Genomic DNA, 72,089 nt, shown 5'->3' on the forward strand with positions numbered 1-72,089 from the left:
GGGCAGGTAGGGTCTCAGCTGGCGTACCAGATGGAGCTGGTAGACAGCTGCCCTGGACACAATTGTTGGTTAGGAAAGCAAAGTGAAATTTCCTTTGCACATAGCTAACGGACAGCAATCCACAGCAATCCAAATCTTTGTTTTCTTTTTAACAAATGAATTTTAAGCAGGCTCCTGTGGGAAGAGGGCATCTCTACCAAACAGGAAGATAAGGGATATACTGATGCCTACCAGCTCACAGATTTCCCTCCCAGATAAAAGTACTCCCAACTCAAGCGGGTCGTGTAAAATGGCTAATCTCTGTTCCCCAGATACTCTGGGTGGAGTAGACCAGAGGTTTGCATAAACAGTACAAAAGTGCCGGTGTGAACTTGCTTTGCAGCCATCAGGACATTAGTAAATCAAGCACTCTGCCCTTTGACTTTCTTTTCCTATCAGAAACGGAGTATACAGGATATAAGTCCTGGTGGCTGCTTTGTTCTTAATCCTGCCATGCCAACGATATCTCCTGCATCTCCCCGCACCCCAGCGTGACGAAGGAGGAAAGAAATTGCATTCAAAAATTATCAAAGGGAAATTGTGAAATTGTCGTGAGTGGGGTGGAGCGTTTTTCGTTGGGTTTATCTCAATTTGGTGAAGGATGTGTGTCCTCTCTTTCATGCTACCTTGGAAGTCAAACGGAATCTGTTCCGGAAGTCCATTCGACTTCCAAGACATTCGAAAACCAAATTGTGGCTTCTGATTGGCTGCAGGAAGCTTCTATAGCCAATTGGAAACTGCGGAGGCTCCATCGGATGTTTGAGTTCCTCAGGCGGTAGGTTGCGGGGTCGGCAGCTGGGGGTTGGCAGATCAGGACCTCAAGAAGCATGCCTCTCTTCTCCTTCTGCCTTTGTAGCCCTCCCCACTTCACATTTTTGTACAGTGCATTTTCAAATATAAAATATAAATTTTATTTTTCAATTTTTCAAAGAAATTGCAGACACGCAGATCACAAACACACAAACCACATTTCCAATACACATATATGTTTGACTCCCCACCCCTTTTGTGGTTTCTTTTTAATTTTAATTTTTTATGCTGCACTTTCCACATAAATCCATTTTAAAGTTATTCTTTAGTTTCTCTTGATAATACGTTTAACTGCTTGTTTGATGTTAACCCTGCTAAGGAACTTATCTGCATACAAGAATTTTTCAAATATTCCACAAATTTCCCCCAATTTTTAATAATTTCTTCTTCTTCTTCTTCTTGGTTTCTTATTGCACCTGTTATCCTTGCCATTTCGGCATAATCCATTAATTTTATTGGCCGCTCTTCCTTGGTTGGTACTAAATTTCTTTCTATCTCTGGGCAAAAACCATTCTAGCTGCAGTTGTAGCATACAGAAACAATTTTTTAAAAATCTTCTGGTATCTCTGTATCTACTATCCCTAAAAGAAAAGCTTCTGGTGTTTTTTACTAAAAGTTATCTTAAATATTTTCTTCAATTCATTATAAATAATTTCCCAGTGTACTTTAAGTGCGTACATCCACTCTTACAACCAATGTTTTTTTTCAGCCGGAACTCACCAGAACTCAGTTCTGGCACCTCTCAGGTGGGTGCCATTGCCATTATAATAAATAAAGGAAGATTCATTGTGAGTTCCAGTACCTCTTTTTATAGAAAAATAGCACTCCTTACAATGGACCTGTATGGTAGGCTACAGTTATTTTCGCCATCCTCATATTGTAGAGAATAGACTGATGTTGATAGAAGAGTGTCTTATTTATTCATTTAGTTGCTTTGAGTATTTATTATTGTCATCACCATCATTATTGAAGGAGGAAGATGTGGAAGGGGGACAGCAATATGTGGATGAAGGCAATCAATATGTGGATGAAGGCAAATCAGGAAAGAGGCAAGCAGCATTTCTCAGCCTTGCATAACCCCCACCATTCAGCCCGGACACTGACTTCCAGCTTCAAGGGTCTTCTGGCAGTTTCCCCACTGCAAGAAGTGAGGCTACAGGGAACCAGGCAGAGGGCCTTCTTGGCAGTGGCACCCACCCTGTGGAACACCCTCCCATCAGATGTCAAGGAGATAAAGAACCACACAACTTTTAGAAAACATCTGAAGGCAGCCCTGTATCAGGAAGTTTTTAATGTTAGACGTTTTATTATGTTTTTATATGTGTTGGAAGCAGCCCAGAGTGGCTGAGGCAACCCAGCCAGATGGGTGGAGTATAAATAATAAAATTGTTGTTGTTGTTATGTGCAGCAATGTGTAATCAAGTAATTGGTTTGATGAACCGATTAACACTCTGCATATTGATTAAAAAGTCACAGGTGATTAACTGTTTTTAATACAAGTGCTTACAAAAATTAACCTCCCCTAACCCAGCTGTTGGGACGCGGGTGGCGCTGTGGGTTAAACCACAGAGCCTAGGACTTGCTGATTGGAAGGTCAACAGTTCAAATCCCCGCAACGGGGTGAGCTCCCATTGCTCAGTGCAAGTAGATAAATAGGTACCGCTCCAGCGGGAAGGTTAACGGCGTTTCCGTGCGCTGCTCTGGTTTGCCAGAAGTGGCTTACTCATGCTGGCCACATGACCCAGAAGCTGTACGCTGGCTCCCTTGGCTAATAAAGCGAGATGAGCGACGCAACCCCAGAGGCAGTCACGACTGGACCTAATGGTCTGGGGTTCCTTTACCTTTACCTTTAACCCAGCTGTTAAATGTAGACAAGCTCCCTGCCTCTATTAATTTGGTCACCCTAGAGAGCAGAAAGATGGATTAGACATATAAAGTCAACAATTAAAAAGGGATTTTATGTTGCAGGCTGGAGATAAAGGTGAATGCCCTTCCACCTGAAAAGGCTGGAGTTTAAACCCACCTCTTCTTGCTCTCAAAGGATGCAGTCGTGCAATTGCCATTTTGAACCCTGTCTGCTGGGAATTGGCTGGGAACCCTGAGAGTGCATCCTTTAAAAGTCCACCCATGAGAAGCTACGCTTTGACGTGAGAGCCAAAATTTAATAGGCTCCTGCATGCTCATTAATGGCATCTGATAAAGATTGTTGCTATAGGCTTGGTTCCCTTAATGTCTTTCCCAAAGAAACATGATACGGCAGTGCACTTCTGGTCCACAAATAATATTTAACAACTCCTGGTCCATAAATAATCCTTGAAAAAGGTTGTAATTTTCCTGTGTTCAAGCAGCATCTTCCTCTTGCAATAAAAGCATACAAGGACAAACACTCCACTCCTAAGTAACAGTTTAGATTCCGCTCCTCAAGGCACCATTTCATTTCACTTTTAATTTATACCACCTTTCTATATTAGTATACAGAAAGTGGTCTGCAGCAACAAAATATACAACAAAGAACACACACCTTATAATGATCTGATCCAATACAGAAAGTCATAATAAGACTTATATCAAATAAAGTAATGTTTAATAATCTATTAGAATATAATATTACACAATAAAATTAACTCTCAAAACACCAGTAAATAGTTAAACAGAAATTCACTCTTAACAATTACAATATCAAGAAGTTTTTAATGTTTGACGTTTTATTCAGTTTTTATATGTGCTGGGGCAACCCAGCCAGATGTGTGGGATATTAATAATAATAATAATAATAATAATAATAATAATAATAATAATAATACAATAAATAATTACTAAACTATGATCAATGCAAGTCACAATGCATAAAGTACCACGATACATACAGAACCATGTGAAAGGATCAAACTGAGAAACAAAGACGCACAACTTTTTAAAAAATCCTTCCACAAGTGAACAACATTCAGCTTTCTGCTGACTTTTGTAAGTCAGTTGCATTTAGATACAGTCATACCTCGGGTTGAAGTTGCTTCAGGTTGAGCACTTTCGGGTTGCACTCCACGGTGACCCGGAAGTAACAGAACACGTTGCTTCCAGGTTTCGCCACTCGCGCATGCACGGAAGTGGAGAATTGCGACCTGTGCATGCGCAGACGCACAAACGCAGGTTGCGTTCACTTCAGGATGCGAACAGGGCTCCAAAATGGATCCCGTTTGTATCCAGAGGTACCACTGTACAGTGTAGCGCTCAAAGATTGCATAGTACAGTGGTACCTTGGTTTAAGAACAGTCCTGTTTAAGAATGATTTGGTTTACAAACTCTGCAAAACTGGAAATAGTGTCCCGGTTTGAGAACTTTACCTCGGTCTAAGCACGGAATCCGAATGGTAGAAGGACACTGGCAGCAGGAGGCCTCATTAGGGAAAGCGCGCCTCAGTTTAAGAATAGTTTCGGTTTAAGAACGGACTTCCAGAACGGATTAAGTTCATAAACCGAGGTACCACTGTACAGTAACTAAGATTGTCACACTAGGACAAGGCAGCTAATGTTGTTGCTGGACTACAACTTCCATCATCCGTAACAATTAGCCATGCTGGCTCAGGCCTATAGGAGTTGTGGTCCAAGAACATCTGGTGGGCCCCATGTTGGCCGCTAGGGAAGCTGGGATTCAAATTCCTGTTAAGCCAAGTGCGTCAAGGCTCCAGATATTTCGCTGAACTACAACTCCCATCATCCCTGGCAATTGGCCAGCTTCGTTAAAGCTGATGGGAGCTGTAGTTCAGCAGCATATGGAGGCGCCAAACGTTCCTCACCACCACCTGTGTTGAGCCATGAAGACAAATGAGTAAGTCACTATCTCGGACCCTAACTTCTCTCACAAAGCTATTTTAGAAACAGGAACATAGGAAGGCACCTTATCCTTGGTCAGATCCTTGGTCCAACTATCTTGGTATTGTCCACCCTGACTGGCAGTCCCATTCCAGGGTTTCAGAAATAATTATTATTATTTATTCATTTATTTATTTATTTATACCCCGCCCATCTGGCTGGGCTTCCCCAGCCACTCTGGGTGGCTTCCAAAAAAAATATTAAAATACTGTAATGCATCAAACATTAAAAGCTTCCCTAACAGGGCTGCCTTCAGATGTCTTCTAAAAGTCTGGTAGTTGTTGTTCTCTTTGACATCTGGTGGGAGGGTGTTCCACAGGGCGGGTGCCACTACCGAGAAGGCCCTCTGCCTGGTTCCCTGTAACTTGGCTTCTCACAGTGAGGGAACCGCCAGAAGGCCCTCAGTGCTGGACCTCAGTGTCCAGGCAGAACGATGGGGGTGGAGACGCTCCTTCAGATATACTGGACCGAGGCCGTTTAGGGCTTTAAAGGCCAGCACCAACACTTTGAATTGTGCTCGGAAACGTACTGGGAGCCAATGTAGGTCTTTCAAGACCGGTGTTATATGGTCTCGGCGGCCACTCCCAGTCACCAGTCTAGCTGCCGCATTCTGGATTAGTTGTAGTTTCCAGGTCACCTTCAAAGATAGCCCCACGTAGAGCGCATTGCAGTAGTCCAAGCAAGAGATAACTGGAGCATGCACCACTCTGGCAAGACAATGTGCAGGCAGGTAGGATCTCAGCCTGTGTACCAGATGGAGCTGGTAGACAGCTGCCCTGGACACAGAATTGACCTGCACCTCCATGGACAGCTGTGAGTCCAAAATGACTCCCAGGCTGCGCACCTGGTCCTTCAGGGGCACAGTTACCCCATTCGGGACCAGGGAGTCCTCCACACCAGCCCACTCCCTGTCCCCCCAAAACAGTACTTCTGTCTTGTCAGGATTCAACCTCAATCCATTAGCCACCATCCATCCTCCAACCGCCTCCAGGCACTCACACAGGACCTTCACTGGTTCTGACATTTTTTTAAAAGGGCATGGAAAGGTTAAAACAAAAAGTTTGCAGGTGAAATTCTATTTGAAGGTTTGTTAGCTATGCTGGCAGGACATTCAGCCGTGCTGCCATGACAGATGGGAGCGATAACCGGAAGATAACTTCAGACCTCAGATAACAATGCAGTTTGGACCGAGGGCTCCTCAGATAGCCTCCATTCATGGGAAGAGTCACCCAAATGCAAATACGTCCAAAGCGCTCCTCCCGTTCTCTAGGGATGAGAGAGAAATTCATTTCAGTTCATATTTAAGGCAAATCTACCTAAATCGCATTCTCTGAAACAATGTGCGAACTGAGACGCAGACATCCTTTGAAATGGGGACTTCCCTGAATTTGGCAAGGCCAACCCAACCAAGTAATGGATGCAAAAAAAAATAATGCATATAAGAAGAGTTTGGATTTGATATCACTAGCTGAAAGAGTTTATCACTACCTGAAGGAGTCTCAAAGCGGCTAATATTCTCCTTTTCCTTCCTCCCCCACAACAAACACTCTGTGAGGTGAGTGGGGCTGAGAGACTTCAGAGAAGTGTGACTAGCCCAAGGTCACCCAGCAGCTGCATGTGGAGGAGTGGAGACGCGAACCCGGTTCCCCAGATTACGAGTCTACCGCTCTTAACCACTACACCACACTGGCAAAGGGTGCACAACATAAGCAAAGGGTCCACAACAATGTATTTATTAGTGAAAACAATATATAAGAATGCATTAGAGAAAATACCAATATTGTGAGAAATCTGCTTTGCAAAAATGCTGGTGAATGGTCATGAGACCTTTACAAAATGTTTCGTTGGAGAACTGAAAAATGGAGGGGGGGGAGGACTTTTCGCTGCTGAGTGGAGATGCACATCGCCTTCTGCTTGTGGCTGGGACTGCACAGCTCCATCCTCTGCCTCAGGGATTCAGTTGTGAACTGTCTGGATGACTTTAAGCAAGTCATTTCTCCTCACTCCAGATAAACACATTAAAAAGAAGAAGAAGAAGAAGAAGAAGAAGAAGAAGAAGAAGAAGAAGAAGAAGAAGAAGAAGAAGAAGAAGAAGAAGAAGAAGAACAACAACAACAACACTGTGTGTGTCAGACTCAACAACAACAACAACAACAACATTGTGTGTGTCAGACTCAGGTATGAACCGGGTTCTGTGACGTCATGATGGTGTCTCAGCCCTCATTACGCTACTTGTTGGCCTTCCATGCACTGCTAAAGGCTAAAATGGGGCTGTTGTCATTACGCATCATTGTGAGCAATGGTGAAGTTGCCAGACTGTTGTTGCTGCTTTGCTGGAACTTTTACTGGAACTACTGACTGCTTTGCTGCGGGAGCGAAGGTGATTGTTGTGACAGCACCAAGCCAGCACAGTGCATATACAGGTTTTGTCTAAGATAGCAGGACCATAGCATTAGCCTGTCCCTCTGTGGTATTTTCAGAAATCTTTTTAATGCTATTTTTTTCTTGGTGAACTGTTTTTATGCGGTTTAAAGGTTTATTGCAGTATTAGCAAACTGCCTCGACAACCGGGGTTGGGAAAGAAATTTCAAAATAAATAAATTAGAAGCATGGAAACAAGGTCCTGGCTTCTACCAGACATGTTCCGGATAGCCCTCATTCACACACTGAGCAGAAGCAGCGATGAACACACTTCATATATCTTGGGCCAAAGAGAGAACAGCAAAAAGGGAGAATGGGAGGATGAGCCTTTTCATATATATATATATATATATATATATATATATATATATATATATATATATATGACTGTCCAGAAGTGCCTCCAAATCCGCACAGGATTCCCATTGCGTATGTCTGAATCCTGCTCCAGAACCAATATTTGAGTAACAGCTACAGAGGAACTTGCAGAGTGCAGCCACACCAATATCTTTTCCTTTTCACAAATGTGAGTCTTGGAGAGGATGCGAAGGGATCCCCTACAAAGCTCTCAGCATCATCACATAGAAGCAACAAATGCCAAACCACAGTAGGTGTTTGGGCTTGCGGGAGGTTGCAGAAGAAGAGGTACAGTGACTCAGATTCTCCTGCATCCTGCCGCTTAGTCCAAACAGATGCACCCTAAAGGACTGTGTTACAAATGAGTGCTGTTTGTTTGGCTCACGTTCAGAGAAAGCAAACTGGGGGTGGGGTATGTCTCTGTTTGGCTCATTATTTCACTTCTGGAAGACACACACGTTTTGACTGCTTGGTAGCCGCAACGGTATTTAGCACAGAAGAAGAGCCATCATCCAGTCCACCTATTGGCCAAAGAAACAAAAACAACCCAGTTTAGCTTGCTCAATGTATAAAGTGAGATATCTGGCAACACAGCTTGCCAAATACAACACACCAAGTTAGTCAGTCTTGTGAGGTCTGTGATTGTTGGCACAGGAGATGGCTCAGGGCTCGGGGCTTGGCCATGAAGGTACTAATTGGCTCAAGCTCATTAAAATCAACAAGAGGTGTGAGTTCAGATGCTGTGAAGCCGAGGGGTTATTCATGCTGTGAAGATATATTCAGAAAAGCCATATTTTGGCACCTTAGAGAATAATGCATTTTATTATAGCATATGCTTTCATAGACAACTGTTCGTGTCATCCAATGCAGTGTCTATTATTATTTTTATTATTAATAACTTCATTTATTAATTGCTTACTGCAAGAAATATCTTTAAGTGACATACAAAAAAGAGCCAAAAAGACTAAGCATAAATACAAAGCAATGTATTTTATTTATTTTTAAATATATATATAATTTTTATTAAATTTTTACAATTTAAAATACTCATTTTACATCCTTAAGATATCAATGACTTTCCTTCTTCTCTTTCCATGGTCCAATTTACAGATCATAAATCCCTGCATATTTTACAGAAACTATACCATTCAGTATTCCATTATTGCATCCATCAAAACTTGTTTACACTGTTGAATTTATCTTAATGCTGCCAATGTTTTCAGCTGTACACAATTATTTCTCATATATTCAATAAACGTTTTCCAATCTTCTTTAAACGTATGTTCTTCTTGTTCTCTTATTCCTCGAGCTGTGCATATTCTGTCAACTTAAGTTGCCATTCTTCATTAGTTGGGACCTTGCTCGTTTTCAGTTTTGGGGCTAACAAAACACGGGCCACAGTAGTATTGTATTTTAATAAAAACCATTTCAATAATCAATAAAGAGACCCTGTAGAAAGGAGCTAAGAATAATAATAATAATAATAATAATAATAATAATAATAATAATAATAATAAAGGGACACGGGTGGCGCTGTGGGTTAAACCACAGAGCCTAGGACTTGCCGATCAGAAGGTTGGTGGTTTGAATCCCCGCGACGGGGTGAGCTCCCGTTGCTCGGTCCCTGCTCCTGCCAACCTAGCAGTTCGAAAGCACGTCAAAGTGCAAGTAGATAAATAGGTACCTCTCTGGTGGGAAGGTAAACGGTGTTTCCGTGTGCTGCTCTGGTTCACCAGAAGCGGCTTAGTCATGCTGGCCACATGACCCGGAAGCTGTACGCTGGCTCCCTTGGCCAATAAAGCGAGATGAGCGCCGCAACCCCAGAGTCGGCCACAACTGGACCTAATGGTCAGGGGTCCCTTTACCTTTACCTTTAATAGTAATAATAATCCTGCATAAATGGCTTTTAATCAAACAGACCATCAGCCAACTAGCCATTAAGGGTCGTAGCTGACTGACTCTTACTCAGAGATGATGAGGAATAGACTGGCTAAGGGCAACAGAAGTAGAAGAAGAAAGTCATGGGTTCTGGAAGAAGCCAGGGCATTCAGAGAGGCACTGCTCTAATCTGCCGTCCCTCCTTTTCCTTTTGAGAGAGTGACTGGGAAGCAGGACATAATTCAGAGAAGGGATAAATGAGCACGCCTGACCCAGCAAATTAAAGCCATGCCAATGGACCTATCATGCATGTCATATGACCCACTGCAGGGCGGCTGCAGCAGGCCCCAGCTCCCCCAAAGTCTGCTGCTCTTCCCAATGCTTGCATTGTTCCAGGACCTTTGAGGGAGGACGCTGACATGGGGAAGAGCCATTGTGAGCTCCTCTCGCACAGCGGGGGTTTCTTACCCTCTCAGCATCTTCACTCACACGCAACATTTTGGGCTCTCTTGTGTGTCAGGCTGGACTCCGATCCAGGCAGCTCATAACTTCAAAACGTCTGACTGTGATTTTCAGCTGATCTGCTGTGTCTGGTGACATTTGTTAATTTCATTTATTGTCAATGGACACTGCTTTTAAATACAGTGGTACCTTGGGTTACGCTACCTTCGGGTAACATGATTTCAAGTTACAAATGCAGCAAACCCAGAAGTTTATACTTCCAGGTTCCGCCATACGCGCATGCGCAAAAGCGCTCTATCGCACCATGCGCATAACAGAAGCGGCACGTCGGAACATGGACTTTTTGGGGTAAGTAGGGACCCCCAGGACAAATTAAGTTCGTATCCAGAGGACCCACTGTAACGATGATGATGATGATGATGATGATGATGCCCATCTGAATGGTTTCCCCAGCCACTCTGGGTGGCTCCCAAAAGAACATTAAAAACATGATAAAATATCAAACATTAAAAGCTTCCCTAAGCAGGGCTGCCTTCAGATGTCTTCTAAAAGTCAGATAGTTGTTTCTTTCCTTGACATCTGGTGGGAGGGCGTTCCACAGGGTGGGTGCCACTACCGAGAAGGCCCTCTGCCTGGTTCCCTATAACCTCACTTCTTGCAAGGAGGGAACCGCCAAAAGGCCATCAGAGCTGGATCTCAGTGGATGGGGGCTATGCAAGGCTGAGAAATGCCTCCTGCTTCTTTTACAGTGTTAAAGCTATTTATGATTTTAAAGGTTAGTACCAACTTTTGAATTGTGTTTGGAAACATCGCTCCCTGGATCGCTCCCAGCCAGACCCTCCCAGTGTCCCTATTTTCCTCAATTTACAGAAGCCGTCCCACTTTCTGATTTGATCCCAGAATGTCCCGCTTTTCCTTAGAACTGTCGAAAAGTATGGTAGGATGTCCCTATTTTCATTGGAGAAATGTTGGCAGGTATGGAGTTACCCAACCCTCGAGCCCTCTGAAGGCAGCTCTGTACAGTGGTACCTCGGGTTACATACACTTCAGGTTACAGATGCTTCAAGTTACAGACTCTGCTAACCTAGAAATAGTACCTCAGGTTAAGAACTTTGTTTCAGGATGAGAACAGAAATCGTGCTCCAGCGGTGCAGCGGCAGCAGGAGGCCCCATTAGCTAAAGTGGTGCTTCAGGTTAAGAACAGTTTCAGGTTAAGAATGGACCTCCGGAACGAATTAAGCACTTAACCCGAGGTACCACTGTATAGGGAAGTTTTTTTAAAAAAACTTAAATGTTTTATGTATGTTGAAAGCCATCCAGAGTGACATCCTTATTTTCATCAGAGAAACTTTGGTGGGTGTGCGCTCCCAGTCACCAGTCTGGCAGCCACCTTGTAGTTTACAAGTCACCTTCAAAGGTAGCCCCACGCAGCAGTGGAGTGTTGTGTGTGCCCTTCAGAAGTGTCGTACATCGTGGAGCCTGCAGGTGCCTGAGCCACCACATCACATAGCCCATAGCCATTTTGTCACCCCCTTCAGGGATGACACCCGGGGCGGCCCACACCAACTGCACCCCACTTCTTACGCCACTGGCCCCACATTGAGTGCATTGCAATAGTCCAAGTGGGAGATAACCAGAGCATGCACCACCTTGGCAAGACAATGCGCAGGCAGGTAGGGTCTCAGCCTGCGTACCAGATGGAGCTGGTAAACAGCTGCCCTGAACACAGATTTGACCTGCGCCTCCATGGACAGCTGTGAGTCCAAAATGACTCCCAGGCTGTGCATCTGGTCCTTTAAGGGCACAGTTACCCCATTCAGGACCAGAGAGTCCCCCACACATGCCCGCCCCCGTCTCCCAGAAACAGTACTTCTATCCTATATGATTTCTCCACCCAGCGTTCTTAGTACGGAGGGTGTCCGCTATAAATACTTTAAATAAATAAAGTAAAAGAGAATAAGTGGTTTGACAATTATGCCGTAGCTCTTCTATACAGTACATTTTCAGAACTTTCCCCCATATGCAACTGAAAAATGGTTGTTAATATGCTGCTCAAGACACACATCAAACGAACTACCCTGTAGCAGGATCAGCCCAAACAGATGGGGTGAGGATCTAGCAAACCTCCAGCTGATCCAGCAGGAGGTTCCCAGTGCAACTGGGATAATTGGCTTAACTCCCTCAAACTTGGCTCAGTCACATATGTATTGCACTGGTATGTCTCCTCCATCTGGCTAAGCTGGACTCAGCAAATCTTAAACCGGCATAAGTCCTGAAAAGGGGGCATTGAGTGAATAGGACCTGAGGAGGGGCCTAATTAGGCTGGATCCTAAACTCAGTTACATGACCTGGCAACCCAATGTAATGGGTTATACAACTTAAATCATGAGTAGGTAAATTCATCCAACCTGAGGGCCGGATCTGGCCCAACTGCCTTCTAAATCCAGCCCACAGATGGCCCGGGAATCAGAGCTTGCACCACCTTGGCAAGACAATGTGTAGGCAGGTAGGGTCTCAGCCTGCGTACCAAATGGAGCTGGTAGACACATGAGTAGAATGTGTCCTTTTATTTAAAATGCATCTCTGGGTTATTTGTGGGGCATAGGAATTTGTTCATCCCCCCCCCCAAAAAAAAATACAGTGGTACCTCGGGTTACATACGCTTCAGGTTACATATGCTTCAGGTTACAGACTCCGCTAACCCAGAAATATTACCTTGGGTTAAGAACTTTGCTTCAGGATGAGAACAGAAATCACACGGTGGCGGCGCGGCAGCAGCAGGAGGCCCCATTAGCTAAAGTGGTCTTCAGGTTAAGAACAGTTTCGGGTTAAGAACAGACCTCCAGAACAAATTAAGTTCTTAACCCGAGGTTACCACTGTATAGTCCGGCCCCCCACAAGGTCTTTGGGACAGTGGACCAGCCCCTGCTGGAAAAGTTTGCTGACCCCCTGACTTAAATACTGTTTTTAAGGCTTGTTTCCCCTCTGCCAAACAAATGGAGGTTGGATCCGGCTTCCTTTACGCCAGGCTTGCTTTACTCCACCTTCTTTTGTACAGGATTGATCCCTAATACAGTGGTACCTCAGGTTAAGTACTTAATTCATTCTTGAGGTCTGTTCTTAACCTGAAACTGTTCTTAACCTGAAGCACCACTTTAGTTAATGGGGCCTCCTGCTGCCGCCGCGCCGCCGGAGCCCAATTTCTGTTCTTATCCTGAAGCAAAGTTCTTAACCTGAAGCACTGTTTCTGGATTAGCGGAGTCTGTAACCTGAAGCGTACGTAACCTGAGGTACCACTGTACTTCGCATATCACATATGCCCAGTCCTCTAAAAATCTAAACCCATTAGCCCAAAGAAATTTGCACAAATGAGGGTGGGACTTTATTTTCATAGATCCCCAAGCTGGTAATTCACACCCACTGACCGATTTTAGGATGTACTTAAGGTGGGTTTTTGAATCGTAAAAGAGTAACAGCGCTTCAAACAATGCAGATGAGGGTGGGACTCCCAGCAGTTATAAATACATCACGGAGAACGTCACTGCGCTTCCCATGCTATTCCCATGTGTATCTCTGGGGAAATAAAAGGCTCTGTTCTTTACTAGCTTAATTCCTGTCATTGTACTTTGGGGCTGTATCGCTGCAGCTTGCAATCTATGAGAGAAGCCCGAGATTATCATCTTTGGGGGTCATTCACAAGCCCTGAAATTACAGGCATTTATTTTTACAGGGCGAAACCGCTCATAAATCAGGGCGGACAAGCTCAGCGGCTGGCAGGAACACGGTGAGAACGCGAGTGCTTTTTCACCAGAAGATGGATTGGATATGAAGCCCTTACTGTACTTTGATAAATGCCATTGTTTCCCGACAGTTCTCGTCTCACTCGACGTGATGACAGGCCAGGATTTGCCAGGAGGCAAACTTCATTCCCGTCCCCCAGCCTGTCATGACACACCAACTCTTTGTTTTCGAAATACCGGCCTCCTGTCTTTCTTTCTTTTTTAAAAATATTTTTATTCAATTTCCAATACAAGATTTAAACATACATTTTCAATATTATCACAGATACGTAATTTTGACTTCCTTCAGCTCATCCGGGAATCTTCCGTTTTCTAATCTTCTATCCGCAATTCTAAATTTAACATTGCCTTTTATTTTAAATAAACATATTCCCTTATTCCCTTTTTTACAGTGTTTCTAATATTATTTCTTCACAAAGCTTCCTGTAAACCCACAAACGTTATTTGCGTACCACAAATGCTTTTCATATAGTCCACAAATTTGCTCCAGTCCTTGGTAAACTTGTGATCTCGTCGGTTTCGGATCCTTCCTGTTAATTTATCTAATTCTGCGTAGTCCATTAATTTCATTCTCCATTCTTCTATCGACGGTAATTCTTCCTGCTTCCATTTTTGGGCCAGTAGTATTCTTGCTGCTGACACTGCATATAAAAATAATTTATGGTCCTTTCCATTTATTTCATTTCTAACCATTCCTAACAAAAAAGCTTCTGGTTTTTTAACAAATGTATCTTTCAACATTTTTTTTTAATTCATTATATATCAGTTCCCAGAAGATTCTCACCTTTTTACACTCCCACCACACCGGCCTCCTGTCTTTCTTGGGACTCAGGGAGCAGAGCCACAACAGGGTCTGTGCCAGACCCTCCCTATTTTGCAGGAGGGATTCAGTCACATAGTTGAAAATCCTCCCAGTTTACTGCCCTTAGTGACACAAGACCCCCATAAAAGTGCGTGGTGCAAAACTGTGTACCAAAAATTCATCTCCTGCGGACTCCACCCACATCAGCTTCTCATGATGGGCTTTATTAAAGCAAAATGGCTAATTGTACAGCGTCTGAAGGACTTAGAGCAACAGAACAATCTGACCATTATAAAGAAACTCTGTCCTTGGTATGCCTTCCCCCCACCTCAGTTGGATTCCCTGGCACCATATTTGTATAAATTAACTATCCCAAAATACAGATGTGCCTTCACACTCGCCAGATTGGATGTGATGCCCTCTGCCGTACTTGAAGAAGAGTTTGGATATGATATCCTGCCTTTCACTCCCCTTAAGGAGTCTCAAAGCTGCTAACATTCTCCTTTCCCTTCCTCCCCCACAACAAACACTCTGTGGGGTGAGTGGGGCTGAGAGACTTCAGAGAAGTGTGACTGGCCCAAGGTCACCCAGCAGCTGCATGTGGAGGAGCGGAGACACGAACCCGGTTCCCCAGATTACGAGACTACCGCTCCTAACCACTACACCACACTTGAGGGCAGATACCAAAAGATTCCAACTGAGAAATGACTCTGCCCCTGTGGAGATGGCAATCTGGAAACAGTGGCTCATGTTCTCCTGTCCTGCCCCATTCATAAAGACCTGAGGAATGAGATCATCACCCCACTCCTACTCACTATCCCAGGCCGCCCATCTACGGCCACATTGTTTTTTCTCTTATCAGATCAAAATGATCAGACAACAGCAAAGGTTGCTAGGTTTATCGAGGGTGCAGTGAGATTAAGGGCCACTATCTGAACGATAGTCTTGATCATTTGATTGTCCTTTTTATCCATTGTTGTCTTTTTAATTGTATATATTGCTTGTTTTATGTTGCTATGGCCATTGGCTAATGCAAATAAAGTTTATCTATCTATCTAGTCGAAAATTAGGGTTGTGCAATGTAAAGTGCATGAAAGCGCTCTGACACAACAAACCCACTTGGAAAAAATAAATAAATGTAAAAGACTTTCTGCAATACCATACTCTCCCAAGTGCCCCAAATTTTCAGGGACAGTCCTGGAATTATGAAGGCCATCCAGTTTGTGATCCGACCCTGGAATGTCTCTATTTCCCTTACCAGTGATGTTACCTCTGAGCTCAGGGAAGGAAGAGCCTGAGATTGTCCCAAGCAATGGTGATGGAGGCAGTGGCCGCCGTGAGGGAGCAATTCATTACCTTTCCATGGCCACCGCTGCTGGACTCTTCCTTTGGGCAACTCATAGCTGCTGCTATGAGTGAGGATGAGGAGAGGCTGCCCTTGCCGGTGAGACCCAGCCCCATGCGGCACTGGGTCTGGGGGGCAGGCAGAGGGAAGGGCTGCCATGGGCAGAAAGAAAGGGAGAGCATAGTGGAGCTCAAGGGGAACTTAATTTGTTCTGGAGGTCTGTTCTTAACCTGAAACTGTTCTTAACCTGAAGTAGAATCATAGAATCATAGAGTTGGAAGAGACCACAAGGGCCATCGAGTCCAACCCCCTGCCAAGCAGGAAACACCATCAGAGCACTCCTGACATATGGTTGTCAAGCCTCTGCTTAAAGACCTCCAAAGAAGGAGACTCCACCACACTCCTTGGCAGCAAATTCCACTGTCGAACAGCTCTTACTGTCAGGAAGTTCTTCCTAATGTTTAGGTGGAATCTTCTTTCTTGTAGTTTGGGTCCATTGCTCCGTGTCCGCTTCTCTGGAGCAGCAGAAAACAACCTTTCTCCCTCCTCTATGTGACATCCTTTTATATATTTGAACACGGCTATCATATCACCCCTTAACCTCCTCTTCTCCAGGCTAAACATGCCCAGCTCCCTTAGCCGTTCCTCATAGGGCATCGTTTCCAGGCCTTTGACCATTTTGGTTGCCCTCCTCTGGACACGTTCCAGTTTGTCAGTGTCCTTCTTGTACCACGTCAATACTTAATAGCCTTAGTTTGATTGGTTGACCAGGAATGTGCTGGCTGGCTGGCAGCCGTATGCACCAATCTTCCCGTCTGCCTTACTCAATATATAGGATTTACCTTTTGTTCTTGAGAAGTTCCTTCCTATGCAAACAAACATGTGGTTGATCTCATCCTGATCCTTTCTGATCCAGCTACGACCTGCCCTTTGTTTTAAAATTGCCTGTTTTTGTTTAGGCAAAGCTACGTCAATCTAATTGTCGGACTACGTGAAACAAATATTTGTGACTATATGGATGTGAACAGGCCTTTGTCGCTTGGGAAAATCCACGTCTAAGAGCACTGCTGGGAGATGAGAGTGCCAAAGGCAAACAAGGGATGGGCAGTTCTGTTCAGACAAAATAAGGGCACAGAAAACAGCCAGTCTATATTTAGGAGTTCTCTTAGGACAGACGGACTATCTTTAGGAGTAACGTCGAGCAAAGTTGTTTCCGTTAAAATTGTCACCGAAATCAATTTTGGGGGCAACGTAAACAAGTGAGCAAACGTGTTCAAGGACAAGTACACAAGTACAAAGGGACAAGGTTATTTATTTCCCATTGCTTTCCTGAGAAAATCTTGAGGTGCTCTGTTAATAGCTGGTTTGATGGCAAATGTCCAACTCCTTGAAGGACATTAACTTCTCGTATTGTCTCACTAACCATTCTAGAAGTAGTGCCACAGAGGAGGGTCAGGAGGGAGTTACCACCACCAGTCTCCTTTTTACCTCTTCTTCTTCTATCATTTTGTGGAAGTGTGTTCCCGACAAACTTTTTAATATTCAGATCCTTTAGGTCAGGTGCCACCATGGACTTCAGCCCCTTTATCAATCATTCCCTCTCCCTAGGATAGGTCTGCCATATTTCAAAAAGTAAAAACCAGGACATCCCGAGATTTTTTTTAGGAAGACCCCAGAAAGTTATTGGGCTTTTTTTTATGCAAAGAGCAAAAAACCATGATTTTTGGGTTTACTTGCCGAACATCCAGGACAAATGTCACTTCCGCCTTGGAAATCCCAGTAATGTCTAGGAAAACCCAGACGTATGGCAGCCCTACCCTAGGGAACCGTGGGAAATGTAATTCTGTGAGAGGATTCCCAGCATGCACCCCAAACAACAACAATTCCCAGGATTCTTTGGGGGAAGCCATGACAGTTAAGATATTAGAAAACCAATATAGATTTGCAGTGTTGATGTAAATTTGTTGTTAGCGGAGTAAAAGCTGACCAGCCTATTCATCTTGAATTATTATTATTATTATTATTATTATTATTATTATTATTATTATTATTACTTATACCCCACCCATCAGGCTGGGTTTCCCCAGCCACTCTGGGCATCTCCCAACAGAATATTAAAAGCACGATAAAACACCAAACATTAAAAACTTCCCTAAACAGGACTGCCTTCGTATCTCATACCAGAGATTTTGTTTGTAAGTGTGTTATGGTCAATTACAAAATAGAATATTTACAGTCTCTACATTAAAGCTGGGTTGAGAAGGGTAATAACAGTCAGAAATGTTGGGATCTAATACAGGCCCCTCTAGGTTCCTGTATATGATGATTCGTGATCATAATGCTATCAGGGTGGTCATACACAATCCAGCTTTCAATACGATTTGTCCCTGCGAAATATTTAGGGCAAACATTCTGTTTCAACTCCAATCAGAGCATTTCCTGGTAGCTCCTGATGAAATCCTATATTGTTCGTTTTCGCCTTTGAGTGCCCAGGTCAAGCCCTGGAGGTTCCCTTTCTAATTAGGCAGAGGCTCTTGTAACTGAAACTTAAGAAATGGATTCACACCTGCAGTAGCGTAGCATGGGTTGCCAGTGCCCGGGGCTACACAGAGAGTTGGGATGGAGGGTAATGGATGGAGTACGCATGCGCATTCAACTGCCTACCGGTGTCTGCATCGCCCAAGAGATCGCAGCCACAGAGAAAAGAAAAGAAGAGTTGTTCCGTTGTCTGCAGAAGTCACCTCCTGGTTTGCATGGAGAATCCATTTTCAATGGAGCCCAGAGACGGAAGTGTGCAGTTGTATTGAAATTTTGCACCCCTAACAATTTTGCATCTGGGGCTACATACTACACCACAGTGTGCCTGAAGACTTCTTCCCCCCACCTCCCAAACACCCATGCTCTGCGCATGTGTGTCTCAATAGCACTTGGCCAGTTCACACTGGAAAGATTTTGCATGGCCATCACATTTATATTAAAAACAAAAAATAAGAGTTGTCATATGTGGATGCTCCACACACAGAGAAAGCAAGTGTACAAAAGATGGCAACTGAAAACCAAAAGGGGTGAGGGGAAACCACTGGACTGGAAGCAACCACTGTTATGTTGACCCAATGTTTCTTTCTGAAATCATTTGGAGACATCAATTTCATGCCTGTATATCTCTCCCAATAACTACTAGCCACAATGGCTACGTTCCAGATCCGCTCTTAAAGGCAGCATGGCTTTGAATACCAGTTGCTGACCATTGCAGGTGGGAAGAGTGCTTTAGGTTCTCTTTGTGACCTTCCCAGAGCCATCTGGTTGGCCACTGTGAAAAGAAGATGGTGGATTGGATGAGGCTTTGGCCTGATTCAGCAGAACTGCTCTTATGTCCTTATTTTCATATATCAGATGCCTCTATATATCTCCATAGGACTCTATAAGTGTTAGAAGCTGACTTCAGGTTGGAGTCTAACACTTTGAAAAATGTGCCATGCATGGGCTTTGTCCAGGGACAAATTTTGTCCTGGAGAAAGGAGAAAACTATTAGGCTATGAACCAAACATAGGTTCCAACACCAGCCCTGGAAAGTATCCTTCATGAGCCAGAAGCCTTAAGCTCCTTCAACACAGCTGTGGTGCTGTTGTTTACGTTCCCAGTTTTCTAAATCTCGCACAACTCCCCAGTTTGAGTTAAAACGTGCATACTTTGATCCTCAGACCAGCAGACATTCCAGACAGCTTGAAATGCCATGGAGGTTGCCAATTCTCAGGCAAGATGCTTGTACTGGGATGGGATTAAGCCTTTTGGCAGTTTGAAAGACAGCAGCCAATAAACCTGGATACGCTCGACACATTTTCACTTGTTAGGAATTCTTTCATCAGATTGATTTTTAAAAAGTGAAAGGGCTTAAAAGGGAGCCGATTCTTAGAATCTGTTCTGCATAAAATAGTAAGTAAAGGACCCCATGGCGGTTAAGTCCAATCAAACTTGACTAAGGGGTGTGGTGCTCATCTTCACTTTCAGGCCAAGTGAGCCAGCGTTTGTCCACAGACAGCTTTCTGGCCAGCATGACTAAACCACTTCTGGCGCAACAGGACACCATGACCTTCCCGCCACTGTGGTACCTATTTATCTACTTGCGCTGGTGTGTTTTCAAACTGCTAGGTTGGCAGAAGCTGGGACAGAGCAAAAGGAGCTCACCCCCATGGTGGGGATTCGAACCGCCGACCTTCCGATCGGCAAGCCCAAGAGGCTCAGTGGTTTAGAGCACAGCGCCATTCGCATCCCTATAAAATAGTCAAAATGGTCTTGTTGGCTTGATTGGTTCCACCACTACCTGTTTTGCAGCCTTCTCTCACTTGGCTTCAACAAGTCTCTGCCACAAGCACCAGGGTACAAAAATTGAGTCCTAGTCTCACCTGGACTGAAGCCTATACAGTGGTACCTCGGATTGCATATGCTTCAGGTTACAGACTCAGCTAACCCAGAAATAGTACCTCGGGTTAAGGATGAGAACAGAAATTGTGCTCCGGCACTGCGGGAGGCCCCATTAGCTAAAGTGGTGCTTCAGGTTAAGAACAGTTTCAGGTTAAGAATGGACCTCTGGAACGAATTAAGTACTTAACCCGAGGTACCACTGTACATGCATCTATCTGTAGCACCCTAAAGACTCACACAGTTGTTATGGCATACACTGTCAGAAGGAGGTTCCAGCAGGAAACCGCTGAATTGGAACTTAATCAAAAAGTTCTATTCTACTCTATCAGGTGTGAATAGAGACTCTTCTTTCCTGTCCCGTTACAGGCATTAATTTACTCTTTGCTGCTGTTTGCATTATCATCTATCACTGATGTTGTGGAGCTTCAGTGTGCTTGTTTTGCAGACAATCAAGTTCTAATTGAAGACTGGGTTTTTTGTTCTTTGTTTTTTGCATTCTGTTGTCATTTAACTCCAACTTCTACATTTTTTTCCTTTATACCCAGAGTTGAGAATTGCATCTAGTCTGAAGGGGAAAGACAATTTTAGGACCTCTGGTAAGAGGGAGATCTCACAGGGTTAAAGGCTGTGAGAAGAGAGGGGTGAGCCCAGGTGAGAGATGGGAAGCCACACCTTCCTCTAGGGATGAGATAGGATTTGTAGTTTCTTTTCCTGTTTCTTCTTTCTTCAGTTTCTTTGTTTCCTATTTATTTCTTGCAGGTCAGTTTGTTCTTTTAATTGTGTTGTGCAAACTTCACAAGGCAGTGTGAGGGCTGGTGGGGGGCATCAAACGTTGCCGACGGCCGCCAAAAAAGGTCTTGGGGGTAGCATGTGACCCTCTGGCTGCGTATTGGACCACCCTGGCAGACATGTTATTCCCCAAAAAAACAAGGTCTGTATCACTGAACCTCAGAAATATTCCAAACATTTGATCCTTCATCATTCTGGTGTCCAAGCTTATCTTCTTCAGCTCAGTTCTCGTGCCTTTAGCCGCCTCTGTTTTTTGTATTTTTAAATTCCATCATGGGAAGCATGAGAGATGCTTATTTGAGGCCATGGAACCCTGACAGGGGGCACACAAAAGTGAAAGCTGCAAAGATCATAGTCTGCGTATTCCTTTCTTGGATAACTCAATTAGCTGGGACATTCCCCTCGAAATGAAACATCTGGACGGATAGGAATGAGGAAGCAAAGCATGATGCACACTCAAATCCCACATGAGCATCTCTGAGTCCATGTATTAGCAGAGGTGAGGAACATATGTCCCTCCAGATGTTGTTGGATTCCAACTCACATCAGCCCTGGCTATGATCAGGGATGATGGGAATTGCAGTCTGGTAACATCTGGAACAGGGACGCGGGTGGCACTGTGGGTTAAACCACAGAGCCTAGGACTTACCGATTAGAAGGTCGGTGGTTGTCCCAGGTGAATCTCCACCCCTTCCCCGTGTCTCCCACTTCTCCATTCATCACTTCCTTATCCGCCAAGACCATATAACACCAGCCCTGAAAGACCTACATTGGCTCCCAGTACGTTTCCGAACACAATTCAAAGTGTTGATGCTGACCTTTAAAGCCCTAAACGGCCTCAGCCCAGTATACTTGAAGGAGCATCTCCACCCCCATCATTCACTGAGGTCCAGCTCTGAGGGCCTTCTGGCAGTTCCCTCACTGCAAGAAGTGAGGTTCTATAGCCTCTCTCTGTAAAGATTGAAATTTAAAAGGACGGTAAGAATCTTTTCCTTGTCTTTATGCTTTCCTGGGCAACCAGCCAGGAGCCGCTGACAACAGGGTTCTGCAGTAATGGCATTTTAGCCATTAATCCCACTACAACAGGCATTTTTGCTGTCTCCTACTGATGCATACCTAATGATATTTCCCATGGTTTTTTCCTTATTGACTTGTAAGCTGCCATTGAAGTCTAACAACGTAAGCCTTATCTAGTCCAGAATCCTGTTTCTGGCTGTGGTCTTGTCCGATGGGAAACTCGTATATAGGACATGGGAGCTGTTGCCTTCTCCAAATCTTGTACCGTAGCCTCTGGTACCACTGATACCAGAGTAGCCATTGATAACTTTATTGTCCATGAATCTGTCTGATCCCCTTATAAGCTATCTAAGTTGTCGGTCATTCCTGCCTCTTGTGGAAGCCTAATAAAACTGTGATTGAAAGATAGGGTAGAAATACCTTTAAGCATATAAATAAACAGCATCACTTTTAAAAAAACCAAATCCAGAAAAGTCCAAAGTTCCAGAAGTTCAAATCTGAAATTTTGCTAAGTTTTGAAATTATGCAAAATTAGTTTTTCCAGTGAATAATTTCATAAGGAAAAAAATAACTTTATTATTTATATGTCACCCATCTTGACTGGGTTGCCCCAGTCCCTCTGGGTAGCTCCCAACAAAATATTTAAAACACAGTAAAACATCATCCATTAAATACTTCCTTGAACAGGGCTGCCTTCAGATGTCTTCTAAAAGTCAGATAGTTGTTTATCTGCTTGACACCCGATGGAAGGACGTTCCACGGGGTGGGCGCCACTACCGAAAAGGCCCTTTTAGTTTCGCGATAAATTTGTTTTCTAGATTCCCCCAACCCCTCTTTTTTAAGTGTCTTAAGTGAGATGGGCGCACAACCCTAGAGTCGGACACGACTGGCCCGTACGGGCAGGGGTATATTTATATATGATGTAAAGAGACTCTTTAAATGAGATTCTCTGCATATTTATTATTTCCCACAGCAGAGAGGTTGAAGGCATGGCTATGTATGGCTGTTGGCATCAAAGGAGTTTCTAACACAATCTAGTTTCCACCGAGAAAGCAAACACGATAATGGTGTTACACCTCCTTGTCCCCTTGTATGGTAAAGGCTCAAGCTGCAAGTGTGTGCATTGCACACACACACACATCTATATTTAGTACAAAAGGGATAACACTTTCTGAGCCAAATTGGAACAGGAATTCTGTCTCCGGGTGATGTTTTTGCATAGAATGATCCCCGAAGGCAAGCTCTAAACCTGCAAGGGAAACGTTTTGTTTTCCATACTGCTCTTTTGCGCGAATGGATCTCTGTGCAAAAGAGATGTTTTAACGGTAAAAATGGAAACACCATAAATGTGCCTTCAGCAGCCAGCTGTGGGAAAAGACACACTGCAGCCTTTCCTTTGGGCTGATGGAAACAAAATGGAAGTAGGGGACATGGAGGAAGGGAGAGCACCCAGCAAAACATCACCACCTCAGGGGCTCCTGCTGCCTGAGGCTGCCTGAGGCAGCCACTTCATGCCAGTTCATGGGCAGGCTGGCCTTGCTTGAGGTCATTATGGACATGGCCACTGGTACTTGTTTACCTGTAAGCACACACCCAGGGGCGGAGGAAGGGGGTGCGGTGGGGGCGGACCACCCTGGGTGTTGCCACTGGCTGGAGTGTCCTGCCATGGTTGGCCCCGCCCCACGGGTGACTAGCCCCACCCCTGGGTGCAGGGTATGCACGCCACCCCAGGCGCCCGATCGACTTGCTCTGCCGCTGCTCACACCTTTATTTATTTATTTTAAAATACAAGTTTCTCAATCTACCAGATTTGCACAAAACAGCAGCCGTCTCTCTCTCTCTCTCTCTCTGTGTGTGTGTGTGTGTGTGTGTGTATTGCTCCAAGCCAGGAAACCTGAGATTCATGGGTATTTGTTCACCTGAGAGACATGATACTTAAATCATATATAGGTGATCCTATGTGGCACTGTGGGTTAAACCACAGAGCCTAGGACTTGCTGATCAGAAGGTCAGCGGTTCAAATCCCCGCGACGGGGTGAGCTCCCATTGCTCGGTCCCAGCTCCTGCCAACCTAGTAGTTCAAAAGCACGTCAAAGTGCAAGTAGATAAATAGGTACCACTCCGGCGGGAAGGTAAACGGCGTTTCCATGTGCTGCTCTGGTTCGCCAGAAGCGGCTTAGTCATGCTGGCCACATGATCCCGAAGCTGTACACCAGCTCCCTCGGCCAATAAAGCGAGATGAGCGCTGCAACCCCCGAGTCGGCCACGACTGGACCTAATGGTTAGGGGTCCCTTTACCTTTATATGTTGCATTGAGCATAGAAGCATTACATTCAGCCAGACCACTAGTCCATCCAGCTTATTATTGTCTACTCTGACAGGCAGTGGCTTTCCAAGGTTTCAGACCACATCCTGGAGATGCTGGGGACTGAACTGTGGATCTTTTTCATGCAAAACACAAAAAGCACTAGCACTGAGCTAGCCTTCCCCCAAATGCTTTCTTCCCAGCGCTTACAGAAGGGCAGATCTTCTGCTTTGCTGTTCACACCTGATGTTTGCTACACAGATATCATTTCTACCGGCATCTTGTTTCACATGTAAGAGAAGCACATACCTCTCTCAGCTTCCGCTTGTGTCTGTCATACATATTGCTGCACAGGCAGCATGCTGATTGTTTTCCTACATGGACGGGATAAATTCCTGCATGCAAAGCAGCGCTATCGAGAAAAAGGGAAGCAGATAAGGCACCCTACGTTATCCTGCCAGACCGGCACAAATTGTGACCCACAAAGCCGTCCGTAGCCTGCCAGCCGAATGAGGTAGCCCACCAGGGGATTGAAAAGCATCCGGAAATGGCTACATCCCTGAAGCTATGAAAAGAAAAGCATTGTGATGCATTTGGCAGGCTTCATCAAAGCTGACAGGCTTCATGTAGCTTTGTTGCACAGGCTGTGGTCCTATTCAGGCTCTGGGAAGGTCACAAACAGAACCTAAAGCACTCTTCCCACTTGCAATGGTCAGCAACTGGTATTCAAAGCCATAATGCCTTTGAGAGCAGAGCTGGAATGTAGCCATTGTGGCTGGTAGTTATTGGGAGAGATTTCCCCACATTTATACGCCACCCATTCAACCAAGTCCTGTGTGGATGAATCGAGAGCATAGGTAGAGATGTTCTCTGAGTACAATAGCATACTATCCAAGTGTCCCTATTTTCCAGGGACAGTCCCGGAATTACAAAAGCCACACCGGCTTCTGATTTGATGCCCCTATTTCTCCAGCCAGTGCTGGCGTCGCCAAGCTCAGGGAGGCGATTGAGCCGGCGCTTGTCCTGAGTGAGGTTACAGAGAACCAGGCAGAGGGCCTTCTCGGTGGTAGCGCCCGCCCTATGGAACGCCCAGATGTCAAGGAAATCAACAACTATCTGACTTTTAGAAGACATCTGAAGGCAGCCCTGTTTAGGGAAGTTTTTAATGCTTGATGTTTTATCGTGTTTTTAATATTCTGTTGGGAGCCGCCCAGAGGGCCTAGGGAGGCCCGGCCAGATGGGCGGGGTATAAATTATTATTATTATTATTATTATTATTATTATTATTATTATTATTATTATTTTCTAAAGGTGGTGCTAGGTGCCCTCTGTCTTTGAGCTCTTTGCTCTCCTACTTTTAAGGCTCACCGGGTTCTGGGAGATGGAGGGTCTGGGATGCTTTCTAATGACAACATGTCAGCTGGCTCTCTCAGGATTTCCCAGCTTTTCCCCTCATCTGCCCCTGAGCTGTGACCTCCCTCAAACCCCTGTTGTAAATCTATACTGTCTTCCTCTTCCTCCTCTCTGGAAGGGTCAGGATGGGGAGGCAGTCTCCCCCATTCCTCCTCTGCCCAGTCCCTGACCCCTGTTCATAGAACCTGCCTTAGACAAAAGCTTTCTGGTGCATTTAGTTCAGTACTGTCTGCACACAGAATGGCAGCGACTCTCTGGGGTTCCCTAGCCATACCTAGAAGGAACCTCTTGCATATGCTCTACCATTGGGCTATGTATAGAGATCATAGCTGTCAAGTGTCCCTTATTTGAAGGGACAGTCCCTTATTCGAGCGCCATGTCCCGCTGCTGTCCCTTATTGATGAATGTCCCTTAAATGATGTCCCTTAAATTTCAAAGGAAGCAGCTCCTCTCCCTCCCTCCCTGCCGGCCAGGGAGGAGGGAGGCTCCAACTGTGTTGCTTGGCTGTGTTGCTCACCCAATAAGAAGTCTAAGAACGACTGGGGGGGTGGAGCTTGCATGCCTTGTGTGTGGCTAGTTAATGCAAGCTGAGGGGGTTTTTGAATGCTGGACGCCATTTTGTTGCATGTGCTGCTGCAAACTTTGCAGTGCAAAGCCAGGCCGGGGACCCATCTTAAGTTGAGGCTGCATAGGCCTTGTGGTACATGTGATTCAGATTTTATTCAGTTGAACCTCTGGTTACAAAGTTGGTTGGACAGTGTTCTCGAAGCTACCAGCATGAGTTTGACCAGACTGCAGGAGGACAGGAAGACTGGAGTGCCTGGAACAGGTGAGGCTGCAGGTCCCTTATTTTGGCTGCTGGTCCCTTATTTTCAAATCTGTAAGTTGACAGCTATGATAAAGATAGGGCAGAAATTGGATCCGTTTGCATTTTAAGGTGGATCTACCAAATCTGCACTTTCAGGAGCCATATGGGAACAGATACACAGCTAGCCTTCAAAATTCACATAGGATTTTGCCACATCTCTTCTCACTTTCTTAATAAAATCTGGTGATGGGGGGCAATGGTAAGAATTGTTGTCGAAGCAATTTGTCAAAACAAATTGCTGTTTCACCAGAAAACTGTTCACCCTTTCCCCCTCTCCTGCTCCTCACACCCTAGGCTGTTTTTGATGCTTTAAATCAGGGTTTCCCAACAGCTGGGTCTCCAGCTGTTTTTGGACTACAATTCCCATCATCCCTGACCACTGGTCCTGCTAGCTAGGAATGATGGGAGTTATAGTCCAACAATGGTGGGAGACCCAAGTTTGGGAAACCTTGCTTTAGATGGTTTCAGATTGCAAACTTAAAATGTACAACACCAAGCTCATTTGGGTTGCTTTTCTAGCCTAATCCTCTACATCTTTTTACCTGACCTTACTTCCAAGTAAGACTGCATCCTCAAGAAATCATACGTGACAATAATTACACCGAAATACCTAGGAATGTTTAGGGCTCCCACCAATGATGGCCAACCCTCCCAATTAGTCAGCAGCAAATTGTCAAGAAAAGCAGTCCTATCTTCCCCTTTGACACATGAAGAAGTTCAAGTATTTGTAATGGTTTTTGTAGACATCTTTGTATATGCAATTAGTGCCGAAGTGGAATAACAAAAGGCTTCCCGCCGCCCCAGTTAAGTTTCTATGCCTATGCCAGAACAGCTTTGAATCACATTATACATAGCACATAGGTCTCTTCTGCAGCCTTTATAAATCACATATGCTTGGCTCTCGGTCACCGCTCTGCCCAAGTTTTCAAACCAGAGCTTATAATATTTCTTTGAGACGAGAAGTGGCTAAAACAATATAGTAGCATGCTCAATATCAAAGGAAGAGTGACACTTTAAGCACAGAATGCCACCAAAGCCCTCAAAGAACAAAGCCCACACAGGTTGGGGTGATAATTCACAGATTTCCCACAACCTCACAATACACAGGTTCAATATAACCAGGAAAAAATGAATCATTAATTCAAATTACTTTGTCCACACATCTTTCCTGTACTACGGGAACTCTCAAAATGATATGCCCCTAATGATGTTCAGAATGGGAATTTTTCAGCTGAGTCTGTGTATGCCTAAACAGGAAATTCTTTGCTGCTCTGACTTTTGAAAAGACACCCGCAGCAGTCTGAACACTTCTGAATTTTTTTTAGGAAGTCGTTTTGTGACTGGAATCAGTAAGGAAGGGCACATTCGCTATGCTGTTAGGTGAGACGTTAGAACAGAACCTCACCAACCTGATGCCCTCTGGGAAAGTGGGACTACAGTTTCCATCAGTCCCAGACAACAGAGTCATGTTCACTGGGGGCACATGAGAACTGCAATCCAAAACAGCTGGAGCACACCAGGTTGGCAATTGCTGCTTTAGAACAACAGCCTCCTTCTCCTCTTTTGCAAATCAAGAAGTGCTCTCCAGAGGAGGCTATTTCCAGCATGGAAGTGAGTTGTTAACCAGTAGATTTTCTCCTGAAATTCACCTCCATCCTCCCTGCAAAGTGATCTTTCTCTCTGTGGGGTTTGGAACTGCCAGAACTAGAGAAGAGAGATCAGTGGAAATTCAACCACTTAGCAGACAAGTGTTTCAGTACAGTGCTACTACTCTCCTGAACGGCTATATTTGTAAGGACGTTGTATTATGATAATGGTCCCAATATGCCCAATAAAGGGATGCGGGTGGCGCAGTGGGTTAAACCACAGAGCCTAGGGTTTGCAGATCAGAAGGTTGGCAGTTTGAATCCCCCCAACGGGGTGAGCTCAGTCCCTGCTCCTGCCAACCTAGCAGTTCGAAAGCATGTCAGAGTACAAGTAGATAAATAGGTAACGTTCTGGCAGGAAGGTAAACAGCGTTTCTGTGTGCTGCTCTGGTTCGCCAGAAGCGGCTTAGTCATGCTGGCCACATGACCCGGAAGCTGTACGCCGGCTCCCTCGGCCAATAAAGCGAGATGAGCGCCACAACCCCAGAGTCAGTCACGACTGGACCTAATGGTCAGGGGTCCCTTTACCTTTATGCCCAATAAACCATAAGATTCCTCTAATTCTGATCTTCTTAATGACAATGTGGCATATGAGCAAGCCCAAAGATTTAAGAGCATGGAAGACTTTTACGGATCTCTAGAAAGACAACACACAAACTTAAAACTGTGGACATTTCTGTGGTGGAATGTAGAGAAGTTGAAAAATTCTGGGAAATGATATATAACGAATTGAAAAAATGTTCAGAATGACATTTGTAAAAAAGAAAACCCAGAAGCATTTTAGACCTGCCAAGGAAACCAAAGAATTTATTTATGTATGATACAACAGCGGCAAGAGTCTTGTTAGCACAAGGATGGAAAAATGAGGAAATCCCAACGAAAGAACAGTGGCAAGAAAAATTGATGAGCTATGCGGAATTGGCTAAATTGACATACAAACTGCATGATGAGGACAATCGTGACTTCAAGGAAGACTGGGAACTTTTTACAAATTACCTAAAAAGACAACAAAATGATTTGGACTCCTTGGCAGGTTTTGAATAAACATCCACAAATTTATTGGTTGAACATATGATAGATATGGCAAAGATATGTACAACTTTATAACAAGCAACAAATAATATGTGCAAAGAAATCAGAGGGGGGAGCTGATTGAAGTCTAGGGGGAGTGGGAGGGATGGGGGGAAAGGGGGAAATAATGTAATTGATTATTTGGATTGATAACTCGTTATATTGAAATTGTTTAATAAAAATATTTTCTTTTAAAAAAACTGTGGACATTTCTTACCATCAGCTGTACAGGTGAAACACACGGATAGGAAAACAGATCTTGAAAATATATGCAAATATGTAAGTATAATATTAAATCTGATACCATGGGATATCCGTTTTCCACATTCTGCTGGGAAACTTGACTACAGTGCTACCTCAGGTTAAGTACTTAATTCGTTCTGGAGGTCTGTACTTAACCTGAAACTGTTCTTAACCTGAAGCACCACTTTAGCTAATGGGGCCTCCTGCTGCTGCTGCGCCACCGGGGCACGATTTCTGTTCTCATCCTGAAGCAAAGTTCTTAACCTGAAGCACTATTTCTGGGTTAGCAGAGTCTGTAACCTGAAGCATATGTAACCTGAAGCGTCTGTAACCCCAGGTACCACTGTACGCTAATATGATTTATAGCAGGGATCGACAACTAGAGACCTCAGGATCAAATCCCCAGTTGCCAATTGAGAGGAAGCGGGGTGTACAGCCTAACCCACTCACCACCTATGAGAGGCAGTGTGGCCTGGGTTCAAGGAGGCCTGGGTTCAAATCCCCACTTAGCTACCAAACTCACTGGATGACCTTGAGCCAGGCATTGTATCTGGTAGTTGCCGTCCAAAAGCATCAGGAGGGCAACAGCTTGGCTGCCCCCGTTTTAACCTCACAAGAAGTCTATGAAGTAAGAGGAAATGGATCCTTTAGTTGAGATTCCTGCATTGCAGGGGGTTGGACTAGATGCCCCTTGGGTTCCTTCCAACTAGATCACTCAGTGAGCTTCATGGCTAAATTGGGATTTGAACCTTCATCTCCCTAATCCTAGTCTGAGGACATTCTAATCACAACACCATCCTGGCTCTCAATTTTTTAATTATTTGCATAAAGATGTATAATCCTACAGCCAGAAGATTCTCTCTGTCTCTCGCTTTCCCCTTCCCCATGTTTCAGATTTCCATGGAAGGGCATTGTGACATGTCTCAGCTAACAGGAAACTTTGGGCTGATGTTCTCCAGGCCTTTAGAGCTGACAAGCTGCTGGTCTGGTGGAAGGAGGGGGTGGAGTTTAGCAGTGACTGATGGGAAAGACACAAGTGGGTTTTAAAAAATAAATAAACCGGGGAGACTGCCTTCAGAATGCTCCATATCAAAAACCCTGTACACTGTAGACACCAGACAAGCAGTGGGCAGACAAACTATCTCAAGCAAGAAAGGGGTTTCTACCAGCAGTTGGAACTAAATCAAGGACTCTTCTACTTGGACAATTTACAAGGTAAAGATCTATTTCAAGTCAGTTTAGAATGAACACAAGCTTTTACTAGATAACCAGATAACCAGAGGATGTCTCTTTTTAATTGATTCTTATTAAAAACGTGTGCTTTTTAAGAAGTCCCTTTGATTTCAATGAAATCTTACTTGGAATTTATTTCGCCGAATGAAATAGGACTTGATTTGATTCTGCATAATGTGTTTCAAGTCAAGGTGAAGTAATTCAGGAACGTCCCCGTAAACATGTTTTAAATAGTGCAGTCAAGGGTCTTGCCCCATAGTAAAAACAGTTCTGATTTATTTTTACTTTGGGTCTTCATAATTTTACTGATTTGTTTATGGGATCCTTTTTGTGAACCATCTTGAGTGTCTCATAAATTTGCCCAAGAAAGAGCAGCAGTTAGAGATACCCACATGCAATCAATATACCTTAACAGGTATGGGGATGTGACTATGTGATGGGAAAAGTGGAGGAATTTAAATGCAAGTCACTCCTGAGTGGACATATGTTAACAAATAACCCATCACACACTGTTTTCCCTGAGTGGGCCGCAATCCTATCTGCACATTTGCCAAGGAATGAGTCCTGTTGAGCTCAGTGGGACTTACTTCGGAATAGGCATTTTAATAGGATCACGTGCTGTGAATCAACCCACTACCTATACCTTAACCAAAATATTATGTTTGGGTGGCTTGTGATATTTCCCTTTAACAAATATTGTTGGCAGAGATGCCCCAGAAACTGTGCCCATCGTGTATGGGTATAGCCGGCGGTCATTCAATTAAATAAATAAAAATACTTAACTAAAAGTAGAAATTGTAGAAATATTTTGATAGATGTTTCTGAGCATTGGGGGGGGGGGGCAAAATAAAGTAATTTTAAACAACTCTTGTTAAGACATTTCATTCTGAATCTGCTAGCCAGAGCCAGGCAGAGGATGATGGCAGGTGGGTGTCCAACATAAATCCTGGCTATGCCCATGACGTCGTGGTTCACCCTTGAGTTTAGAATCCCCCCCCCTTGATATTAAAATTGGAGAGATTAGTTCAATGGGAACAGCAGAGACCCTCGCTTTTACGCAGCTCGCTGTTTTCTTTTGCACCTAACCTGGCTGTGCGCCCGGGAAAAGATCAAAGCGGAGCGTAAAGATAAAGAGGCTTGGCAGGGTTTTTGCCCCGCAAATCACGCTTGCTTGGCTCGGGGGCGTTTGTGTGTGTGTGTGTGTGTGTGTGTTTTCCTCTTCTCCTTTTCCCCTCCCACTTCTCCCTGGGTTTCCCGACGGCGCACAGCCCTGCGCTCAGCAGATGGCCGGGCTGCTTGGCCGCCTGGTGCGCTCAGGGTGGGCGCACGTGTTTGGGGCTGCCTGGGATTGGCCGCGACGGGGATCCGGCGGGCGCTGCCACCTGGCGGGCTTGCTGATCCCGTATCCGGAGGCTTTCTCTCTCTCTCTCTCCGGTCGTTTTAGACCCAAGGCGGCGGCGTGCGCACCAGTCTCCTCCGGCAGCCGTCATGGGTAGGCGCAGCGCCTGGGAGCTGTGGGTCCTGGCGCTCTTCTTGCTCCGCTACGGCGCAGCGCTGGAGCCCAGCAGCGCCTCTCCGGCGCGCCTCGAGGGGGAGGCCGGGCGCAGCAGCCCCGCCGCTGGCGCTGGGAAGAGCAGCGTCGCCCCGATCGCCGCCGGAGAGCAGCTGGAGGAAGAAGACACCGGTAGCTCCAACCTCTCCAAGGCGCTGGCGCCCGGGAAGGGTGACCGAGGGTCGTACCCGCCGTGCGCCAGGAAGACGGACATCGCCGAGGCCTTCAAGTATGTCAACACGGTGGTGGCTTGCGCCGTCTTCGTGCTGGGCATCATCGGCAACTCCACGCTGCTGCGGATCATCTACAAGAACAAATGCATGAGGAACGGCCCCAACATCCTCATCGCCAGCCTGGCGCTAGGAGACCTGCTGCTCATCATCATCGACATCCCCATCAATTTGTACAAGGTAAGCGGCGGCAGACAGCAAGGCGCGCGGTTGGTGGCGTGGGAACAGCAAAGCGCAGACCTAAGCAGGGGGACTCGGGCGACGACTTCTTGTTTCCTTTCTCTCTCCCCCCGCCCCCCGAAATTTTTATTAAAGTTTTAAGGAGACAATAGAATTATATCTAGAACCAGTGCTTTCCCCCCCTGAAAAATGTTTAGGGGTACTCTCATTTTGACTCAAGAAAACCACCATTTTATAGTTCAAATTGGGAAAAATAAATACAGTAGTACCTCGGGTTATATACACTTCTGGTTACATATGCTTCAGGTTACAGACTCCGCTAACCCAGAAATAGTGCTTCAGGTTCAGAACTTTGCTTCAGGTTGAGAACAGAAATCATGCTTTGGCAGTGCGGCAGCAGCAGGAGGCCCCATTAGCTAAAGTGGTGCTTCAGGTTAAGAACAGTTTCAGGTTAAGAACGGACCTCCAGAACGAATTAAGTACTTGACCCAAGGTACCACTGTACAGTAAATGGTCAAAAGTACAAAGTTTCACAAAATGTTTAGGGGTATGTGTACCCCTGCATGCCCCCAGAAAAAAGCACTGTCTAGAACAAATGAAGTCAGAAAAAGATAGAAATAGAAAGAAGAAGAAAGCAAAGGAAAAAAGGAAAAAAATCGTTCCAGTAGCACCTTAGAGACCAACTATGTTTGTTATTGGTATGAGCTTTCGTGTGCATGCACACTTCTCTAAGGTGCTACTGGAGAGAAAAGAAAAAAGAGAGGGAAAAGACCATAGATCTATCTCCCTCTCCCTCTATTCTATTTATACTCTAATCTTCAATACAAAGATGTGAGTCTGCCCAACCAGGGACGTTTTTCCTCTTAGCCTCACATCCTCAGAAAAGCACAGTCTTGCCTGTCTCCCACACAGGCGTCTCTCTTCTAACCATCACCCCTCTCTCTGTATGTAGCTTCATTTATGCAAAAGACATTAAAAAGAGCGCTACCAGAAATTAGCAATCATCAAAAAGTTGTCTATTCCTTTTGAGGATGCTGGGCTTTAATTTGAAATCGCTCTATAATCTAAGTTTGAGGGACTCGGGTGGTAACAAAGGGGTGGCCTCTGAGCATGTGCAGAGTACATCACAGGCCTTGCTCATTAATGGTGGCCGACCCACACGTTTGCCGTTGAAAGGGCAGAGCTTCTCAGAAGGAGAATTGTGGAGTGTACGCACAGGATCCTTGCATCCATTAAAACAGAGGAGCGGTCTAAGTAGAATTAACAGTGCAGTCCTGTACATGCTTATTCTGAAGAAAGTTCCACCGTATTCACTGAGGCTTACATCCCAGAATTGCAGCCTAAGTCTTCTAAACAGTCTCGGTCGTAAAATGTTTAAGCTCTAAAAAGAAACTACATGGCTGCTAAGGGTTGCAAGTTGCTCAAAATTAAAATGAGTAAACAGCCATTTGTGGGGGTTTTCGAACAACTGATTTGTCAAAATTTATCTTCTGTGCCATGAAAATAAATAAAAACAGTATTAATTTTAAAAAAACAAAAATGAGTAGAAAAAAGTGTTTTTTCGGTGAGAGGTGCTACTCAAGAGCACTCAAAAGGTTATACACTCTGCCCTGGAAACTCTTTTGTCTAATAACAGATATGTTGGGGTTGACAGCACTTAGTAGTGAAAGAAAGGAACTCTGCACATGGTCAGAGGCATTATCTACGTTATCATCTCTTCAGCGGTTCTAGGTCTGAACCCTTCTGTTGAAACCTGGTTTCTGAGTTTTGTCAAACTGCTTGTCTTGGGCTGCAATCCTGTGCACTTTCTTTGGTGTAAGTCCCATTAAACTCAGTGGGGCTTACCTCTGAGTAAATGGGCGCTGCTATGGATTGTCATGAGAAATGGGGTGCGCTTCATGAGGTGTGCAGAAACATTCACTTTTTACGCCCCCTTTGACTTTGCTATGAGAAACTCAGCCGGGAGATAGATGAGTGTATAACTCTTTGTAATCACTGGGTCTTAAAGAGTGCTTAACTCTGGTTGGATTTCATTCACATTGTACTGTATTTCACACTATGCAAAACAGAACTGAGCATCTTTCTGCTGTGATACTGAATAACATGAATATTCATATTGAGGATTTATTACAGGGCAAATTTAAGAGCCTTAAATTTAAAAAAGTAGACAAATTCATGAAAGATGGAAATATCACTGAATATTGTCTAAAAAACTCAAATTCCCCTGATGACAGTCCTAATCCCATTTACTCTAGAGTAAGCCCCATTGCATTCTGTTAAACTTACTTCTGAGTAGATATGGTTAGGATTACACTGTTAGAGATGTACACAGCCTTATCTGATACCCCACACAAGGAAGGTGATCTGCTGAGACTGGACTGCGCTTGTTAATGCCAAGCATTTGAAGATATTTGAATATGAATAATTGGGCAGGGGTCGGCTTCATGCTAGGGTCCCCGGCTGGGGTCTTGGGGAGAGGCAGCAAGCCTTGAGGCATGTGGCTTAGCTCACTCGCTCGAGTCAGTTATGGCCTCCACAATTTTGACAAGTTTGACAAGGGAGAGAGCTACATTTGGGCAATCTTGTGGAAGCTGCATTTTATCAATCTTTTTATGATGTCCTATTGAGGTTCCGTTTGGCTGATGGTAGGATATATGACGCTGATGCACTGACCATTGGCCTGGCCCATCGTTGCCCAATAAAATTTGGAATCAACTGAGCCACCATGATACTAATCACATTCCTTGACCGACAACTTTTTGGCCATTTCCTTCTGAAGTCTGTCCCATTCTCAGCTGATGGCATTGGACAGTTTGGTTGACTCATGTCTTGCTGGGATAGAACAGATCCTCAGTATGTCTGCAAAGGAAGTGTCGCTGACCACAGTGACCATCCCAGCCACAATTCAAAGCTTGCCAGTTTCATTCCTGCTCCCAGCCCTTCCCACATTTTAGGTTTAATGCACACCCAAAAAAGCCTCAACCGGCTAATGGGAGCTTCCTGTACAACAGCATCCTATTTCCTAAACCAATCCTGAAACTATTTCAGTAGTTGCCCTTGTAGTTTCTTTTGCAGTTGTTGAATTCCCAGAAATCAAGTTCGTTTCGCTTGCTAGCTGATGCTTAGTGTTGTTTGTCAAATAAAAACAAACGCTCCCATTGTCACAGATATATGCAGATCTGTTTGACTCCGCATGTTGAATTTCCTGTACAAAAGCAGCAAGAGCTCAGAATTGCTTTGCTCAGGAATTCCACCCCCCTTGGCTTCCATCGCTGCAAAGCTCATTCAGAGCTCTCAGAAAAGCAGCGTCATCATTCGTTCATGCACTTTTCTAGGGCAGTGACTAAGGAGAGGGGGACCTGCCACGTGGAGAGAGCGAGAAAGAACTTCTCATAGAACAGTGTTGGGTTGAAAGGGACCTCAAGGATCATCTAGTGCAACCCCCTGCTAGTGCAGGCCATCTGCTGCCGCAGCATCCGTCTCAAATAACCTCGCATCCTTTGACTTCTGGGGTGTCAGCAACACTTTACACCAACTAGGGTGCTCCACATTCCATTCAGTGCAACGTTTTTACAGTCGTACCCATTCTGGAAGTCTGTTACAACTTCCAGAACGTTCGGAAGCCAAAGCATGGCTTCTGATTGGCTGTAGGAAGCTCCTGCAGCCAATCAGAAGCCGTGGAAGCGCCATTGGACGTTCGGTCAGAACACTCACTTCCAGGTTTCCATCGTTCAAGAGCCGAAATGTAGGAGTATTTTTTTAGTACAGTATTTTTTTAGTACAGTAAGTAAATGTATAGTCAGACGTTGGCAGAATTGGAGGAAAGTGCCACAAAATGCTTTTGTTTCCCCTGGATGATGTTTTAGAGGAGCAGAGATCAAATACAGATTACCATTTCTACCACGCTGTAACTTACCGGTAAACCCATTTCCTGCATTACTGCAAAGTGGTGATAATTTTTAACATATTTCTACAGAGGAGATGGGAATTCTTCTTCTTCTTCTTCTTCTTCTTCTTCTTCTTATTATTATTATTATTATTTAAGCCCAGGGGTTCCCTTATAGACAATTTCCCAAGGGCCACATATTAGTGTTGGGCAGGGAGAGACAGAGGCAGAAGTGGACAGACGGAACAAACATTACAAGAAAGGAGATTCCGGCTGAACATCTTGAAGAACTTTCTGATGGTGTAAGCTGCTAGACATTGGAATGGACTTCCTTGGAAGGTGGTGGACTCTCCTTCATTGGAGGTTTTTAAGCAGAAGTTGGATGGCCATTACTTAACTCAGGCAGGGCAGAGCCAATGAGAGGGCCTTGGAGAAGGAGCAGAGACTGGGAATAATCCCAGGGTGGATAGAGGGGGGCCCCTGAGGTTTACATCCCCTCTTCTGCAGCATACAATAGGAATGGGGAACCAGTGACCCTTTAGGGGCTGTTAGACTACAACTCCCATAATCCCTTCTATTGGCGAAAGCTAATTGAAGTTCCGTGAGTTTTTATGAGTCTGCTTCTTTTTGATGTTGCCCTCCAGTCTTCATTCACATACCGATCCGCATCTGAGATTATCATAAGTTCTTTCAGCTGAGACCTCTGTATTAATTTAATCAGTTATCTTGGGGAGACTCGGAATAGATTCACACACACACCTTTCTTTTTACAGTGGTACCTCTGGTTACAGACGCTTCAGGTTACATATGCTTCAGGTTACAGACTCCACTAACCCAGAAATAGTACCTTGGGCTAAGAACTTTGCTTCAGGATGAGAACAAAAATTGTGCTACGGCGGCACGACAGCAGCGGGAGGCCTCATTAGCTAAAGTGGTGCTTCAGGTTAAGAACAGTTTCAGGTTAAGAACGGACCTCCAGAACGAATTAAGTACTTAACCCGAGGTTCCACTGTACTCATTATAAGAACTTCTGGACATCCCTATTTCAGAATATGGTAGAGTATTGCAGTGTGTGCAGACCATTCCTGTTACCCTCTCTGACCAGTTCTGAACCGATTTGCTAATTTCAACCTTTTATTCATGATATACATCAAACCTCAGCAATATCTCTTTAAATGACCACTTCACAGCTTTGAAAGGTAAACACACAAAATGAATTCAAACAGGATAGTTAGCGTGTGTGAAGCCTATGTTTTTCAAAGCACATCTATCAGGAATGGAAGTTTATTCCAGGCTGGATTTCTTATGGCTCCCTGTTAGGTTGGAAATCATGTGTTTGCAGCTACATAAAGTGTGAAGCTATGCTTGTTTGCAGTGGCTTCATGGTTATTATCCAGTGCTCTTAAATCTTTCTGTATCCCTTATCTGCATATCACTCCACACAAGCTTATCCTTTATCATCCCCTTCTGTCTCCTTCTCCCACTCCTGTCTCCATGCTTTTGCCCTTTGCCTTTTAGCAGCTTCCCACTTCTCTGTGTCCATCAAAACCCTTCCTTCGTCTTCCCAAGTTCTGTATCTTCAGCACAGTATTTCTAACACTGCGTTAGCCTCGTCCTTTCCTCTGTTTCACTGCTGCCAATCCTATCCTCTCTAAGATTTGCCAAGTTTCAGTGCCTGGCCCCTTTTCCAGCTTGAAATAATTTTCTTTTTTTAAAAAATAAAAAATTATTAGATTTTCCACAATAATAACATAAACCACAAAGCAGAATAACACACAAAAACAGAAAAAAGAAAAGAAAAATACATTAGTGAACGAGAGAAAAAAAGGAACAATAAACAGATAAACAATAACAACTAACTTAATTCTTTACACATCCAACCTTTTAAACATCTTGGTTGACTTCCTCTAGTCCCTCCCTTCTGAGTTTCCTTGTAGTTGAAAGTAACAGCTTTCCAATATCTTTATTGAACTAAAACAATTTCCAATTATAGTCCATCTTATTCACATTTCTTAATATTCTAAATTCCATTTATTTAATTATAACTTCGTTTAACCCTAGGCCTATTTGTTTCTTTCAAGTAATTTCAAATTTTTTATATTACAGTATTGATTCAAATAGTCCTTAAATTTCCTCCAGTCCTCTTGAAACTCCTTTCTGGTCGCGGATTCTTCCAGTCAGATCAGCTACCTCCAAAAAGCCCATCACCTTCATCTGCCAATCTTCCACTGTTGGTAATTCTTGTGTTTTCCAATTTTTAGCAAGTAATATTTGGGCAGCCGTTGTGGCATACAAAAATAATTTAACATCTTTCTTGGGCTTGAAATAATTTCCTTCATGCCTCTCTAACGTTGATTTTAACATGACCAAACAGTTGCCATGCATTTCAGATTATAGTGTAAGGCAGTTTTTCCTAGGAAGGTGCAGTTGTTCCCAGCAAATGTGACTGTGAATAATTAGATTTTTTTTTTCTCCAGGACAAGTTCTATGAAACAATTCTAGGCTAACTGGTTTGATTCTTGCAGTAGCCGAGAATCTTAGTAAAGTGGTTGCGTTATGTAATTGGTTATGTAATTTCTTCTTCTTCTCTGGATTTCATTTGCATAAATCATAGTATTCCGAGTTTTGCAGCGACAGCTCCCATGCTGCAAGAGCTAGATCTAAGTACCTGTTATCAACCATCTGTCTTCATGAGATGATGGACTTGTAAGCTCCCAGGATGGCTTGGAGTCATGTGGTTACATTTCTTGGGGCGGATGAAGGGTGCCAAACAGGATGAGCCAGACCCACTGCAAGGTGTCACATTTGTAGATTAAATGAGAAGGTTTTGGCTGGCATCCAAATTACATTTGGAAATGTGTCTGGCTGCCTTTACATATATACTTGGGCAACGTGGCTGTAGCCTTCTGTACGATTGTTCCCATGTCACTCCTAGACATGTATAAAACATTACAGTGGTACCTTAATTCGTTCCAGAGGTCCATTCTTAACCTCAAACTGTTCTTAACCTGAAGCACCACTTTAGCTAATGGGGCCTCCTGCTGCTGCCGCGCCGCCGGAGCACGATTTCTGTTCTCATCCTGAAGCAAAGCTCTTAACCTGAAGCACTACTTCTGGGTTAAAAGAGTCTGTAACCTGAAGTGTCTGTAACCTGAAGCGTATGTAACCCGAGGTACCATTGTATAGCCATGCGCTTGAACTCCCTTGCATTCTTGTAAAGAGTGCACAAAATAGGCTTTCCCAAGGCTATCATGTAAGCGTGCGATAAAGTTCAACCACATGGCTATAACATTTTTAGACATGATTGAAAGCATTACTGTTTAGTCGTGTCCGACTCTTCATGACCCCATGGACCAGAGCACACCAGGCACTCCTGTCTTCCACTGCCTCCTGCAGTTTGGTCTGACTCATGTTTGTAGCTTCGAGGACACTGTCCAACCATCTCGTCCTCTGTCGTCCACTTCTCCTTGTGCCCTCCATCTTTCCCAACATCAGGGTCTTTTCCAGGGAGTCTTCTCTTCTCATGAGGTGGCCAAAGTATTGGACCCTCAGCCTTCACGATCTGTCCTTCCAGTGAGCACTCAGGGCTAATTTCCTTAAGAATACATAGCCAGAATATTTTTTTTACATTCCTGGGAGCAATATAAGAGAAGCTGCAGGTCTGTTGAAAAGGGAGCCTTCCATCAAAATACTGAGTGACCTCTAGGATTATTGGCGTTGACGATATCACCATATCGAGAGTAAATCCCTCTTGCAGTTTGTATACATACCCAAATCACTGCAGCCATCTCTCTTTGGGGAAAAACCAAGGCACTTGGTAGGTCTGCACATTCCATACTGCTGATATTATCTTGCCAGGAAATGCCAAGATGATAAACTGTGAAGAGCCATCCATTTTGCTCTTCCAGCCTGTACAGTGGTACCTCGGGTTAAGTACTTAATTCGTTCCAGAGGTCCGTACTTAACCCGAGGTACCGCTCTTAACCTGAAGCACCACTTTAGCTAATGGGGCCTCCTGCTGCTGCCACACCGCCGAAGCACAATTTCTGTTCTCATCCTGAAGCAAAGTTCTTAACCTGAAGCACTATTTCTGGGTTAGCGGAGACTGTAACCTGAAGCGTATGTAACCTGAAGCGTCTGTAACCTGAGGTACCACTGTAATGGTCAACTGGTTCTAGTTGCTGTTGCTGCCCACACCCTGCTCTCTCCTCAACAATTTGAGAAATCCAGGTTGTTAGTACGCTTTGGGGAGTATCTGTGACAGTATCCACAAGCTGAGTCCTAAAAGTTGTGATTTCTGTTTTAAAGTCATGGCAACGAAATAAATATGGACAAATCTCTTAACTTGTTTAACTTGCTTGGCTCACTCCAACCATGAAATTGAGTCTGGAGGATCTGCAAACCCCTCTGCGCTCCAGAGCATTCATGAATCATGTCTCTATCTTATCACCCAGGCAGATAAAGCCATAGTCCTCTTTCTGTGGACTGATTCAGTTCCTAGTTATGCTATGTGGGTGGGAGGATCATATCTTGCCTTCAAATCAGACGATACAGTATTTGTCTTACCGCTTCAGTTTTTCCTGCGCCCTACTGCATGAAACAAATTCTTGCTTTTGAATACCTCCATCGCCTCTTCTCATCAGATTAAATATGCATTCATCTACATTTTTTTTCCCTTTTAAATCCAGGCTGCAAGCTTTATTTGACTTAATCAGTGCATTAATCAACTAAAGTTTTAATGAAGTCATTAAGCAGTGAGGGCCAGTTTTAATAAGGGAGCTGAGCTTTAAAGCGCTTGTTGCATTTTTGAAATTTTGGTCCTGGCATGAGCCTGACATGAATTACGACGTGGAAATCAAAATATCAAAGCCAGCCTTTCCGCCCAACAATGAGTGGTAGTCTTTGTTTAATAACTTTTAAGGTGTCTCACGTTTGCATCAACATCTCAAAAAGGCATTTATATTGGCATTTTGGTTTCATGAATTTTTTTTAACCTAATGGGTAGGTTATTAATCAATTTAATAATGCCAGTTGGTTGGCAGCCCTTACCTGTCTGTCTATCTAGCCATTCATTCATTCATCCAACACTTTTGTATCCTGGGTGTTCAGAGTAACATGCATACATACATTTTATTTTCCTATTGATGAGGTTCAGTGTCTGAAGCACAGAGTATCGTCCTAATGGTTGTTGCTAGCTATTACTTCCGGTTAATAAAATAGTCCTTTTTAATATTGCTTCCCTTGCTTAGGCCAGGCATACATGATTGGAATGAACCAAACATAGGATTGGTTAATCATTGTTAAGTTACATTAAAAAGCAGTGGAATAGGGCAGTACAGTGGTACCTCGGGTTAAGTACTTAATTCGTTCCGGAGGTCCGTTCTTAACCTGAAACAGTTCTTAACCTGAAGCACCACTTTAGCTAATGGGGCCTCCTGCTGCCACTGCACCGCCAGAACACGATTTCTGTTCTCATCCTGAAGCAAAGTTCTTAACCCAAGGTACTATTTCTGGGTTAGCAGAGTCTGTAACCTGAAGCGTATGTAACCTGAGGTACCACTGTACATGTTTACTCAGTCAGATAAGGACCTCGTATGTATGGTGGAAAAAATAATGCAATAGGATTGCATCAACAACTTAACTTACTACAAAAATGAAACTTTTAGATTTGATACATGTCTTTCAAAAAGGATCAGTTCCCACTTTTTCACCACACATATATCTCTGGCGAATTGAAGTTATACAAGCCAGACTTTATTCATTACTTTATTCATTTTTCCTGGATTAGGCCCGATCCGTGCGTTTCATTTCAATTTTCCTGAGCATGTTCTAGCAGCTTTATTATTTGGTCTGGTTTCCAGGTGCCAGAGTTTAGCTTAGGCTGCAGCCTTATACCTGCTACCTGACTATAGTAATAGTTGAGTATTCGCTGTAAGGACATATTTCCATTTGATTCTCTTAACATATGTTCTACTCTTAAGGTTCTAAATCGCTGGTGGGGGGTTGCAGATATAGCTGCATAGAGGCACAAATTGTGATTGATATAGAATTGTTAACCCTTAGCTGTTTGTTCACTCTTCGCAGCTCCATGCGGAAAACTGGCCTTTTGGGGCTGCCGTGTGTAAACTGGTCCCCTTCATTCAAAAGACATCGTTGGGCATCACCGTGTTAAGTTTATGTGCTCTCAGTATTGATAGGTAAGAAATAAGATCTTCATTCTATTTTTACCCAGTGTGCACATTTGGTATAAATTTAAATAGTAAGGTAAAGGTAAAGGGACCCCTGACCATTAGGTCCAGTCATGACCGACTCGGCTCATCTCGCTTTATTGGCCGAGGGAGCCGGCGTACAGCTTCCGGGTCATGTGGCCAGCATGACTAAGCCACTTCTGGCGAACCAGAGCAGCACACGGAAGCGCCGTTTACCTTCCCGCCGGAACGGTACCTATTTATCTACTTGCACTTTGACGTGCTTTTGAACTGCTAGGTTGGCAGGAGCAGGGACCGAGCAATGGGAGCTCACTCCGTCACGGGGATTCAAACCACCGACCTTCTGATCGGCAAGTCCTAGGCTCTGTTGTTTAACCCACAGCACCACCCACGTCCCTTTTTAAATAGTAGATCCAGGAAAAAATTAATTCTGTTGCATGTTAGAGAAGAGATACTTAAAGGAACAGATGGGTATGGGCAATATTTTTTTTCTAGATAAAAGTGTGCTGGAACGTACCTCCCCCAGAAGACCCACCACAGAGCCCAAAGAGGACCTCTTCAGGCTTGTGGGGTGGGGAGTGACTCCTCGCCAGCCAGAGGCCTATTGAGGTTGCTCCGCTGAGGTGCAGAGAAGCTACCTCACTGCAGCTGAGCAGCTTAACAAAACTACACACACCCACCCCACCACCGCCTCTCTATGAGCTGAAGTAGTGTAGGCGCTTGCTCAGCTGAGGCATGGCTTTCCTGCATGCCAGCTGTTAGCTGGGAGGCTGAAAAGCCTCAGCAAAGCCCCACTTGCCCCTCTGGCTTGCAAGAAGAACCTCTCTGGAGCCCGTAGAGCAGTGGTTCCCAACCTTTTTTGGGCCATGCACCACCTAAGCATCTCTAAAATCCTGATGCCCATGACATATAATTCTTCTTATTCCAAAAGTGAACTCCTATTCACGTGGAGGAAGCCTAAAAGGCCATTCACTGTTAATAACTCATTGTCGAATTGCCCCCCTTAAAAATCCAATTGCCCCCCCCCCCGGTAGGGCATGTGCCAGGAACCACGGCTGTTATGTACTGAGTTGAATAGGATCCAAAAGGCAGCAGTCTGATTGGTTCTAGAACAATAGGATTCACAATGCAGCAGTCTGATTGGTCATGGAACAATAGGGTCCAGAATGCAGCAGTCTGATTGGTCCGCAGGAGCCACCCAGTCCAGCTCCAGGTGGAAGTGAATCCGCAACCTGATTGGCCTACAGGAGAATCCCAGAATTAGCCAATCACGTGCAGCCCATTGTGTAAATAATGTATATAAAGCAGATATCTTGGGGAACTTTCATTCCTCGCTACTATGAGCTGAATAAAGAGCATGAAATCCACACTCGACTCCGAGTATATTTCAATGGAAGATATCCTCTTCCGACTCTGGAGAAGGTCTCCTCGTGAGCTATCTGCTGACCAGATTCAGATGGAGGCAGGAGCTGCTGTTATTGCTCACTTCCGAACATGTCATGCTTCTGCAGTGCTGTATTGGGACAGAAATAGGGCCTAAATAGTCACCACTTACGCTTAAGTTCACATCAGCAGGAGTGAGGAGGGGATGGGCTTTTAGTCCCAGCATAGTGTTTGATCTGATCTAATCATCACCTCTTTCTTCCATTTAGGTATCGGGCAGTCGCTTCATGGAGCCGTATCAAGGGAATTGGAGTCCCAATGTGGACAGCGGTCGAAATCGTCCTGATCTGGGCCGTGTCTCTTGTTTTAGCTGTCCCCGAGGCTTTAGGCTTTGATTTGATTACCCTCCCATACCACGGCCAGAAACTTAAAGTGTGTCTACTTAATCCCCGCCAAGAAACTTCTTTCATGCAGGTACGGTGTTCTCTCGTGAGCCAGCTGCTTCCGCGTTAAGAGATGTGTTTATTTAATAAAGTCATACCCTGCCTGTCTCAGAAATACACATCTGAGGAGGGTACAAATGATGTGCCTGTCTGTGTACTTGCAGACAAAGAGCAACGATAAACACAAGTCACAAAAAAACCCCTGTGGCTTGACTTAACAGGGTTACATTCAACTAACCTTCATTCAGACTAGGCCCATGGAAGTGAATGGGTCTTAGTCATGGACATTAATTTCAGCAGGCCTACTCTTGAGTAAAAGTTCATTGATTACAATCCACTGTGTGTTTTACAAGTTATTTTCCCTCTCAGTTGTCAGGAAGAGCTATATAACACTTAGGACTCAGCTAGATTGGTAAAGAAAAAGCGTTGTATATGCATTGTATATGTGATATAACACTGTGACACCAGGTGGCACTGTGGAGTCTCATCTTTCCCAACCGGATTTCCCTGTATGAGTTTACAATGCGCTTAACCGAAACGCTTCTTTGATGCGTCTAGATCCAGCCTTAGTCTGGTCCCCTTGATACGTGGACCCAGCTGGTATGAGTGTCAAGTGCTCACTAACTAACCTTGACCTTTTTATTTTATTATTAAATTTACATACCCCCCTTCATCAAAAGATCTCAGAGCAGTTCACAGAATAAAATACAAGATAAAACACAGTAAATAATTAAAAACAAACAGGAACCAAACCTTCCTACAGACACATTTAAAAGGCTGTGGGATGTTAGTCAGCCAAAGGCCTGGGTGAAGAGCAACATTTTTGCCTAAAAGTGAAGGCACCAGGCGAACCTCCCTGGAGAGAGCATTCCACAAGCGAGAAACCACTACAAAAAGGGCCCTGTTCTTGTATTGCCACCCTCTGGATCTCACATGGAGGAGGCACACGAAGAAGGGCCTCAGAGGATGAACACAGAGTCCGGGATGGTTTCTATGGTCCTTGAGGTATTGCAGTCCTGAGCCGTTAAAGACTTTATAGGTCAAAACCAGCACTTTGAATTGGGCCCGGAAGCTGATTTGGCAGCCAGTGCAGTCTCCTTTCCAATCATATTCGTCCCTTCTAGAGAAGAAAGAGCTCCTTTCCCCCCCCCATTGTTTATCTCTCACACAGCTAATCTCCCCTCGCAGTTGGCAAGAAAAGCAGGCGAGATTAGCCAAGGAAGGAAGGTTACTGGCTCCTCCTTCCTTGTGAGTATAGTTCAGTTGGGGCTCCCACATCCCTCAGAGCAGAGAGGAAGGCATGGGGCAAGTGAGTGCATTGAGTCCCTTCATTTTTCCTCACCTGTGCGGCAAGGATGGAGAACTTGCGGTCCTCCGAGTGGTGATGGAGTAGGACTCCCATGTCAGGTGGGGTGCTGCTTTTCTCCTGGGCACCAGTTCTTCCGGCCAACCTGCCTGCTGTGGGACTCCGAGGCTGCACAAGGGCATATTCTTATGAGACTCCAGTGGGCCGATTTCTTAATGAAGGTACTCTGAACATGCCAGTCTGTTAGGTTTGGCGTGTGATACTCTGTACATCGTGGACATGCATGTGTCCTTGACTGCCATTATAAAGCTAAGTTATTGTAAGTAATGGCAACTTAAATTGATGGAATATGTACAGCTTGCAGATTTAACATATAGAATAAGAAAACAAGAAGAGCAGGCGTTTAAGGAAGATTGGACAATGTTTGTTGAATATATGGGGGGAAATTGTGTACACTTGAAAACGATGGCAGCATTAAGATAAATTCAACAGTGTAAATAAGTTTTAATGGGGTGTAATAATGGAATACTGGATGGTTTGGTTTATGTAAAATATGCAGGGATTTACGGTATGCAAAATCAACTATAGAAAGAGAAGAAGGGAAGTCACTGATATTTTAAGGTTGTTTAAATGAATATTCTAAAATGTAAAGCAGAAAAAAATAATTAAAAAATATAAAGCAAACTTATTTTTTTCATTCCCTCCTCCTCCTAGCTTTACAAGGACGCTAAAGACTGGTGGCTCTTCAGCTTTTATTTCTGCTTGCCGTTGGCAACCACAGGCCTTTTCTACACTTTGATGACCTGCGAGATGCTCAGGAAGAAGAGTGGGATGCAGATTGCTTTAAACGACCACTTAAAACAGGTAAAGATCATACAGAATCATAATTGTAGAGTTGGAAGGGGCACCAAGGGGCATCTAGTCCACCCCCCCTGCGATGCAAGAATCCTGCCTACAGCCGTCGCTGGGTGGCCTCGAACCAGCAACCTTCTGGTTAACAGCCAGACACACTGGCCTATCTCCCTGATATTGTGTACATCCTATTTTGACAAAAATTTATTCCCCGGGAAATTTTTCTCTAGATGCCGTCACTGGGTGGCCTCGAACCAGCAATCTTCTGGTTAACAGCCAGACACACTGGCCTATCTCCCTGACATTGTGTACATCCTATTTTGATGAAAATTTCATTCCCAGAAAATTTTTATCTCTATGCCGTCGCTGGGTGGCCTCAAACCAGCAACCTTCTGGTTAACAGCCAGACACACTGACCTATCTCCCTGACATTGTGTACATCCTATTTTGATGAAAATAACTTTCCCAGGAAAGTTTTCTCTCGATGCTTTTTGTAGCACTCAAGCAGGCTAAAGTGCAGTCTTCATCTGCCTCGATGAATGATAACAAGCAGGTTGATAGGAGCCAACAGGCTTTGTTTCCAGGGTTTCGGTAAAGATGCAGATGGTGGACCGTGTGGGGAAATGGGACAGGAGAAGCTATGGCTTTGGCATCTTCACTGGGACATTTTAAAAGTATAGCATCAATCACCAGGTTGTACCCAGGGTATCCATAACCTTTGCTACATACAGTGATAGCTTTCCAGTGGTTGCTCCTTAAAAGTGGAGGGTGGTATTCAACAAAATAATTCCATGTGTGTAATGGCTTTCAGTAGGATTTCCCCGTCCCCCTGCACACACACTGCACTATCCCCAAATCTTCTCTTGGGGGGCTGGAGAATCCCACAGGTTAAATTTAAGGGGTGTGTGGCAGGAGGAGAGGGGTGTGGGGAGTCCGGTTGCACAAGCGGTTGTTGTTCTGCTCCTGCCATTATTTAGATGAACGCCGCCTGGAATACACAGGAAACAAGGGAAAAAGACACACAATTTCTAAGCTAACCACAGTTTGAAGATGAAATACCACACCCTCTTGGGGTCAAGGAAGGCATAGAGAGGTCTCCCCCCAAACCAGAATACCAATAACCATAGTTAACACCTCTCACTTGATCCTGCCTAGTCCATGCTACCAATCTCCCGGTGACAAGGTTTTATCATTGTATATTTTGTAAAGTGGGGACGCAGGTGGCGCTGTGGGTTAAACCACAGAACCTAGGACTTGCCGATCAGAAGGTTGGCGGTTCGAATCCCCGCGACGGGGTGAGCACCCATTGCTTGGTCCCTGCTCCTGGCAACCTAGCAGTTCGAAAGCGCGTCAAAGTGCAAGTAGATAAATAGGGACCACTGTGGCGGGAAGGTAAACGGCGTTTCCGTGTGCTGCTCTGGTTTGCCAGAAGCGGCTTAGTGATGCTGGCCACATGACCCAGAAGCTGTACTCCGGCTCCCTCGGCCAGTAAAGCGAGATGAGCACCGCAACCCCAGAGTCGGCCACGACTGGACCTAATGGTCAGGGGTCCCATTACCTTTTATATTGTAAAGTCATGTTCCTAGTCAGTAGAAAAATTGTTTTCTTCTGTACAGGAACACATGTTTGAGGTGTGGAGTTCACAGTTGTGGCACACCACCGAGCAAATTATACTTAATACCAAGACAAGAAGTAGTAAAAAACAGGCAGCATGTTAAAACTTGGCCTAAAAGAATATACCAATTTATTACAAACCAGAGAGATGGATTACTTATATCAGGGGGAGCCACAAGGGCAGAAAAGGGATCTGCAAGTGGGTTTCCCACCAAGGTTGATGAATACAAACATATGCGGTGTGTACAAGAAGGTTGGTTATACGTGCATAGGTCTGGTGGAGGGTTCAAATCCTTGTCATCATCGTTATTTATTAAATTTTTATACCACCCTGTACCCACAGGTCTCAGGTCGGTTCACAGTCATGCTAATGGGTGCTCATGTGACTATGTGGTAGCCTCAGGCATAGAGGCTCTGACTAGGCCAGGCATGTCCAAAGTCCATTTCGGGGGCCTAATTTGGCCCACCAGTTGGTTTAATTCTGGCCCCTGTGGCAGTTCATTTCCTGGGGTAAAATCCTAAAAAAGAAAAACCCTTTAAAAAACCTCAACAACATCAACCCTAAAAAAGCTCAAAAACAACGTTGGGGTAACATTATACAAAAAGCCTCAACAATTTCAATCCTAAAAAAAAGGTTAAGAACTTTGGTCGGCCCTCACGGCCCTTCACTTCATCAAATCTGGCCCTCTTTGAAAAAAGTTTGGACACCACTGGACTAGGCCAAATCAATATGGGCCTTGGATGGTTGAATTAGATTAGAGGTTTGGCATTTGCATTTCCTGGGGCTCTCGCACTACCACACAGAGCTGTTTAGAGTCGTGCCTTCTGCTCGATATACTCCATAGGCAAAATGGCGATTTCTAGAGCTGGCAAAGCTGAGCTCCTGAATAGCATGCAACCAAGTAATGGCATGCATGCGTCAGGGACTGGCAGGGCGCTGAGAAATTGGCACCCGAGGAAGGGAGGATGGAGTCTTTGACTCAGAAGAGGGGTCCAGTGATTTGTGGGAACCTGTATCAGCCAGGAGGCAAGAGTCAGAGGCAAGGAAGCTTCAGAGCTGAAGCACGGAGCACAGGAGGGGTTGGAGGAAGACGCAGGTCAGGTCAAGGCCAAATGCCACCACTGTCTCCTAGAACCAGGAGAGGATTGAAGAGGGAAGAGCAGAGGTGGCTTCCACACAGGTGCAGCCTCTGGCTGGGTGTTCGCAGCCCATCAGAAAGTATAGACGTACCTTGGATCTCGAACACCTTGGTACTTGGACATTTTGGCTGCCGAACGCCACAAACCTGGAAGTGAGTGTTCTGGTTTGCAAACATTCTTTGGAACCCAAACATCCGACGGGCTACCGATTGGCTGTAGGAGCTTCCTGCAGCCGATCAGAAGCCGCGCCTTGGTTTCTAAATGTTTTGGAAGTCGAATGGACTTCTGGAACGGATTCCGTTCGACTTCCAAGGTACAACTGTAAATGAAATGGAGGGAGGGAGGGCCATTGCTGCAACTACTTCATAGAGCGCACATCACACTATTTATTTATTTATTTTATTTTTATTTATTGAATAGACTGGTGTGGGGCTATTTGGAGCCATAGAAACTACTTTAAGTGTCCACTTTTGACAATAAATTATTATTATTATTATTATTATTATTATTATTATTATTATTATTATTTATCCCCCACCCTCCCCAGCCAAGGCCAGGCTCAGGGCTGCTTACAACCAATAATAAAAACGAGTTGAATGAATACAACTTAAAAACAAGATTAAAATACAACATTAAAACAATTGAAATGCAGCCTCATCACAGGAGGAGAAAGGAAAAAGAAAGAGGGAGAGGGAATCAAATTGACTCCAAGTGTTAACACTCAGCCGTGTGCATTTTTTTGGCTGGGGAGTATCCACAACAGCGTGTCTCGTTTCATTGGTGCTATTTTGGTTATGTAGGTGAGCCCTCAAACTACAGAAAGTCTGTCTAAATCACAGCTTTCCAAACCGTGTGGCGCAACACATTAGTGTGTCGGCTGCAATGCGTAGGTGTGACCTGCGCTCCTCCTGGGGCTGGAAAGGGGCTAGTTTAACCTCCGCTTTTCTAGTAAAGCTAAATTACTGTGCCACGCAATGATGCATGTCTAAAAAGCGTGTCACCAACGTGAAAAGTTTCGGAAGTAGCAATTGCTGTTCTTTTGCTGGTTTGTTTGTTGGAAGAATTCAAAGTAGATCAAAGAGCAACGGTCAAAAAACCCCCAAAAGCAAAATGCGCAGACTTTTCTTTTAAAGTATCATGCAATATTTTGCTCAGTGCCCTTGTTTTTCTCATAGCCATAATCCAGAAGTGTGCCAGTGTGTGTAGGAGAAACATAGTGCAGAGATTGGTCAGGGATCATGTTCCAATTGAAATGTTCAGCTTCATTAAGTATGACCCATTTTCAATGGGTGTTTCTTTGCTTTCAGAGACGCGAAGTGGCCAGAACCGTGTTCTTCTTAGTGCTCGTCTTCGCTGTGTGTTGGCTCCCTCTCCACCTTGGTAGGATACTGAAGTTTGCTCTTTACGATGCGAGTGACCCAAACAGATGCGAACTTCTAAGGTAGGGCTCCTCTGATGAAATGCTGAAATAGTGCTGCCATTTTGTTTTACTCTCCCAAAGGTGGCATTTATCCACAACCAATTTATACAGCAAGTGGCTTTCTAAGATCATTATGAGGAGCGTATATGGCAGCCAGTGAACATCCTGGGGCATAGGCACCGACTCCATGGGGCCTGAGGGGGCCCGAGCCCCCTCAAAAATTCGTTTGGGGGGGCAGAGCCCCCCCAATAATTTAAGAAAATTATTACCGTATTTTTCCCTCAAAAAGAGGAAGCGGCTGCTTTCCTGCATTCTGCCTCAGGGTCTTACTGCCCACCCTCCTCTGTTTCCTTGCTGTGTTTGCTCAAACGGAACAAAGAGCAGGGAAAGCCCCTCCCCTCCAAGCAAGGAGAGGGGAAAGCAAGAGTGTCGCTGCTGAAAACATGCAGGAGGGAGAGAGAGAGAGAGAGAGAGAGAGAGAGAGAGAGAGAGAGAGAGAGCGAGCGAGCTGGCTGGCTTGGGTGGGTAGGTGAGGGAAAACTTTTGCCTTCCTTTCCTCCCTCCCGTTATACCCCTCTCCTGCATTCTTAGCCAGCTGCTTCTCTGCACACCCCTCTCGTGCTCCTTGTCTGTTCTGTGTTTTTCCTTCCCTCCCCACTTAAAATGTGGTTTAAAAGCATAGATCCACATGAATCCTCAGGATCTTTGCATTGGGTCACCCCAAATTCACCAACAGATCACATAGCATGTCCATGGCTACAGCCTGCCCCCCAAAAATCACGCACCCACTGTTGCCTGGGGCTGCAATGGTGCAAAAACGTGGTTACAAAGCATGGATCCACAGGGATTCTCAGGATTTTTGCATTGGGTCACCCCAAATTCACCATCAGATCACATGTCTGTGGCCACAGCATGAAGCACAAAAATGATACATCATTAATATTCACCGCCCACGGCGGCAGCCAATCGGCTGCCGAAAGGGCGAGCACTCACAGGTTCACTTAAGGTCGCCCCTTTCGTTCCCCCAGCAGCAGCGGTTTGGAGGTCTTGGGCCCCCCCAATATTTTTTATAAGTCGGTATGGGCCCCCCCAATATTTTTTATAAGTCGGCGCCCCTGTCCTGGGGTGCAAGTCTGTCTCTTCCAGTGCCCACTAATCACAAATGATTACGGCTGTTTGTAAAACCCCTATGTGGTTCCTATATATGTGTTAAAGGTAAAGGGACCCCTGACCATTAGGTCCAGTTGTGATCGACTCTGGGGTTGCGGCACTCATCTCGCTTTATTGGCCAAGGGAGCTGGTGTACGGCTTCTGGGTCATGTGGCCAGCATCACTAAGCCGCTTCTGGCGGACCAGAGGAGCGCACGGGAATGCCGCTTACCTTCCTGCCGGAGCGGTACCTATATATCTACTTGCACTTTGACGTGCTAGGTTGGCAGGAGCAGGGACCGAGCAACGGGATCTCACGCCGTCACGGGGATTCATACCGCTGACCTTCTGATTGGCAAGTCCTAGGCTCTGTGGTTTAACCCACAGCACCACCCGCGGTCCTTTATATATGTATTGCATCTACACTATTCAGATTCAGCCCTTATACAGGTGGCTCAAAAGTAGGTATACAGTTGAATCAATGAAATACTAATAATAATAATTAGTGATAAATTATTTATACCCCGCCCATCTGGCTGGGCTTCCCCAGCCACTCTGGGCGGCTTCCAACAAAAGATTAAAAATACATTAAAACATCAGTCATTAAAAACTTCCCTAAACAGGGCTGCCTTCAGATGTCTTCTAAAAGTCTGGTAGTTGTTGTTCTCTTTGACATCTGATGGGAGGGCGTTCCACAGGGCAGGTGCCACTACCAAGAAGGCTCTCTACCTGGTTCCCTGTAACCTTGCTTCTCACAGGGAGGGAACCGCCAGAAGACCCTCGGCGCTGGACCTCAGTGTCAGGGTTGAACGATGGGGGTGGAAATTTATCACATTATATGGGTATGCATAACTGGCATGCAACAAAGTAGCAGTTAAACTTCAGTTGAAGAGAATAGTGCGGCAGTTGGAGGGGGGGAAATAGTGGAGTCAGATAAAAGGATTATTTTTCTTTACTGATATTGTGAATGAGGACAGCGAACCTGAGTCAAGAACAAAGAAAGTGGATTCTAAAGCAGTTTACCTAATTTTGGGCCGCCCTGTATGCTTGATCTTTAGCCTCTGAGAGCTTCCATGCTGTTTTCACAATAAAATATGCAGAATATTTCGCTGATGAAGTGTGACTGAGGTGTGCAGCACAGTCTAGGGTGGAGCCAGAGAGAAATTCCACAGGCCAAAAAGTGATGGCAAGGAAAGCAGTGTAGTCCTGACTGAAAGCATGGGAAGACAATATCCTCCTTTCCACTGTGTTTATTCACCACCAAATGAATTCATCCTTTTTTCCTGTCTTTCACCCTTCCTACCAGACTTCCTTCTTTGTGACCTACCTCCTATTTATGATCTTGATTTCCCCACCAAAACAACCCCAAGAAGTCCAGCAGTGCTACCTGAAATTTTCTCCTAATCTGACTACCTTAAATCAGTCGTGGGGAGGAACCAACGGTCCTCCAACTGTTGTCTCCTGCATGAAAGCCCCAAATTCCCAACAAGACACACCCAACCTGTAGAACTATTTGCTCACTCTTTAAGAGAAGCTCCCATTGCACACTGGAGCAAAATAGCTAGTTTCTTCTGGAAAGACGAGAGCAGTTTCCCCCCTGCTTTCAGAAGATAGTGTGATTAGCAGCCTGCTTTCACAAATGGGAAATTCCTTATTTTGAATTCCTTCAAAACAATTACAGGGGGAAATGTTCTAGGATCACCCACCTAGCTTCATGGGTGAGTGAGGAATTGAACCTATTTCTCCCTGTTCCTAGTCCAGCACTATTTACCTCTATATCACATGGGCTCCCTAATTGCAGTAGACTGCCGAACACATCCTGATGCTTAACTATCTTTAAATAAAGAATTTCAACTATTTTCATATCTTTTTCCTCCATGCAGCTTTTTGCTCATATGGAACTACATTGCTATGAACATGGCATCCCTGAATTCCTGCATTAATCCAATTGCTCTCTATTGGGTGAGCAAAAGATTCAAAAACTGCTTTAAGGTAAGAAGTCTTTGTTGAAATGTGATTTTCTAGAAATGAAGCCAGGCAGCATCAGGTTAAGAGAGAAATCCAAACCCAAGACCTGGGATGAGACCTTGAGGTGCGTCTGGGATAATGAACTGGACAGGTTTTGTTTCTGCTTAAAGGCGCTGGCAAACGAAATTATCAAGGTGTCTAGTGCAAATTCACAATATAAGTGTTCCTTCTTTGCACAGTTTCCACATGAATCAGCTGCTCTCTAGGGGCATCCCTAAGGACTACAACTGTGGTTGTCCCATTGATTCCTTAGCACTGTCAACTTACAGCCTAGGAGGAGGGGACTCCTAACTCAATAGAGAGCACACATTTTCAAAACCTGGGATAAGAAAATTCAGGGAGAAAGAAGAGCCACAGAAGCAATTGGTTCTAGTTCTCCAGCAAGTCCACCTCCTACTCTGAGGACCAGTGAGGTAGACCATGGACTGGAGAGACCATGGACTGAAGTGGTGTAGTGGTTAAGGGTGTTGGATGAGAACCTGCGATATCTGAGGTCAGGTCCTCACAACTTGGCCTCAGTCCAGTATATCTGAAGGAGCGTTTCCACCCCCATCGTTCTACCCGGACACTGAGATCCAGCGCCGAGGGCCTTCTGGGGGTTCCCTCACTGCGAGAAGTCAATTTACAGGGAACCAGGCAGAGGGCCTTCTTGGTAGTGGCGCCCGCCCTGTGGAACGCCCTCCCACCAGATGTCAAAAAGAACAACAACTACCAGACTTTTAGAAGACATCTGAAGGCAGCCCTGTTTTGGGAAGCTTTTGATGTTTGATGCATTACAGTATTTTAATATTTTGTTGGAAGCCGCCCAGAGTGGCTGGGGAAGCCCAGCCAGATGGGTGGGGTATAAATAATAAATAATTATTATTATTGGTGACCTTGGGCCTGAGCCTAACTCTCCCTCACTGGGTGGATGCAATAAAATGGAGGAGGGGGGAACCATGCAACTTGGAGAAAAGTTAGGATAGAAATGTAAACATACCGTATTTTTTGCTCTATAAGACTCACCTTTTCCCTCCTAAAAAGTAAGGGGAAATGTGTGTGCATCTTATGGAGCGAATGCAGGCTGTGCAGCTATCCCAGAAGCCAGAACAGCAAGAGGGATTGCGCTTTCACTGCGCAGCGATCCCTCTTGCTGTTCTGGCTTCTGAGATTCAGAATATTTTTTTTCTTGTTTTCCACCTCAAAAAACTAGGTGCGTCTTGTGGTCTGGTATGTCTTATAGAGCGAAAAATACGGTAAATAAATTGCAACCCCAAAAAAGAGTTCTGAGTTTTTGGTCAGAAATAGGTAGTAGGCATTCTCTATATTGAAGTGTTGCACCAAGCCTTCTAATAAGGGATTCTGCTCTCTTTCAAGTCATGTCTGTGTTGCTGGTGCCATTCGAAAGATATGCTGTCCCTGGATGAGAAGCAGTCCTGCTTAAAGTTCAGAGCCAATGATCACGGGTATGACAATTTCCGCTCCAGCAACAAGTACAGCTCGTCTTAAGAAAGGGAAGTGTACCCTCAGCTTCTGCGACAAAAGACTGTTAACGTTAAAAACAGCAGATTTCCGGGGAGAAACGAGTTTGGCGTTTGCTCGGGAAACCAAATTGCAAAACTTTGCTTACAGTCTGTACCAGTTGTGATTACGCACGGCGCCCGTAGCTATTTGAACACATGAAAATCACCAGGGACGCAAAAAAAGAAAACTCCTTGTTGAAAGCACTTAAACTCTTCGGAATGAGCACTTCCAGATCATCCTCAAATCCTGTGAACGAAACAACTCTGTATTCATTGAACTAGCCCTGGGAGCCTAAGTAATAATTCTTTGTATATAGTATACCATGGCTATTGTTTGGGACAAAGCCAGCTTTGTCTATAAATTACTGTAATCTTTCTTTCTTTCTTTCTTTCTTTCTTTCTTTCTTTCTTTCTTTCTTTCTTTCTTTCTTTCTTTCTTTGGTGGGAGAGATTAAAAGATGCAGGCATGTCCAAAACATAATCCCTTATCAAATGTGCAAATTGATGCATTAAGCATGTCGCATTGTGTCGTGGAGTAAAAACCTAACCAAACACCACCGCAGCTTTAAAAATATATCAATATTTTACCCACATAGCCAGAAACAAAATTAAAAGAGCATAATCCGGCTCAAAACAATCTGCTGTTAAGTAAGAAAAATGCAAGCGTGTCCATGTAGGGAGGATCAGCAGCAGGGAAAAGCAACGCAACTGAATTTTTTTAAACGCCAGCAGAGTCCTGAAGCCATGAGCATGTCAGCAGGAACTCAGCTGCATTCCACTGGTGGAAATGGCAAGTAAAACCAATTTCTCATCAGAGGATCCGATCAGGCCTGCACAGCCTCATGATCTACAAAGCTGCATTCACCCCACCAGGAAGGCAGCAAACGCAAGAAGGCTGATCAGGCTCCTGGCGAGTCCGTTTACATAAGCAGGGATCTGTGTTTGGCCTAGCGAGCCACAAGCTGTAGAGTGATTGAGGTAAGGACGATAGAGGAATTTGCAGGAGCAGAGTGGAATGCGTCTTTGGAGACTGGTCTTCTTTCCATGGGGAAAATGTATATTCTTCAACAGCTCTGCCTGAGAACAAACAGTAGGAGTGGCTAACTTCTGGTCAGCATCTGGTACTCCATTTTCTGAAGCCTAAGCAATTCAGGGATCAGAGCGGCACTCTTTGGGCCCATATCGAAGATGCAGTTTCTTCTCTTTGCCATAACAACCCCTGTCTGATGTTGGGTTAACCAGTCATCACTGGTTACAACTCTGGAGCTCTCAAAAAGACACTACCATTATTTCTCCCTCACCAAGTACAGTCGTACCTTGGATCTCAAACACCTTGCGACTCGAACGTTTTGACTCCCGAACGCCACAAACCCGGAAGCAAGTGTTCTGGTTTGTGGGCGTTCTTTGGAAGTTGAACGTCCAACACGGCTTCCAATTGAGTGCAGGAAACTCCTGCAGCCAATCAGAAGTCGCGCCTTGGTTGTCAAACGTTTTTGGAAGTCGAACGGACTCCCGGGATGGATTCCGTTCAACAACCAAGATACGACTGTATCAATGTTTCTCAAACTTGGGTCTCCAGCTGTTGTTGGACTACAACTCCCATCACTCCTAGCTAGCAGGAACAATGGTCATGGATGATGGGTGTTGTAGTCCAACAAACAGCTGGAGACCCAAGTTTGAGAAATACCGGTATATGAACAAACTGCCCCAAGCATGCGGACGTTAAGTATGTTCTGTGTTCTGCAATTGCACACAGAAAAGGTACAGAATGTGGTAGAGGCCACAGAATTCATTGTCTTCAGAATGTCAACTTTATTCTGAAGATTTGGAGGGTTGGTGTGGGGTTTCAGTGCCCTGCTTACACTTTGCTCCCTCACCCAGGACTGGCCAGCCAAAACAGTAAACATTACTGAATAAATTAAACAAAATAAGGCTATGCAAATTAGCAAATCTGGTTCGCCAGAAGCGGCTTAGTCATGCTGGCCACATGACCTGGAAGCTGTCTGTGGACAAACGCCGGCTCCCTCAGCCTATAGAGCGAGATGAGCGTGCAAACCCAGGGTCATTCACGACTGGACCTAACAGTAAGGGGTACCTTTACCTTTACCTTTACTCCCAGCCCTGAGTATACCATCTCAGTTTTAGGTGTTTGTCATCTCTGTTATAGAGAAGATTATAGCTTAATTTGCAAATGATTTCCTGCATTTGAGAGGTCACTCCTACTATTTCCATGGCAAAAGAAACTACCCACATATTCACAGAGGTCTAGCACCTAGCAGTGTCGAAAGTGTTGGATCCCTATCTTTACCTATGTTTATCTAAAGAGCACTCAGTTAGCATTTTATAAATCTCAGACATAACCAAACCTAGAGTAGTAAATAATAAAACATGGGCAGGTCCCATTAATGCCTGTACGAATGGGGCGCGTGCGAGAGAAAATTTGTTTGTAATAAACATGTTGTGCATTGTCAGGAACAGATAACATTTTTTTGTGCATTGAAAGATAATACTGCTAGTTAAAATAGGTTTAAAGCTTAGTACAAGGATGAACCTCTACTTACGACCGCCTCTACTTGGGCCCGATCCAACTCGCGACCGCGGCAAACCCGGAAGTAAATTCGCGCATGTGCAGAAGCGGCTGCCGCCGTCTGCACATGCACACAATGGCACTTCTATCAGTGACCCGTTTTGCCTAAAGGATGGGCCACCGGAATGGATTATGGTGGTAAGTAGAGGTTCCACTGTGTTGTTGTTGTTTAGTCGTTTAGTCGTGTCTGACTCTTCGTGACCCCATGGACCAGAGCACGCCAGGCACTCCTATCTTCCACTGCCTCCTGCAGTTTGGTCAAACTCATGCTGGTAGCTTCGAGAACACTATCCAACCATCCTCTGTCATCCCCTTCTCCTTCTCTTTCCCAACATCAGGGTCTTTTCCAGGGAGTCTTCTCTTCTCATGAGGTGGCCAAAGTATTGGAGTCTAAGCTTCAGGATCTGCCCTTCCAGTGAGCACTCAGGGCTGATTTCCCTAAGAATGGATAGGTTTGATCTTCTTGCAGTCCATGGGACTCTCAAGAGTCTCCTCCAGCACCATAATTCAAGAGCATCAATTCTTCGGCAATCAGCCTTCTTTGCGGTCCAGCTCTCACTTCCATACATCACTACTGAGAGAACCAAAGTAGAAATTAATAAAATTGTTCTGGGTTATATATAATCTGAGCTAAAAAAGCAGGCACTGCCAATATGATGCCTGTGAGTACCCTTTATGGTGTCTGCAAAGGATCTTAGTAAATATCCCCTCAAAAACCCACATCCTCAATGCTGTTCTTGCTTTCACTGACTTATGCCCTACACCAGCCCCCACAAACACATAAAGATTGAACACCCACCCATTCAAAACAGAGAAGAGGGGCAATGATCTTCTTTCTATGAGCAAGAGCAGACACTGACTGGGGGGCATGTACACCTTTTCCGCATTTCTGTCTCTTTTCTGCTTCTCTAGATGTGGCAACCATTTTATTTTATTTTTTTGTTATGCCCTTCACCCCGTGGCAGCTATTTTGTGACTGGTGCCCACCCATGGCACTTTTCCCAAATTCCAAACATGACCACAGGCCCGCAAAGGCTGGCAGCTTCAAGGCTAGTCAGATCCTTGTCCCTGTGGCGAGACCCACTGTTGTTAAAGCATCCCTAGCTGGCCCTACTAGGAGGTAGAGAGAGAGGTTCACCCCAGATAGCAGATTTGAGGCAAGGTTAAAAAGGGTGGCAAATTCCTAGAATATGTAATCTTTTTTACCACAGGTGAGTTCAGAACATGGGGTGTTGTTTCTCAGGCACTAAATGTGCCCCTCTCTGTTGGGGAACATCATTTAGGCAGCAGTTCCTAAACTGTTGGGGGGGAAAGTAGTAGAGAATAAGCCTCATTGATGGTGGTAGGCAGTAAATATGAATGGACAACTAAAGGACATTCCACCAGGAAGTTTCTCTGCACAAGCACCTACTAAAATGAATGAAAGCTGCAAAAAGAATTGTGCACGATGTTGCCAATGTGTTATGGTGTGTCACCATAGATAGGGTTTTTATAAAACTGCCCTCATCACTTTGAGCTCATGACAAACTATATTGGAACGTTAAACAGAACTATAATGAAACAATTGTGGGTTGTTTTCTATCATCCTCTGAGGCTGTGTACATTTAAAGTTCATGGCTTCCGCCAAAGAGTCCCAAGAACTGGTTTACCCTTCGCAAAGCTACAACTCCCAGCCCCCTTAACAAAAACTACAGTTCCCATGATTCTTTGGCAATTAGGATGAAAGCAGATGCATAAGAAATCAAAGGTCTTGTGTCCTAGGTCTAAAGAGATTGAATAATTCAACCGTAGTGAATATGCTGTACACACTCTTTATTTCGGGTGAAAAATACCACAGAAAAAGTAAAATGCATGGGTGAATGTCCTAGATATGAAATGTATTCAAGTGCCTTAGTATTAGCCATAAACTCTGTGCACATATGTGTGTGTGTGTGTGTGTGTGCGCGCGCACACACACACTGATTTCACTTTAATCTTGCCATGCTCTTTAGCAGTTAGTTTGAGAGAGGCAAAAGTATTAATGTTGGCATGGTCAATCCAACAATGGTTCTGATCGACTGTTTACCACTGACAGTCGACTAGCACTTTTAACCTCTGAAGTCAATGGGAAACCGAATAAATTTTCTATTTGAATCTGCTCAGTATTATTGCTACTGTTTCTAGTATTTCAGCACTGTACGTATATGATATTTGTAATTCTATTTAAAATGTAGTCTTCATTGTATGATGTATGGGGGTATTTTCCCCTTGATGAGTTTATTTTAATGTGTCTTAGAGCTGTTACACTCAATTCTAAATTCCTCTGTGGAAAGCACCTTGGGCACATCCTGACATGCAACAAAATCCACGTGTGGGTTTTTAACAAATTGCCTTCCGTGCAGGAATTTGGTCACCTGTGGAACATGCGTTGGTCATATATTATGGATGCAGAGCATAAATGCTCTCTAATCTTTAGACAATTGTGTATTCTAAATATATTATCCTCACATTTCATTTTGTCCAGTATTTTTGAGAATAGTAACCTTCCAGAAATGGTGGTTTTCCATACACTGATTGGGGTTGCTAACTTTATATATATATACATTGGTACCTCTAGTTGCAGACGTGATCTGTTCCAGGGTGCCGTTTTCACCCCGAAAAGTCCACAACTAGAGTGGCGCTTCTGCGCATGCACGAAATGCGCAGAACGCTTCTGCACGTGTGGTGAAACCTGGAAGTATACACTTCTGGGTTTGCCACGTTCACAAGCTGAAAAGATGCAACATGAACCTAACACAACATGAGGTCTGACTGTACTGATTCCTGATGCTGTGCCTTTAAAAGCAGATTATGCTGTAGACAGTAGCAAGTGATAATGGTTACTTCCATGCTGCCAAAAACGTCACATGTGAATTTCTGCAGATCAAACTGCTGATTTCTGCAGATCAAACTGCTAACATCTGACCAGGATGTTGTTGTTCTTCTGATCAGCTGGCAAACTTAAGGCTGATGTGGAAGAGACGAGCAAGGCAAGCCTAACAGATCTAGCTATAAGCTCTTTTTAAAAGTGTAGCCATAATAAGGAACTACCTCTACTATACAAATATTTTCTGAAGCAATAAGATAATTAAACAGACAGGAAAAGGTCCGACTGTTTTTAAATTTCCACTATTTAGACATCCCAATTGGATACAGAGTTCCTCCCCAACCACTTGGTCTCTTCCTCTCTCTTTGCATCCTTTAACTGAATTGTTTCATGCATTCCATTGCCGCTTGATCCCATGTAAAATATAAACCTGCCAGCTTATGGAAACAGATAAACCTTCATTTATCTGACGAAGTGGATTCTAGCCCACAAAATCTTGATGCCTTAATAAATCGGTTAAGGCTTTAAGGTGACACAGAACCATTTGCTGGCTTTGTCGCAACGGATTAACACAAGTAGACCTCTGGAAACTGTGAAGATCCTGTGAATTTCTCTGTGCTGGATCACGGCCTACATGTGTAACACTAGAAACGCTGGTCATATAAATAGTGTGGTGTACATTGGGTTGTGGCTCTTAATTAAAAGTACAAGGAAACAATATTTTGGCTCTCCAATGAATGATGGACACAAAAGAGGTTTACGTATACAGTATACCATGTGGTTCTTGGTTCAGAATTGCCCTTCACTGCCATTGAAATGTTTTCCCCTTTTTATCAGCAAAACGGGATACATTCACGGAGAGATCTGTACCAGTTTTCCATAGAGTTTTATCTTCCCCTCGCTGCTCATACCAGAGCAGGTGGATTAGGAGAGGTAAATTAGGCTGCTTGTTGCAGCTAATATTATTTGTTTTAATATAGTTTTATGAACATGTAAAATATTTGTGTATTTTGCTTTTTATGGATACTTAAAAATCAACTGTTACGGTTACTACAATGTAAGCAAACTGAATTATCAATAAAGATATTTGTACATTGTTTCGTTAGATAAAGTGTTCTTTCTGCCCTCACCTTTCATTGATTTAGCTGAACTTACCCTTCCTTCAGTATCTCAAAAGATAAACTATAGATCTGTTTACAGTCACTGTTTAAAGCTGTTATTTTTTAAATTAAATAACTAAAGAATGGGCTTCACGATCTCTGACAAATGTATATGATTGGAAGAGAGTTTTTCCCTTAAAATGATCACTTGCCATCTCTGGCTGCACTTCAAGGGACTCGTTTAACAACCTTATATTTTTCATAAAAGCACCAATTCATAATATTTGTGGACTAATAGACAGTGATAAGTGTGTATTATGGATGCATGTGGCAACATCACATGCCCCATGTAGGAAAAGATTTACCATATATTAGTCTGCAAAACGGGTACATCAGGGTTGTGGATTCGAGTCCCATGTTGGGCATAAGATACCTTCTTTGCAGGGGGTTGTACTAGATGATCCTTGTGGACCCTTCCAACTCTACAATTCTATGATTTGTTTTACTGTGATATTATTGTTATAAGGGGGAAAACTGCTCCTTTTCCTTTATGGGGTATTCCAGAGCCCGTAGAGTCCTTAAGTGGGTTCCCTGTCAGTAGGAGAATATAACAGAGGCTAAACAGAGTATATTGAGAAGCAAAGTGGCTAGTAAGCCTGATTTTTATTAAAGGAACAGTTGCAACAGGGTCCCCATTCACCACACGCAGGAGAGGAGAACCCTGAACAATGGTGCGCAAGCCCTTATATAGACTTTTGAAATTGCCCACCCTGTAGCCCAAGACCACCACCCCTAAAACATATATACATCACAGAAAGAGGTGTCTACAGCAGAAATCCTGTCTGCCAGGATACCTGATAATGGTCACTGATTGCATTACCTGGGCAGCCTGGCCATTCTTTTGTGATGGTTAATACTTTAGTTCCTGAATCCAGGTCACAGGTTCACCCTATTCATACACAAATATGCCCTTAAGACAGGATTTGCAAGGAAAAAAGGCAATGGGAAGGCTTTCCCCATTTGCCTCCCTTACTGCAGAGGAATATTTGAATATATCCTGTATACCTGAAGTAGTGTCTCCACCCCCATCGTTCAGCCCGGACACTGAGATCCAGCGCTGAGGGCCTTCTGGCGGTTCCCTCATTGCGAGGTTACAGGGAACCAGACAAGAGGGCCTTCTTGGTAGTGGCGCCCACCCTGTGGAACACCCTTCAGATGTGAAGGAAATAAGCAGCTATCCTATCTTTAAAAGACATCTGAAGGCAGCTCTGTTTAAGGAAGTTTTTAATATTTAATGCTGTACTGTTTTTAAGACTTGATTGGGAGCCACCCAGAGTGGCTTGGGAGACTCAGCCAGATGGGCGGGGTATAAATAAATTATTATTATTATTATTATTATTATTATTATTATTATTAGAGATAATTGGGAGAGTCAAAATGGCTTCAGGATTGCTCTCCCATACTATTTCAGACACGTAGTTCATATATTCAGATATGTGTGCATTTATGAACATATATTCTGTATCTAAGACCTTAAAATTCTCATAACATTATAAATAAACAAACCCACCCCGCTTCTTCTATCATTTCATAATTACTGCAGCACACACCCCAGTGCTCTTCCTATTACCTAAGGGAAACAGCCTTTGCTTTTTGCTCTGTGCCCAAACATCCTCTCTGCCTTTAGATGAGCAGGACATTGAAAGAGCCACACCTAGCGGCTGGGTCCAAACATTTAGAAGTTATCAGGACATCCTCAGTGATGCTTTTCCTTCCGCCCAACTCTCCGTTCAGTTGCTACTGCCACATATACACTGGAGCTTCCTTTGATGGCAGATGGTGCCTTGGAATTACCAGGTTGATGAAAGACCAGTGTATAGTTTACTTAAAAGGGGGGTGGAGAGAATAAAGCTGTAGCGGCAACAACATTCAAGCGATACCTTTCCTTTTCGGCACTTTTGGTCTAGTTCTGAATGAACACGTTGGTCTCAGGTTTGGTCCATGTTGGCAGCAGGCATTGGGGACGGAAATCGATTCAGCTCAAACCTGTCGGAGTGACAGTCTCTGAAACGAGAACTCGAAACACAGCTCTCCTTAAAAATTTGTACTTTTCCGAATTTTGCAATACAGTCCTCCAACCAAACAATGTATATACAAATGCATCTGCTAGGTGGAAGTTTGCATAAAAGCGCGCACACACACACACACACACATATATGAACATATGCAAATATATCCTAATCCAGAGAAACTGGATGCAAAAATATGTAGTGGAAGCTGCGTCGAAAAGTGTTTATTAGGAAAAAAATGAAATAAAATGCTGAAGAGTTTTCATTTTGGGTTTGGGGTTTTTTCGGGGGGGGAGGGGAGGGAATCACAAATTACTGTAGAATGTAGACAACAGAATTTTAAGAGTGGAAAAATTGGAAATTGAAAGAAACAAAATTCATAGATCCTAGCATTAGTTTGGCCAGTTCAAGGAAGAATCATAGAATCATAGAATCATAGAGTTGGAAGAGACCACAAGGGCCATCGAGTCCAACCCCCTGCCAAGCAGGAAATGTATGATCTCCTTGTGTGGAAAAATCAAGAAATTTAAGAGGAAATGCTTAATTCCTGACAGAAGAGATTTGAGGTGCAATTATTCTGAAGAGTTTGTCCCTGATGCTTTTATTTGCTGTTTTTATTCTTCTTCTAAATTGCTGCACATTTTATTGCAGTCTTTAAAAAAACAAACTTTGGTGCATCACTTAGCACTAGAACCTGTTTTCAGTCGAAGGATTATGTCTTAACACAATAATCAGTGCCTCTGAGCACACACAGAATAATCAGAAAGAAAGTAAATCACAAAGAAAATAATCACAAAGAAATGCACATCAGTATCTGTGCATCTGGCACTAAGGACAGGCCTACATGGCCTCAGGATATGGTTTCCAGACAGCCTTGAGCTCAGACTCTTCTTCTAGAAATGTAAACATTTACACTGAATGTCATAAACCTAATCTACGTTTAAGAGCCTGTTATTGGGCACTTAAAGTTATTCCAAGTCGGGAAATAATGTTTGAAGAGATGTTGAAAGGGGGCAATTAGGATTACAACATCATGTTTCTGCTTTTCTAATATTTCCAGGACAGACGTAACCATTAGAGAGGACACTGCTTATTTTATGCCCTTCAGGAATACCCTGAACACTTCTTAAAATATGTGCCATACTGCTGGTTTAATCTTTGTTCCCATTTCCTCAGGAGCTGTAGTTCTGTGGATGAGGATGAGAATTCCTTACCAGAATTCTCAGACGACTTGCAACTGGTCTGAAATGCAAATATAGTAGACTATGTAGCTGAGCTGTGAATCAAAAGTCCTTGCTTTTAATCTTACCTTTGCTGTGAACTCACTAGCTGGCCTTAGGCAAGGAGCTAGTCTTCATCCTCAATCTCAACCTTCTCCCCACCAGCAATCTGGGATTTACTAATACTGCTGATTTCAACTGCTTAAACAATCAACATATTCTAAAGCAGGTGCAATGCTGGTATTACTGCAGAGACAAAAATAATGACAACTTCTTCTCTTTGTTCTGAATAGCGCAGAATAAACAGAGAGCATCTGATTAAGTAAGCAAGGCAACTCCCATCTCCTAGAGAACTGGTCCCTAAAATTATCCAACCTTTTTTTTCCTGCTGAAGTTGCACAGTATTCTCCGGTATGGTGAGACATTTACTGTATTTACAGTAATTACTTCTAAATTTGCATCTATCAGTCTAAAGCAGCGTTTTCCAAACTTGGATCTCCAGCTGTTTTTGGACTACAACTCCCATTATCCCTAGGTAGCAGTACCAATGATCAGGGATGATGGGAATTGCAGTCCAAAAACAGCAGGCGACACAAGTTTGGGAAACACTGGTCTAAAGTAAACATATGCAAAACTTATGTAAATCAGTGTTCTTTTTTTGTCCTCTAATTCCGGTGATGCTTTCCCCCTTTTTTTGAAATCTGTAAGTGGCCATCCAAATTCAATGGCATAACCACACTTCAGCTGACTTGACTATTCATATAAACAAGTGCCAAACGACTGATTCTTTGCTTTTCCTGTAATGTGGATTAGCCCAGCAGACGATGTGGAGAATGCTAAATCCCCTTTCCAATGAAACCCCTCTAATTTAATTATTCAAGGATCATAACACAGCATTATTGAGATGCGCTTGGAAAGAGACACGGGTTACCTCCAAAAGTCATCTATGAGGAATTTCTCGCGCCGCTTCCAGCAATAGAACAATCCAGTGAAATAATGTAATAAGTTGATTGCGTGTCACATAAAACCCAAAACTCATTCAGGTTTAAATAATTTCATTAGCTTTGCTTTGAGGGAATAATGCAAATTTACTGCTGAAGGAAAATTAGAAGTGGGGGCTGGGGAGATGCTGGAGCAATTAACACAAGAACTTGGAGCAGATCTCTTCTAGTAGTGTGTTCACATTACTGCCTCAGAGTACAGTGAATTTGTTCCCCTACTATCCAGATTTTACAGCGCTTTCCCCACCCCCACCCCAGTTGCTCACATCAACTGTCACAAAACCAGCCAGTCCAGCAAATCAAAGTTTGAAGTTGGAGTTACCGTACTTTTCGCTCTATAGGACACACTGTTTCCCCTCCAAAAATTAAGGGGAAATGTGTGTGTGTCCTATGGAGCAAATGCAGGCTCCTTGGCTTCAGCGACAGCAATGCGAAGCCTCCAAAGCGCAGAGGGAGCACGCTCTGGAGGCTTTGCGTTGCTTTCGCTGAAGCCTGGAGAGCGAGAGGGGTCGGTGCACACCGACCCCTCTCGCTCTCCAGGCTTCAGGGATGGCCCCTGAAGCATTCGGAGCGCAGCACGAGTTCCTGCTGCGCTCCGCAGGCTTCATGTTCCTTTTGCTGAAGCCAGGAGAGCAAGATTCTCCTGGCTTCAGCAGAGAGGGAGAGCTGCGCAGCGCCCCTTCAGCCAAGGGGGAGGAGAAATGGAAGGGGCTCTGTTTCTCCTGCCACTTTGCTGAAGGGGTGCTGAGCAGAGAGGGGGAGAATTTTTTTTACTTGCTCTCCCCCTCTAAAATAAGGTGCGTCCTATGGTCGAGTGCGTCCTATAGAGCGAAAAATATGGTATCTCTTTATTAGCAAACCCACTATCTCCACAGACTTGGTGGAGTGTCAGGACTAATGAGCACAGCAGCTCATTCCCCATAGGTCTTACTCCATGAAATCAGTTGTCACACTGAAGGTTCCTGCCTCCCCACAGCAGTCTCTGTCTCCTCCTCTCCAGAGCTTTTTCTAAGCAATCGGAGACTACGCCTGTGTATCTGTCTTTGCTCCTCTCGTTTCACGCTGTCAGGAGCCAGAGTCAGGTGAAGGTCCGCAACGGCAAAACCTGGTGTCAGTAAAGTTAACTCTTTATTCAAAGAAACCAAAACAGTGCAGACCTAGTGATTCCAGCAACTCTTCCCAGTAGGTCTTGAACCCAATGAGGCAGCTGTGAGGGCAGAAGTTCCTCTCCTCTTCAGGGTTCTTTCCAGGCAGGCACAGACTGCGCCTGCACACAACAAATCTCTCCTCCGCTCTTTTCATTTCACTGTGTGTTCTGGGAGACCACAGGGAAAGGAGCTGGCCGCAACAGGAGGGGGAGACTCCCTGGACTCTTCAGCAGCCAGCCTCATCTCTGTCTCCTAGCTCTCCTCATCTCCAGCCTCTGAATCAGGAATGCTCTCTGCCCCAGCATATTCCTCCTCACTAAACTCTGTTGTCTCTTCAGCTTCTGACGCAGCATCTTCCCCATCTTCTCCCTCTGACCACTCATCGTTGTCCCACCACCACTCCCTGGGGTCTGAGCCTACTTCCTTTGTGGTTGCCCAGATGGTTCCTCCCACTGTTCCATTGTGTCCAACCAGTCCATGACAACACAGCTTAATCAATGTCAAGATTTCTTTCTGTTTGTGCACACACCAGGGGCTGCTGACAGGTGGCGATGTCTTTACCCCATGTGAAAGTGTTCATACCTTGGCTAGAGGTGAATTAGGAGTGGCTTAAGGGTGTGAAGCTGCTTAGAGAAGCACAACATCAACCAGCAGGGCTTTGCAACATCCCGTTGCTCGGTCCCTGCTCCTGCCAACCTAGCAGTTCGAAAATATGTCAAAGTGCAAGTAGATAAACAGGTACCGCTCCAGCGGGAAGGTAAACGGCGTTTCCGTGCACTGCTCTGGTTCGTCATGCTGGCCACATGACCCGGAAGCTGTAACCGGCTCCCTCAGCCAATAAAAAGAGATGAGCGCCGCAACCCCAGAGTCGGTCACAACTGGACCTAATGGTCAGGGGTCCCTTTACCTTTACCTTTTTACAGGACACATATGCATTTTGGATAATGTTTTGTGAACACTGATTAAAAACCGAGCACTGGAAATGCTGTGAGTGCACAGTAAACGTGAGGATATTATTATTATTATTATTATTATTATTATTATTACCCCATCCATCTGGCTGGGTTCCCCCAGCCACTCTGGGTGGCTCCCAAATAATAATAATAATAATAATAATAATAATAATAATAATAATAATAATAATAATAATACAGTGGTACCTTGGGTTACAAACACTTCGGGTTACAGTCTCCGCTAACCTGGAAGTACCGATAGTACCTTGGGTTAAGAACCTTACCTCAGGATGAGAACAGAAATCACGCGGCAGCGGCAGGAGGCCCCATTAGCTAAAGTGGTACCTCAGGTTAAGAATGGTTTCAGGTTAAGAACGGACCTCTGGAACAAATTAAGTTTGTAACCAGAGGTACCACTGTAATAATAATAAACTGATAAAACATCAAATATTAAAAACTTCCCTAAGCAGGGCTGCCTACAGATGTCTTCAGATAGTTGTTTATTTTCTTTGACATCTGATGGGAGGGCATTCCATAGGGCGGGCGCCACTACCAATAAGGCCCTCTGCCTGGTTCCCTGCAGCTTCACTTCTCACAGTGAGGGAACCACCAGAAGGCCCTTGGAGCTGGACCTCAGTGTCCGGGATGAACAATGGGAGTGGAGACGCTCCTTCAGGTATACTGGGCCGAGGCTGTTTAGGTTAGGTTGCCCACAGGTCTCATACAAGGAGGTTTTTCACAGGACACTCAGAGCCCTGTTTCCCACCTTCACAGCATGTGTGCACGAAGAGATAGTAGAGATTAGCACATCTGCGCACACTTTCCACATCCCCATCTAGCCCTTCCATTGGGATCAGGTGAGAGGGAGAGCTGGATGAAGATTTATTTATTCAAAATATTCATAGCCAGCCCTTCATCTGCACACAGCAGACCGCAGGGAAGCATGCACAGGGTATGGGAAGTGTGCACAGACTTCCTGGTTTCTGAAAAGGCCCATCACACTGCATGTGTGTACGCCAAGCGGTGGGAGAGGGGAAATCAGGCTCCAATGAGCCCTACTGTAATCACTCCATGCTGAGATGCTACTCGTATGCTTGCACAGGTCACATGCCAAGTTAACGCTGGTCCCAGTAAAAAATATTCACTCAGGTTCTTCCAACTTGACCGTGAATCTAACTTTCAAGAACAAAAGGGGTCGTGGCTCAACACAGGAGGAGTCTCACGGTGTCGTATTTGTAATGCTGCACAGATGCACATTCATCATTCAACAAGTGCTGACAAACACTATGTATTGCTATGTTTCCTGTTTGGACACAGCATGGCAAATTTTGCTGCCAAGCACACAATATTACCATATTTTTCGCTCTATAAGACGCACCAGACCACAAGACGCACCTAGTTTTTGAAGGAGGAAAACAAGGGGGGGGGGGAATTCTGAATCTCAGAAGCCAGAACAGCAAGAGGGATCACTGCACAGTGAAACCAGCAATCCCTCTTGCTGTTCTGGCTTCTGTGATAGCTGCACAGCCTGCATTCGCTCCATAAGACGCACACACATTTCCCCTTACTTTTTAGGAGGGAAAAAGTGAGTCTTATAGAGCAAAAAATACTGTAATTAATTTTAACACTTGGTCGTCTTCTTAAAAAAATGTTTTCTTGACACTATGAAAAAGCACAGCAGCAGCACCGTTGAAAAACTTCCCTTGCTCACAAAGCAAGGTACCGCGCATTGAGATTTTTGGAGAAATGCTTCGTATGTTGTCATTACAATGCTTCCTTTTGTGAGATGCCCATAAATCTCTGAAAGTCACTGGAAAGTCATGCAAGAAAAGACTTCCTCTCCGCCTCGTGGTCGCTTAGCACGGGGCTCCCTCACTAATTGAGTATGTATTAAGGAAAGAATGGCTCCTTTCAAGAAGCGTCCCTCCAAGCTCTTTGACAAAAGAACACTGGAGCCTTTTTCGTTGTTAGCTCTTCACACATTATTAAGCAAGGGTTAATAAAGGGAAAGGGTCCCCATAAGCCCTTGCCATATCTCTCCTCCTCACCCACTCCACGCACGCACGCACTCAATTCATTCAGAGATTTGTCAAGATCAGATGACAGGGCAGATGAATCAAAATGCTGGAGCCAGAAACAAGAGTTTGGAGAGCACTTAATTCCGGGAAGGATAAATGCAAACTGTTCCTCACAATAAACCAACTCATTCTATCTTATCAAGATGGATCCTCGGGATTTTTTGCAGCGAACCTCGCTGTGACTGGCAAAGATATAACCGGAGAAAGTGTCCCCAGAATTATGTTTTGTTGGAGCAACAACAAAACTCTCTTAGGTAAAGTTTTCCTCAAGCGAGATCGAAGTGAAATGGAAGGAGACGGGAAGAAGAGTCCATGAAACCATCTCAATTAAAGGCTTCAAGAAAATGCCTGGGAAACAGAACTGGGTTGTCCAAAAGGCAAAACGAAGCACATGTTTAGGGCAAACTAGGGACACGAAAAAAGAGAAAGATTCTGACTTTGATCTTTTTTTAAAAAAAAAGCATTGAAGTACTCATCATGGGGGAAATCAAAACTTAGTAAGACTTTCCTACAGTCCACAACACACTCTTCCCACATTTTTTGTTCTTTTTTATTATTTATCCCCACGTCAACCAGAGGACATCCTACTAAAGTGGATTAAAATGAGGAAAGCAAATCATACCCTGTCATTCGACATAATAAATCTTTGCTTTGTTTTATTGTTGTATTTTAAATTTTACATTTTGCTATTGTTTTTATTTTGAACTAGGTATAGGGGATGTGGGTGGCCCTGTGGGTTAAACCACAGAGCCTAGGACTTGCTGATCAGAAGGTTGGCAGTTCGAATCCCCGCAATGGAGTGAGCTCCCGTTGCTTGGTCCCAGCTCCTGCCAACCTAGCAGTTCGAAAGAACTTCAAAATGCAAGTAGATAAATAGGCACTGCTCCGGCGGGAAGGTAAATGGCATTTCCGTGCGCTGCTCTGGTTCGCCAGAAGCGGCTTAGTCATGCTGGCCACATGACCCAGAAGCTGTACGCCAGCTCCCTCAGCCAGTAAAGCGAGATGAGCGCCGCAACCCCAGAGTCGGTCATGACTGGACCTAAAGGTCAGGGGTCCCTTTACCTTTACCTTTATAGGGGGCACAGTAGTCTTTTCAGTGCTTAGGAGCTCTAAAGGTCTTATTGCATCCCTCTCAACTGCCCCAATTAAATGGGGACATCCCGAGAGATCTCAGCATGGCGCCCCAAAATGTGAGAGATTGAGGAGCCCCAAAACACACATTTGGGGGCAAAATACACAAGACCGTGACCTTGTACAAGATCACGGAGCTCTGTGATCTTGAATAGATCATGGGACTCACGCAAGAGTGTGGCTAGGGAGCCATGCATCTCGGTTTTTGGTTTCAACATGTTGGAGGGTGTGCTGTTGGGAAACATACAAAACTGATGCGAAACTTCTCTACCA

At 44.5% G+C, this 72,089-nt stretch overlaps 1 protein-coding gene across 1 annotated transcript; it reads left to right on the plus strand.

Annotated features, from left to right (window-relative positions):
• Window positions 1–30,631: 30,631 nt before the first annotated feature.
• Window positions 30,632–56,061, plus strand: EDNRB (endothelin receptor type B). Its single transcript, XM_081908224.1, has 8 exons — window positions 30,632–30,772; window positions 32,235–32,752; window positions 42,723–42,835; window positions 44,500–44,704; window positions 46,694–46,843; window positions 50,893–51,026; window positions 54,038–54,146; window positions 55,539–56,061. Exons 1-8 carry the CDS (start codon window positions 30,637–30,639, stop codon window positions 55,668–55,670), a joined length of 1,497 nt encoding a protein of 498 aa, XP_081764350.1. The 5' UTR covers window positions 30,632–30,636; the 3' UTR covers window positions 55,671–56,061.
• The last annotated feature ends 16,028 nt before the right edge of the window (window positions 56,062–72,089 follow it).

This window comes from Podarcis melisellensis (genome assembly GCF_964234715.1).
Source record: "Podarcis melisellensis genome assembly, chromosome: 4".
Classification (NCBI taxonomy): domain Eukaryota; kingdom Metazoa; phylum Chordata; class Lepidosauria; order Squamata; family Lacertidae; genus Podarcis; species Podarcis melisellensis.

What these genes read in the sequence shown, in the direction of transcription:
- EDNRB (XM_081908224.1), top strand. Translation starts at nt 30,637, where the DNA reads ATGCTCCATATCAAAAACCCTGTACACTGTAGACACCAGACAAGCAGT. An exon ending in CTACTTGGACAATTTACAAG is followed by an intron (nt 30,773 to 32,234) that starts GTAAAGATCTAT and finishes CGGTCGTTTTAG; the next exon opens with ACCCAAGGCGGCGGCGTGCG. An exon ending in AAGAAACTTCTTTCATGCAG is followed by an intron (nt 44,705 to 46,693) that starts GTACGGTGTTCT and finishes TCCTCCTCCTAG; the next exon opens with CTTTACAAGGACGCTAAAGA.